Consider the following 72089-nt stretch of genomic DNA (forward strand, 5'->3'; position numbering starts at 1 on the left):
GAACTTGTTACACTTGGAGGGGGTTGAGGTGCGTGCGTCACAGCCGACCAATCCAGCGCATTTAGGTAACTGCAGTGATGGCTGATATGTTGATGTGTCGTGTTGCTCATTTTAATTTTCTCTTCGGCAAAAAGACACCAGCTCTTGAACACCCAGCTGTCAGTTAACACAGTTTTTGAGTCCAATACCTAAAGATTATACTAACACAGTACATTGGGTTGATGTGCTGTCCAGAAGGAAAAGAGGACCCTGATTGGCTGTCATGGTAGTGCAGTTTCGTACCCCAAAGCAAAAAGCCCTGGCAGAAGTGACTCTACAGAGGCGCCACGAGTGACATGGAGAGAGAGGGTGACCTGTGCTGACAAGGAGCCTGTGGTCAGAGTGTAGCAGTGCTTACAAGGAAAAGGGACTAATAGCAATGATCAGAAAGATTGTCTTCATTCGATCATTACTGTTCCCAGAGGCAAGCACGCTAAACTCCTCAGGAATTCATTTAGCTGTCATGGCCTCAGCCACCTGTATGAAAAGGAGGCCAGTGAGTATTACGCAGATTGATACCAGGGAGTTTCCAAAGCAGTAATAACAAAAAACAAATTTCAGGACCATAATTGTGTCTGCACTCCATCAACCCACAATCTACAATCGATGTCTACGTCTCAGTCTACAGCTACAGTGAACAAATGGAGCACAAAGTGAGTAATGACTGATATTTATATGCCCAAGGATCGTCTCTATCGTGTATTCCAGTTAGTGTGCTCTGTCTCATAGAAAAAGGACATGTACATTTTAGAAAGTTTCCCATTAAGAAAGAATTATAAAATTTAAAAGGTTTTAAAGATAGCTGAATAAACTTGGCCATCCAGAAGTTCTCATTTCCTAAGCACTCTAGATTGTGGACTACTTCAAATACAATACTGTGTAGGTTGATTTGGATCAAACTCCTTTTTAAAAATCATTTATCTTCTTTCACCTCTTCACCTCCTAATCCACACACCATGAGTGTTTCTTCTGATGCACAAAAATAGTTTTTCAGCTCGGCATAAATTTCCCTTATCTTTTTTTTTTTTAAAATCATAAACTCTTCTTCTTGTTTTAGTCTCTCTCCTCTCTCTCTCTCCCTTTCCTTTTGGAAGCTATAGTCACAGTGAAGGCAGATGTCTACCCGTTGAATGATCTTTATTGCAAATCACAGCCTGAAGCTGGTCTCGCAGAGAAGAAAAAGAGGAGAGTCCTCACTGTGCCACACTCTTGCTGTGGCTTTCTGCTGCCTTCTGAACTCTAATCCCCAAATCTGAGCTTGAAGAGACCCTACAAATCACCTGGCCTACTCTTTGTATTTTACGGTTGCGGAAATTAGGACCCCGAGATGTGAACTAACTTTTTCCAAAATTACACTGCTGGCTGGCGGCAGTAAAGGTGGTCTTGTCATTCCCCCCGAGCTCCAGTCCCGTGCTTGTCCCACTGCATAGAAATCCCCCACCCCTGCTTCCTTTTCTTATTGATGGTGATATGTGTTGAAGTTCAGTTTGCTTCTTTGGGAAAAGAGGAGTGAAGTGGGTGGTGGAGGGGAGCTGGATGGATACTGCTTGTCTGTTTTCCAAAAGAGTCTGAGGATCCGTGAACATTTCAAACATAATAATTATACTTCCTCAAGGAGAAAGCCCCCCCAAATAAACATAAAGCATTAGTAAGAATCAGATATGGTTTGTTTAACCGTAATATGGTTAACATCCAGATATGGAATGTGGAATGCAGAAATACATGCCTTCAGAACTAATCTCTTTCCCTTCCTGAACACTCAGATTGCCAAGGTACAGAATTTTTTTTTTTAACATCTTTATTGGAATGTAATTGCTTTACAATGGTGTGTTAGTTTCTGCTTTATAACAAAGTGAATCAGTTATACATATACATATATCCCCATATCTCTTCCCTCTGGCATCTCCCTCCCTCCCACCCTCCCTATCCCACCCCTCTAGGTGGTCACAAAGCACGGAGCTGATCTCCCTGTGCTATGCAGCTGCTTCCCACTAGCTATCTATTTTACGTTTGGTAGTGTATCTATGTCCATGCCACTCTCTAACTTTGTCCCAGCTTACCCTTCCCCCTCCCCGTATCCTCAAGTCCATTCTCTAGTAGGTCTGCATCTTTATTCCCGTCTTGCCCCTAGGTTCTTCTGATCATTTTCAAGGTACAGAATTTAAACCTCTCCTTCAGTCTCCTTGTGGCTATGATCAGGAACATTTCCAACAGTGCTGTAGACAAAATGCTGTAGGATTTCTTTTTCTGAAGTGTATACAGATGTCTACTGTAGAGTTTTCCTCAAATCCAAACCATCGTATAGATGTGCACAGGCTATTCTTCTCCCTGTCCTCTAAGCCATGATGCCAGCACACCAGCCTAGTCAACCAGACCTCCAGGGCTCTGCCCCCACTTCGCCAGGCTCCCTTTTGTGCCCCTGGTGGCCGCAGGGGCTCACCACCTCCCGGCAAGAACACAACATTACTGGGAAAATGCCAGGGATATCTGGGTAAAGCTTAGTCCAGAAGACCTTCTGAAATTTTCACACAGCCACTTCATACCTCACAACAGACACACCTACTTTGGTAATAGCCTCCCTGCAGTTTACATGTAATGCCAGTTCGGGCCAGCTGTAGACAAAATTGTGACTAGGGAAGAGTTGTTTCTAGCACATTCTGGACCCTTTGTCCTTTGGGTGACTTGGTGACCTTCAGTATTCCCACTACCGTAAAGCAAGTTTTAAAGAGTCAGTGAAGTTGCTTTAGCTTCATGAGACTGTTACAAAGAAACATCAGTGGTCCAGCCTAAAGCATGCTTATGGAAGTAATGCTGAGTAGCAATTTGGACATAGAAAGAAATTTAAGAACAACTTGCTTTCACACCCAACTCCATATACAGGGGCTGGCCTAAATGTAAAGAAACTTTGGCACTTACGAAAAAACTGAAGTGGGAAAAAATACTTGTCATGAGAAAGACAGCATTAGTTGTTTTTTAAAAGGCAATTGGTTGAGTTGAAAATCCATTCAGTCCATGAGCTACCACTTCCTGAGTTCAAAAAGTGAGACTTTTATATGCTTAATTGTCCTTGCACTCAGTGCTTTTAAACCGGAAATCAGTCATTCGTGTTTTAATCCACTTCACTTTCAAATGATCCAAATCTTTGCCTCTCCTCTTCATCCTAACTATATGTACTTACATTTTTCTTTCTTTTCCCAAAATCCTTAGAAAAGGGAAGGAGTGGAAGAAAAAAGACAGATTTAACAGAGTCTTACGTAAAAGTTTGATAGCAATTTTTATTAATCCACAATTGTAACGAACTGAGTGTTTTCAGTGACTGACCTGGATTGGGCGCTAGACAGAAACGAGGGGAAGAGGTGACCCAGTTACCAGGTGCTCCCGGCGCACTCACATGTTAAGCTGTTGCGTTGGGACTCCTACGTCCTGGGTGAGACCTGCCTGCCACCCCATCCCAGCTCCTCACTGTCCAAATAAGCCTCTTCCCCAGTTTTCAACAAACGTTTATTGAGCAGCTGTCATGTGCTGGCACTATACTAGGTCCCCACCCTCATGGAATGTACATTCTAATTGGGAGAGAGAGAATAACATCTCATTACCTCAAGGGTAAAGTGCTACCAAAAACTAAATAAATAAAACAAGATGTTTTGAAAGGGAGTGACTTCAGTGGTATCAGAAGGGGCAATCAGGAAAGACCCCTGAGACCACCAGATATTATGTGTCAGGTGCCTTTTCTCTGTGATGCTGCAGCTCAGAAACTAGGTCTTCATTCCTGTCAGACGAAATGAAAGACTTTATTTTTTTAAAGAATAGTCAAATATGCAAGAACAAGCAAGTGTGTACACTTGGAATATATAAACGCTAGAGAACATAAGGAAGCTGGAAAACAAAATAACTGTTTTAAACAGAACGATTTAGTTTTGTAAACCAATGTGGTCAATGGCCTCCATTCCCTAAAACATAAGAGCCTTGATTCTGCCCCTTTGCCCTGAAGGCTGAGAAGGTCACTGCAAACTTACCAGGGGAGGTTTGGTGATTTTGCAAATCGCCAGGAAGTGCCGCTGTCACCTTCCACCCCTAAAAGACGTGGTACCTTGTGAAGGAATGAGATGGGGTATAGTTCAAGGGGAGATAAGTGGCAGAAGGGCCATCAGGAACTTGGTGGGACCTAGTCATAGCCTTGCCTAGAGCCTGTGGTCTGAATGTTCCCCAAACTCCAGAGACAGTCTAGTTCCCAACGAGGAGAAAGGTCGTTCCCTTTGGTTATCGGACCTTGATGATGGAAATGTGGTTCTAATTTATTCCAGCCAAGTGTTTCCAAACTTATACTCGACATTGATATTTTTTCTAACGTTTTCCCCCCTCTTTGATCCTAAGCAGCTCAGAGAGGGTAATATGGTACGAATCATGCAAGCTCACTCTGCTGGTCCCAGTCTTCAGCATATCTCCTTCCTAACGGTCTTTACAATCTGGGCAGGATGGGAGGAGAGAGGTTGAGGGAATGCTCAGCAAGCAGCTTACATGCCCACCATGTGACTCCCCTCAGTACATGCATTTCACAGATCCTAGCGTGTCCTCTGTCACATAGTCACGACCCTGGTTTCAGGACAGAGTTGCTAAAAAGGAGGGTGTCTCATTTTTAGTCCCATCCATTATTTGTGTTAATATGTCCTGTTTGCTTTTAACAGAAACAAACAAACAAACAAATAATGGAATAGGTAAGGGAATACTTCTGTCTGGACCTTTCTTCTTAAACAGTTTTTGAATTTTCAAGGTAATTGTTTTGGTGCCTTATTTTTTTTTTTTTTTCCTGAGAACCTTAAACATTTTTTCCTTAACTGAAAAATCTTAATAAGTGCAAAGTATTTTATTTAATATGTTGCTAATGCAGGTGAGAATTCTACACAGAATATTACAATTGCTTATCAGTCAACAGTTTCCACTTGCTAATGATGGTAGGAACCATGTTTCAAAGCTGAATCTTATGTGAAGTACCAACACATAAAGTCAATAAAATGTGGGTGTTCTTGTTGAAATGGAGGCTGAAAGCCTTCGATATCCTGTCCCTTTGATCTGTCCCTGACTCCTGTACACACACACACACACACACACACACACACACACACACACACACACACACACACACACACACACACACACACTCTCACCAAGCACACCTCCTGGAATGGAAGCCTCCGAAGGACAGAATTACAGAGCCACAGCTCTAGATGGGCCTCGTTCTTTTGAGCCGCACAATAACCCACTTTTATAGGTATCCATATTGGTTATCCTGAATAGGATTATTATTTTTTTTTTTTGCATGTCCAACATTAAATTTTGGCTTATCTCCAAAGACTACCAGGAAATTGAAAAGGTACCACATTTAACTCATTTTCTATTTTTCCTTGCCCTTCTATAAAAATAGAAATAAAAATAAAGATAAATTATTGTAATAAAACTGCTTTGAGAGAAACCTAGAGATTTCACCTGGATCTGCTCTTAGACTTAAGTTTTTTGTTTTTTGTCTGTTTGTTAGTTAATGCGTTAAACAAGTATTTACTGAACTTCTCCTACATGCAAGACAGTAATTGTCCAAACCAACCAATTTAAGGCAGCATGGTTAAATGGAAAGAACATGGCTTTGGGCTTTGGAGTTATCCCAGTTCAGCCAGTTACTGGTTATCCCACTGGGCCTCAGTTTCTCCATCTGTAACTTGGGGATAATGCCTGACTTGCAGTGTGGTTGTGAGGCTCAGTGGGATAATGCACATGAGAACATCTATCCTAACCCTTGGCCCAAAACATACTGAATTTCCCCTGAGGTGGGAGCTGGAGGGGGGAGGGGCGTAGCTAGGCATTTTCTGTGCTTTAAGCAGAGAGTGGAGAGTAAAAGCCTGACGTTTGGCGGCAGAAGTGACCGTTTCACTTCATCTTGCTGTAGGGTTGAGTCTCAGGAGTTCCCAACTTGGATCTGCATCACAATCGCCTGGAGAACCAGATCCCTCTCTCAGAGATCCTGATACTTACTGCAGGTGCGGGCCAAGATCAGGGAAGGTCTAGTTTTACGAGCTCCCGAAAGCGATTCTTATTCACCTGCCAGCCATAGGTAGTTTGAGCTTACTAACTTTAGGATTCAAAGAGGAGAGGTTGGTGGATGAGAAAGTTCTTTATTTTAAGCTTCTTATAAAAAGAGGCAGGGTGCCTGCAGGAGTGCCAAGGCAGGAAAGCGCTTTATGAGAGGGCAGATTTCTAGGCGAGCAAAGTCGAGCGAATCCAACCCAGACTAAGAATGATCCCATGGAGAAAAAGCAGTAACGGTAGCTCCTTCTGTATACGGGTATGATTGAGGCAAGCCTACAAAGAAGCACTAAGCTTACTCTCTCATTACAGTTTATTCTCTGAGAAGCACAGAAAATCAATTATAGAATTTCTATACTTTTGACCAGCGTTCTTTTATTTTATTATTTTTTTTTTAACATCTTTATTGGTGTATAATGGCTTTACAGTGGTGTGTTAGTTTCTGCTTTATAACAAAGTGAATCAGTTATATATATACATACGTCCCCATATCTCTTCCCTCTTGCATCTCCCTCCCACCAGCGTTCTTTTAACAAATATTAATTTACAACCAGCTATGTTCCAAGAGCCATCTTGGTCCTTGAGGATGTAAGTTGAATAATATTGATTCACTATATTATCTTACAGATCTTTTTAGGCTGCTAGGCAGATAAACACGTGATCAGGCTATTAAAGTAGAATCTGAAGAGTCTTAAGAAATAGGAGAGGCTTGGTAGCACATGGAAGGCCATCTGTGTTAGTTTTCTGTTGCTGCTACAACAAATTACCACAAACCTAGTGGTTTAAAACAAGACAAATGTATTATCTTACAGCTCTGCACTTTAGTCTAAATGAGTCTCACGAGGCTAAAGTCCTGGTGTCCACAGAGCTGTGTTCATTCGGAGCCTCCAGGGAAGAATCTGCGTTCTCACCTTTTCCCTGTGTGCCCTGGCTCTTGGCTGCCTCACTCTGACCTCAGCTTCTGTTAGCACATTTCCTTCTCCGATTCTCACTCTCCTGACTCCCTCTTATAAGAACCCTTGTGATTACATTGGATCCGTCTCGATAATCCAAGATAATCTCCCTGCTTCAGTAGCCGTAACGTAATCACATCTCCCCGCTTCAGTAGCCGTAACGTAATCACATCTGCAAAGCCCCTTTTGCTACGTAAGGTGACATATTCACAGATTTTGACGTTAAGATATGGACGCCATTGGGGAGCCATTATTCTGCCTACGGCACCGTTTAGCTCAGGCTTGGGGACTCAGGGAGCGTTCCTAGAAGAAGAGACATCTAAACTGAAACTTAACTGATAAAATATTATAGGGGCTTCCCTGGTGGCACAGTGGTTGGGACTCTGCCTGCCAATGCAGGGGACACGGGTTCGAGCCCTGGTCTGGGAAGATCCCACATGCCGCGGAGCAACTGGGCCCGCGAGCCACAACTACTGAGCCCATGTGCCACAGCTACTGAAGCCCGCGCGCCTGGAGCCCGTGCTCCGCAACGGGAGAGGCCACTGCCGTGAGAAGCCACCGAGGTGAGAAGCCCGCGCACCGTGGCGAGGAGTGGCCCCCGCTCGCCGAAACTGGAGGGAGCCCGCGCGCGGCAACGAGGACCCAATGCAGCCAAAAATAAATAAATATTTTAAAAATTATATTTCTGGGGCGGGGGAGGGGGTGATGAGTGAAGGAGTCAGATCAGTCATAGAGGAAGATTCTCCAAAGAGAAGAAATGTGAGAAGACCCAGAGTTAAAGAAAGCTTGTTTGTGGAACTAAAGAAGGTGCTTTAGGGCCGTGTGGTAGATGGGAGAGGGAAGGAATGAGAAGGCCCTGAAACATAATCAGAGGTCAGATCATGGAGAATAAGGTCAAAACCCATACTATCGAGTTTGGACTTTAAGGGTAACAGGAAGCAACTAAAGAACTTAAGGTAGAAATATCATTTCACTCTGGTGTGAAGTGAAGCTTGGAAAAGGGCATGGCTGGAGGCCGTTGTAGAAATCCAGAGAAGAGATGATAAACCTGCCCAAACGAGGGTTCAGTGGTTAATGACACTGATTCATCCTACAAGGCTTCTTCACCTCCATCCATGTGACCGTCTACAGCCTGCTCCACCCCTTTGTACTTCATTTCCCTTAGCTGTAGAAATGGCAATAACACTCGGGCTCAGTGGAGCTTGCTCAATAGTATTAAATGAGGAAATACATTTAAAGCGCATAGCACAGAACCTGGTATATAATAAGGGTCCAATAAAAGTTAACAGTTGCTATTTAATGGCCGTTTCAGTAGGAACTGAGATAACTGAGGGGATTCAAGAGACATTTAGGGGAAAGAATGAGTAGGACCAGGGACAGGCTGCTGAGGTGAAGTGGGGTGGAGCAGGGAGCTTAGGCTGCTGCTCAGCTGTCTCAGCGCACAGGTGACCCCATGATGCTGCAGGTGACGGTGGCTCAGAACTGGGGAAGGGGAGGGGTGCTCGGTTCTATTTTTGACACATCGACTTTGGAGGTGTTCAAACTCCTTCTCGAGAGGAGAGATCCAGTAGACATTGTTTGGATTTGTTGAGAAAGATTTGCGCTGGAGATCTCTATTTAGAGTCATTACTTGAATCCGTGAGAATGAATGAGGTCATCCAGGAGCCCATGTAAAATGAGGAAAGGACAGACCTAGGATGGAACCCTGGAAGAATGGATGAAGAGGACGCTGCACTTTCCTTCTCATGGCATTTATTACCCTTTATTGCAATTTCTTACTCAGTAACCCTGTTAGACTGCAAGTGCCCTGAGGGCAATGGTCGTGTCTAACTTGCTCACCATTATATGTCCAAAGGGTAATGTCCCGCTGTAATATAACCGGACTCAATAAACAGCTCCAGTTGGATGATTAAATTATGGGCATCATTCAAAGCCAAGTTTGAAGGCAATTAAAGCCTTTTAAAAAGTGCTTAATATCTGCCAGATACTGTGCAGACTGTTTTACATAAATTAGTTCATTTAACCTTCACAACAGCTTAAAGTAGGTAGTGCTGTTCTTCCCATCATGCAAACGGGGCTGGGGGGTGCTGAGATTAAGGGAGATTAGGTAAATTGGCTCAGATCTGTGGTAAATGGCAGGGTCAGGCTGTTCACCCCCAAAGCCTTGTGCCCCCCACTGTACCTGGGACTGAAGACGGGAAAAGGGGTGTGGGCAGTGTCTCCTACAGAGGAGGAGGCCGAGGACAAGACTGATTTTCCTGCTGAGCACTTCTTTAAAGACCCACCCAGACCAGCCTCCTAGGGCACCCCTTCCAGAAAGCTGCCCTGGGTCGTGGCCACTAGAGGGCAGACATGCCTGGAAAGTCACCCGCCTAATGGGAGCTTCTGCCCATGTCCTCTCTTGGCCGCATTCAGACCAGGACAGGAAGAGGCCCTCCTGGGTCTACAGAACAAATGGTCACAATTACCATTTACATCTCCACAGCCCTTCACAGTTCACAGATCCCTCCTGAATCACGGTTCACTTCATCCTGGGCATTGCCTCATCAAGTAGCGCTTTTTGTCATCTTAATTTTACAGAAACACTTATGAAATAGTGAGACAAGTACCTATGATTTCACTATCGATATTTTTCTAGATTGCAGAGACTTGCTAGAACCATAGAAAGCACTGGGTGCCTCAGGACAGATTGGTCCAATGGGCTAAGCAGCAAGGCATGGAGTGTAGACACCTCAGGTTAGGTCCCCCACAAACAGGTGCTCAAGAAATACTAATTAACTGAAGTAATTAAAGAAAAAAAACTCAAGAACCTATCACATCAAGTTCACGACTTTTAGGATTTTACAAATAGGGCTACTTGACGTTATTATCTCATTTTAAAAGCAAGGTATCTATTATCTTAATACTTTCTCCCTTTGAGTCAGCTGTTAAGTTACAGCTTTATCCATCTTCACTGGTCAAGTGTTTGCTATCTGTTGGCTATTAAAATGCTCACAGATTTTAAAGCCTATGATGGAACAATTAGTATATATTTTCTTGATTGGATGTATTTAATTTTCAAAAGACATTAATTAAAGCTAGGTTGAAATAGAAAAACCAAACAAACCAAAAAACAAGGTCTCTGAAGCCCAGAGAGACTAATGTTAAACCACTGTACAAAGGTTTTCAGTGAAAAAAGTGGGACTTGTACTAGGTATTTACTTTCAGAACTCTTTTCACCATATCTCATCAAAATCACTACATCTAGACCCCCCCAGAAAATCAAAGTCCAAAGACACAACCTGACAGATTCTAGGAGGCTGGGTGAGTTTAGGCCGTCTGTCCCGGACAGGAAGAGTCCTCTGCGGTATACCCAGCCCACTCAGTCTGACAAGGGCTAGAGAAAGCTGCTCGCCCTGTTTACAGGGTGGCAGCAAGTTAGAGATCACAGAGCATTGGAAGAACACTTTGAAGGCTTACTATTAAAGGAAAGGTTAAGAAAAAGTGCCTCTAACTAGGTCACTAAGATGACCCACCACAGACTAGCTGGTAAGAACTTCTTCCAAGCTACATTGAAGATACCTGAACTAAGACAATGGTACCCACTGGTTTGAAATCTCAAAGGGTGAAACAGTAAAGGAGGAGAGTGTCCTAAAGAGCTTACTCCACTCAATCCTTCAACCAGATCCCAATCTTTTCACTCCAGTAACTGTGAGAAGACTCCTTAGCCACCCCTCCTAGCCATTCCTCTGCCCAACCAGCTTATTCCATCTTGGTGAGCTGTTGGTTGCTGCCTCTTCAGGTGATACTCCTTTTGGACTCTCTTTTTCGTTCTCAACTCTGGCTTTACCCTGAGATACTGTCTTGTGAATTCCCTTAGCACCATATTCTGCAACCCTACCACTGAATCCACCCCGCCCCATTTATAATCCAGTGCCCAGAATCCCCTGCTGTGTGGGACCCTAGCCCCCCTTTTCAGTAAAGGAGTTCCCATGGAAAGGGAGCCATTTTCATAGCATTGATTCAGCATCATTCAACAAATACTGATTCAGTGTTATTCAAGAAGTATTTATTATGAACATTCTGTGTGCAAGGTACATGCAAAGAAAATTGAAATAAAAATCCATATACTCATAGTGTTTAATAATCTATTGGAAATGGGGACAGATTAGGGCAAGATAACAATAATATATGATGAAATGGCTTGAATTTCATCACAAGTAGAAAATGCTATAGGTGTCCAGAGGAGGAAGTGATTACAATCAAATTAGAAGGACTAGGGGAACCTTTGGAAAGAGTTGGCATTTAATAAGCATTAAACCGGTCCAAAGAGAAGGGTGTTTCAAGAGAGGAAATGACACCCTCAGGAGCACGTGCAGAGAAACCACTGAAAGTACGTCTAGGTTTGTGGAACGGTCCAGTGTGGCTGGAGGATGGGGAGATGGGATCCTGGAAAGGGTTGGGTTTCAGGGGTCAGCCACACGGCTTCCTGAGATTCGGGAAGGAGACAAATGAAACTGATTTTCTCAGACGAAGAGTACAAAATGTTCTGACACATCAAGTATTGAGCAATATTTAAATCATAACATTTCCACTGGGCAAGCTTGTGCTAAGTGGAGCTCCTTAGTCCTGAGAGATTCAGTTCATTAAGGTTTGGAACACCTCTTCATGGCCCCCTCCACAGTTCATTAAGCTCCTTCCCTCTACTCCAGCACGTTATAAAACTTCCATCTCTTCTTCCAAATCTTGACTCGTTTCCTAAAAGAGAGGTAGTAATTTCACCTTTAATGACTAAGTATATTATCCCAGGCTGTCCTTCAGAGCTCACCTCCTACTCTTCCCAAAGCCTTCAGACCTCTCATTCTCCCCCTATCAGACATTTTGCTCATTCTTTGTGTTAAACTGTGGCTGTTAAAAATTGGTTATGCCCATGTCCATTGCCATGGGGCTGCCTGTCTCAGACGGTGAGGTCTGCGTGCTGTGGTTTTCCACATAGCGTGAATCACTGCCGCTGTGTGGCTGGAAACCAAGGAGCAACACCAGGGTCCAGCCTTGTACTCCATGAAGTGCATGATAGATGCTTTTTGTGGTTAAAATCTAACGTGCTGATAGAAATCTAAACCTCAGTTCACAGACTCTTTTGAGAAATAGCTCAGGAGTGATCTGAGGTGTGGTGCCCAGTGATAGATTCATTCATTGGTGGTTTGCTGTTAATTCCCTGGTCCTTGTCAGGTGACAAAAGAGTTTGGGTGATATGAGAATTTGCTACTTCCTTAGATGCCTCTTCCACAGGGGATGACGATAACTCAGTCAACTGTTACAAATAGCTTTCTGTAGGTTGATGATACATCCAGCGTTCCCAGAGCAAGGGTGAGAATGATGAAGAGACAGGGCCCTCCTATCTGTGTGTCCGTTTCCATAAAATGTGTTATAAAGTTGTCTGAAATAGCCAGGAAACTTTATCAATTAAAAATCAATTAATTTTCAAAAAATCTCTGATTTAAAATTCAGAATCCTTTGGGAGGGCACAGAACTGAGATGCACTTTTATGTTTATTTGCAGAGGGGAAAAAGACGTTACTAAGTAAGCAACTTTGATTAGTGTATTCCCCCCCCCCCCACCATCTCTATGAATTATTTTCCCCAATTTTATATATGTATTTTTCCTCCCATCTAATTGATCTAATTATTAGCTGAGCATGTCAGAATGAATTAAAAGATACATTGACTTTGGTCCTAAAAGTAATAGAAGAACAAAGAGAGATTCTAAACATTCTGATGGTATGTAGAAGTAAGGTGGGATTCTAAGACTTTTGCTCTGGATGCATCATTTTCACCATTCTTTAGAAATCAGAATAATAAGAAGATAATTACCAAAACATAGATATAGAAATATGGTGACAGTATGAAGACTGGAGGGATTTGAAGAAGTATCCTATGAGGACTTATATACATTTTTTTCCCTGCAATTAACTTTGCAAACTAAATTGTCCATGCCTTAAATGGGCATTTTATTCTATTTTCACTAAACATTCCTTTGCTCCTCAAGTGGTTTGTCTTTATTTGTGTAGTCCAAGGTAAGGGCAAGCATTAGCCATTGTCCAGTGTATGTGTTTTAACACACTTCCCTATCTTTATGGCCATGGGTCCATAAATGCACATTGGATGCAAGAATAGGAGGGATTTCATCATTCCCCATTTGGGTTAACATATTTGTGTGGTCTCATGATGAGCTTGAAGCCAGACACCCCAGGCCTGCTGTCCTCAAGCCACAAGAGCTCATAAAGACCAGATCTCTGAAACATACCCATTTACTCGGGTTGGTTTGAACCATTCAGCTGTAGCATATGCCCCGTTCAGTCTCTTCTCATGGATCCATAAGCTCCCGGCTTTGCACACTGCATTTTTTCATGTTAAGTCTATTCCAAAACCCCTCAGTTAACATAAAGGCAGACACATCTAAGTTAAGCGTTCCTTTGGTTAGGCTTTTTTGTCCTCGTGCTCCAAATCTCAAGACAGTAATTGCCAACAACTACCAAACTCTGGCCTTGAGAAGACTCGTGTCTGGTTCTAATCAGTGACTTTTATTTATTGGATATTGTGAGCATCCTGAAGCTAACCACATGGAATTGTTTTAAAGAACCCTTCTCCAAAGAGAAATCAGCTTACAGAGTGAAGACTTAACGCCATCCTGGCTTCTCACTGCCCCCAGGACACATCCTGCCTCTTTGGCTCTTTGTCCCGGCGTTGAAGGCCCTCCTCTCTCAAGCCCTGCTGCCTCTAGTCCCTTTGCACAACCACTCCAATACGAGCCCCTTGCTGCTGCTCCCTGACTTGGCCCGTGTCTTGCTCCAGGCCTGGAATGCACTTTGCTCTTGGCTTGTCCACATATCATTGCACTCCCTGTGAAAGCGCCTCCATGTCCCTCTAAAGCCTTCCCATGGCAGTTGGGTCCTCCTCTCTTCTCTGAATCCAGACAACTATTTATTCATCCTGTTTATTTCCCAAGTGCCGTGTACTTAATTATGACTCTGTTGTGTCTTATCATTAACTTCTCATATTACTATTTGACTTGTCATGACCTTTATTCTCAACTTGTCCCTAAGTTTCTTGAGGGCACGGGTCCTGTTTTCTACATCTTTGTATCCCTCAGGCCACCTAACATAGCACACAGTAGGGACTCAATACATATTTGTTGATAACATGTAAGAGTCCAGAAGCCTTATCCTCATAAGAGATCAAAAAAAAAAAAAAAAAATAGAGATTGGTTCAAGATGGCAGAGTAGAAGGACATGCTCTCACTCCCTCTTTCGAGAACACTGGAATCACAACTAACTGCTGAACAATCATCGACAGGAAGACACTGGAACTCACCAAAAAAGACACCCCACATGCAAAGACAAAGGAGAAGCCACAATGAGACGGTAGGAGGGGTGCTATCACAATAAAATCAAATCCCATAACCGATGGGTGGGTGACTCACAAACTGGAGAACATTTATACCACGGAAGTCCACCCACTGGAGTGAAGGTTCTGAGCCCCACATCAGGCTCCCCAACCTGGGGGTCTGTCAATGGGAGGAGGAATTCCTAGAGAATCAGACTTTGAAGGCTAGCGGGATTTAATTGCAGGACTTTGGCAGGACTGGGGGAAACAGAGACTCCACTCTTGGCGGGCACACACAAAGTACTAGTGTGCACATCAGGACCCAGGGGAAGGAGTAGTGACCCCATAGGAGACTGAACCAGACCTACCTGCTAGTGTTGGAGGGTCTCCTGCAGAGGCGGTGGGCAGCTGTGGCTCACCAACGGACAAGGACACTGGCAGCAGAAGTTCTGGGAAGTACTCCTTGACGTGAGCCCTCCCAGAGTCTGCCATTAGCCCCACCAAAGAGCCTGCCGTAGGCTCCAGGGTTGGGTCGCCTCAGACCAAACAACCAACAGGGAAGGAACCCAACCTCACCCATCAGCAGACAAGCGGATTAAAGTTTTACTGAGCTCTGCCCACCAGAGCAACAGCCAGCTCTGCCCACCACCAGTCCCTCCCATCAGGAAGCTTGCACAAGCCTCTTAGACAGACTCATCCACCAGAGCGCAGGCAGCAGAAGCAAGAAGAACTACAATCCTGCAGCCTGTGTAACAAAAACCACATTCACAGAAAGATAGACAAGATGAAAAGGCAAGGGCTATGTACCAGATGAAGGTACAAGATAAAACCCCAGGAAAACAACTAAATGAACTAGAGATAGGCAACCTTCCAGAAAAAGAATTCAGAATAATGAAAGTGAAGATGATCCAGGACCTCAGAAAAAGAATGGAGTCAAAGATTGAGAAGATGCAAGAAATGTTTAACAAAGACCTAGAAGAATTAAAGAACAAACAAACAGAGATGAACAATACAATAACTGAAATGAAAACTACACGAGAAGGAATCAATAGCAGAATAACTGAGGCAGAAGAACGGATAAGTGACCTGGAAGACAGAATGGTGGAATTCACTGCTGCGGAACAGAATAAAGAAAAAAGAATGAAAAGAAATGAAGACAGCCTAAGAGACCTCTGGGACAACATTAAACGCAACAACATTCGCATTATAGGGGTCCCAGAAGGAGAAGAGAGAGAGGAAGGACCCGAGAAAATATTTGAAGAGATTATAGTCGAAAACTTCCCTAACATGGGAAAGGAAATAGCCACCCAAGTCCAGGAAGCGCAGAGAGTCCCATACAGGATAAACCCAAGGAGAAACACGTTGAGACACATAGTAATCTAATTGGCAAAAATTAAAGACAAAGAAAAATTATTGAAAGCAGCAAGGGAAAAACGACAAGTAACATACAAGGGAACTCCCATAAGGTTAATAGCTGATTTCTCAGCAGAAACTCTACAAGCCAGAAGGGAGTGGCATGATATACTTAAAGTGATGAAAGGGAAGAACCGACAACCAAGATTACCCAGCAAGGATCTCATTCAGATTTGATGGAGAAATCAAAAGCTTTACAGATAAGCAAAAGCTAAGAGAATTCAACACCACCAAACCAGCTCTACAACAAATGCTAAAGGAACTTCTCTAAGTGGGAAACACAAGACAAGAAAAGGACCTACAAAAAGAAACCCAAAACAATTAAGAAAATGGTCATAGGAACATACATATCGATAATTACCTTAAACGTGAATGGATTCAATGCTCCAACCAAAAGACACAGGCTTGCTGAATGGATACAAAAAAAAGACCCATCTATATGCTGTCTACAAGAGACCCACTTCAGACCTAGGAACACATACAGACGGAAAGTGAGGGGATGGAAAAAGATATTCCATGCAAGTGGAAATCAAAGCTGGAGTAGGAATACTCATATCAGATAAAATAGACTTTAAAATAAAGAATGTTACAATAGACAAGGAAGGACACTACATAATGATCAAGGGATCAATCCAAGAAGAAGATATAACAATTATAAATATATATACACCCAACATAGGAGCACCTCAATACATAAGGCAACTGCTAACAGCTCTAAAAGAGGAAATCGACAGTAACACAGTAATAGTGGGGGAGTTTAACACCTCACTTACACCAGTGGACAGATCATCCAAACAGAAAATTAATAAGGAAACACAAGCTTTAAATGACACAATAGACCAGACAGATTTAATTGATATTTATAGGCCATTCCATCCCAAAACAGCAGATTACACTTTCTCCTCAAGTGCGCACGGAACATTCCCCAGGATAGATCACATCTTGGGTCACAAATCAAGCCTCAGTAAATTTAAGAAAATTGAAATCATATCAAGCATCTTTTCTGACCACAGTGCTATGAGATTAGAAATCAATTACAGGGAAAAAAATGTAAAATACACAAACACATGGAGGCTAAACAATACACTACTTAATAACCAAGAGATCACTGAAGAAATTAAAGAGGAAATCAAAAAATACCTAGAGACAAATGACAATGAGAACACGATGATCCAAAACCTATGGGATGCAGCAAAAGCAGTTCTAAGAGGGAAGTTTATAGCTATATAAGCCTACCTCAAGAAACAAGAAAAATCTCAAATAAATAATCTAACCTTACACCTAAAGAAACTAGAGAAAGAAGAACAAACAAAACCCAAAGTTAGCAGAAGGAAGGAAATCATAAAGATGAGAGCAGAAATAAATGAAATAGAAACAAAACAATAGCAAAGATCAATAAAAGTAAAAGCTGGTTCTTTGAGAAGATAAACAAAATTGAGAAACCATTAGCCAGACTCATCAAGAAAAATAGGGAGAGGATGCAAGTCAATAAAGTTAGAAATGAGAAAGGAGAAGTTAAAACAGACACCACAGAAATACAAAGCATCCTAAGAGACTACTATAAGCAACTCTATGCCAATAAAATGGACAACCTGGAAGAAATGGACAAATTCTTAGAAAGGTATAACCTTCCAAGACTGAACCAGGAAGAAATAGAAAATATGAGCAGACCAATCACAAGCACTGAAATTGAAACTGTGATTAAAAATCTTCCAACAAACAAAAGTCCAGGACCAGATGGCTTCACAGATGAATTCTATCAAACATGTAGAGAAGAGCTAACACCTATCCTTCTCAAACTCTTCCAAAAAATTGCAGAGGAAAGAACACTCCCAAACTCATTCTTTGAGGCCACCATCACCGTGATACCAAAACCAGACAAAGATACTACAAAAAAAGAAAATTACAGACCAATATCACTGATGAATATAGATGCAAAAATCCTCAACAAAATACTAGCAAACAGAATCCAACAACACATTAAAAGGATCATACACCATGATCAAGTGGGATTTATCCCAGAGATGCAGGGATTCTTCAATATACGCAAATCAATCAATGTGATACACCATATTAACAAATTGAAGAATAAAAACCATATGATCATCTCAATAGATGCAGAAAAAGCTTTTAGACAAAATTCAACACCCATTTATAATAACTCTCCAGAAAGTGGGCATAGAGGGAACCTACTTCAACATAATAAAGGCCATATATGACAAACCCACAACAAACATCATTCTCAGTGGTGAAAAACTGAAAAGAAAGCATTTCCTCTAAGATCAGGGACGAGGCAAGGATGTACACTCTCACCACTATCATTCAACATAGTTTTGGAAGTCCTAGCCACAGCAATCAGAGAAGAAAAAGAAATAAAAGGAATACAAATTGGAAAAGAAGAAGTAAAACTGTCACTGTTTGCAGATGACATGATAGTATACAGAGAGAACCCTAAAGATACCACCAGAAAACTCCTAGAGCTAATCAATGAATTTGGTAATGTTGCAGGATACAAAATTAATGCACAGAAATCTCTTGCATTCCTATACACTAATGAAAAACCTGAAAGAGAAATTAAGGAAACTCTCCCATTTACCACTGCAACAAAAAGAATAAAATACCTAGGAATAAACTTACCTAGGGAGACAAAAGACCTGTATGCAGAAAACTATAAGACACTGATGAAAGAAATTAAAGATGATACCAACAGATGGAGAGATATACAATGTTCTTGGATTGGAAGAGTCAGTATTGTGAAAATGACTCTATTACCCAAAGCAATCTACAGATTCAATGCAATCCCTGTCAAATTACCAATGGCATTTTTTACAGAACTAGGACAAAATGTCTTAAAATTTGTATGGAAACACAAAAGACCCCGAATAGCCAAAGCAGTCTTGAGGGAAAGAAACGGAGCTGGAGGAATCAGACTCCCTGACTTCAGACTCTACTAAAAAGCTACAGTAATCAAGACAATATGGTACTGGCACAAAAACAGAAATATAGATCAATGGAACAGGATCGAAAGCCCAGAGATAAACCCACGCACCTATGGTCAACTAATCTATGACAAAGGAGGCAAGGATATACCATTGAGAAAAGACAGCCTCTTCAATAAGTGGTGCTGGGAAAACTGGACAGCTACACGTGAAAGAATGAAATTAGAACAGTCCCTAACACCATACACAAAAATAAACTCAAAATGAATTAGAGACCTAAATGTAAGACTGGGCACTATAAAACTCTTAGAGGAAAACATAGGAAGAACACTCTTTGACATAGATCACAGCAAGATCTTTTTTGATCCACCTCCTAGAGTAATGGAAATAAAAACAAAAATAAACAAATGGGATCTAATGAAACTTAAAAGCTTTTGCACAGCAAAGGAAACCATAAACAAGACGAAAAGACAATCCTCAGAATGGGAGAAAATATTTGCAAATGAGTTATCGGACAAAGGATTACTCTCCAAAATATATAAACACCTCACGCAGCTCAATATTAAAAAAACAACCCAATCCAAAAATTGGCAGAAGACCTAAATAGACATTTCTCCAAAGAAGACGTACAGATGGCCAAGAAGCACATAAAAAGCTGCTCAACCTCACTAAGTATTAGAGAAATGTAAATCAAAACTACAATGAGGTATCACCTCACACCAGTTAGAATGGGCATCATCAGAAAATCTACAAACAACAAATGCTGGAGAGGGTGTGGAGAAAAGGGAACCCTCTTGCACTGTTGGGAATTTAAATTGATACAGCCACAATGGAGAACAATATGGAGGTTCCTTAAAAAACTGAAAATAGAATTACCATATGACCCAGCAATCCCACTACTGGGCATATACGCAGAGAAAACCATAATTCAAAAAGGCACATGCACCCCAATGTTCATTGCAGCACTATTTACAATAGCCAGGTCATGGAAGCAACCTAAATGCCCATCGACAGACAAATGGATAAAGAAGTTGTGGTACACATATACGATGGAATATTACTCAGCCATAAAAAGGAATGAAATTGGCTCATTTGTAGAGACGTGGATGGATCTAGAGACTGTCATACAGAGTGAAGTAAGTCAGAAAGAGGAAAACAAGTATCGTATATTAACGCATATATGTGGAACCTAGAAAATGGTACAGGTGAACCGGTTTGCCGAGCAGAAATTGAGACACAGAAGTAGAGAAAAAATATACGGACACCAAGGGGGGAAGTGGCGGGGGGTGAGGGTTGTGGTGTGATGAATTGGGAGATTGGGATTGACATGTGTACACTGATGTGTATAAAATGGATGACTAATAGGAAAAAAAAATTTGATAGTGGAATGGACTTGGAAACTTTTATCACCTAAGACAGTTCCTTGAACTTTGTAGGTGTCTAAAATAATATTCAGTGGTTCTTTGCCAACTGTTGATCTTAATGAACTAAATAAGGCTTTTGTCTTAGCTTTCTTAATAAGTTATAACACGGAGAAGAGTGCATAAGTCTTAAGTTTAACTATAAACTTATGACCTATGTGAGTTATCTGAACTCCCCCTAGTATAACCCCTACTCAGATCAAGAAACAGAACTTTCCCAGCACCTCGGAAGCCTTCCTTATACCATTTCCTGGTCATGACCCCTGCTTTCTGCCCCCAAAGTAACCACTATCTTCACCATAAATTTGTTTTGCCCAGTTTTGAATTTTTTAAAAAGAAACCATACAATGTATATCATTTTATGTCTGCCTTGTTTTGCTGAATATTGCTCATGAGTTTTATTTCTGTTGTTGCTTGTAGCAATGCTCACTTCTTTTTATTGTCTTCTATATTTTATTATATAAATGTCAAATATATTCTAATGTTGATTAAAATATATATATATTCAGTGATACTAACGCACTGGAGAAACAGAGATAAATCCAGCTCTCCTCAAGGCCTGGTGTCATTTGCAGGCTCCAGCCCCTCCTCTTTGCTCGGCCTGTGGCCACACCCACACCTGGAAGAGGCCCCTGCTCTGCCTTCTGCCCTCTTTCCACTTTCTGCGCCTGGGCTTCTTATTTGGGTCAGCAGTTAGCACTTGATCTTTCACTGTCTTTTGTTTTGCTCCACATTAAAATCCACTGGCTCCAACAGTGATCAAGACTAAACCCCTCACACCGCAAGTCTGTGTTCCCTCCATCAGGGCCTGGGATGTGTGATACGTCCCTCTGGTTACTTTTCCTCTCCACTGTCGGCATCCTTGTAATGCTTTGTTCCACTCCCACCCAGCCCTTCCTTCCTTCCACACCCTTACAGTCTAGCCCCTTGCACTCCCCAATATCTACACACTCCCTGTGTCCTCAGACCTCTCTTGGAAGCTCCTCCCCCTTTCCCCAACTAAACTGTCACTAGCTCTCCCCGAAGGCACCAGTTCTCCTGCAGTCCCCAGAAGCTGCTCATTTCCCCACGCCCTTGTTAAATGAGATAGGCTGTATAAAAAACTCAGCCCCCAGCTTGGTACCTGATAAGGACTCCAGAAACAGTAGCTATTAATAGTCCATCTTTATGATTATCATTGTAGTTGTTCTGGGGTCATGTGCTGAGGTCACTGTTCTCTTCACTCCCCCAAAGCATTTCTAGAGCATTCTCTTTCACCTTCTGGTGAAGACCCCTGCCCTGTGGAGTACACGCTGCCCAGGGAACATCAGCCTCGACTCCACCCGAACTGTCAGCAGGGCCCCTGGCTCATAGATGTTTTGTCTTCTCTTCATCTACCAGCCCTGCTTCTTTATACTTCCCTCTTTCTCTGGGATTTAGATTTCATGGCAGAGCATCTCCATCCCACTCTTGCCCAAATCCTAAACTCTCTTGTCCATCTTCCGTTTTTTATGACTTGCCCAGACAAATCTCCTCTTGGAGTGGTACCAATTCTGCTTTCTCTCTGCCAGCGCCTGAGCAGCTAAACCCTGAACTCAACTTGCTAGTGTTTATACAAGAGTTTTTTCATGCACTTCATAATATATCAATAGACTATTCTGAAATTCCCTTTCTGTAATATATTGTTCAAAGCACTAAGCATTTGTGGAGGGTCTCCCACCTCTCATGATAGCAGTGAAGATACTAGCATGGCCGTGGACTTCTTGAAGCCTAGAGCTGTGGCTTCAGGTCTGTGCAGTAAGTCAGCAAGTTCTCATCTTTTTATGCTGTTGGACAGTTTAACAGGACAGCATTAACCTGTTCCTTTAGAGTGTGGTAATAATCAGTGTTGATTTTAATGTGGAGTTTTGGCCTTTGAAAATGAGAATCATTTAGAAATGGAAGTTATTTAAATCAACACAGATTCAGTAATAGAACCAGGAAGGAATACTTGCGCTTAAGCACTTCTCTGAGTTCTGGATTGTTCTTCAGTTCTTGGTCAAGACAAGTTTTGGTGAGTTTACTCTTGGTCAAGACAACATCTTCTTGGCCTTTGGTCTTGAATTGCCTGGTTGCAGACTATACAAAAAAAAAAAAATTATTTAAGAGATTGCTGCATGACTAATTCAGGCACAGAATTCCATTTCCCTCACCTCAAGACTGTAACACACAAACCCTGCTGGAGTTTCTAGCCTGCAGGTCTGCAGAGGTGCCAGCCCCCACCATTATATCAGCCAATTTCTTAGGAAAAAAAAAATATATGTGTGTGTGTGTGTGTACACACACACACACATACACACACACACACACACACACCCACCCTATTGCTTCTGTTCTGGAGAAACCTGACTGATACACAGAATCCAAAGTCTGCTTCATTTATAACTATCCCTTCACTTTCCAGGGACCATGGTCTGCTATTATTTTCCTTCTTTTGAAGTCACAGGCAACACAAGCCATCACTGAACTGCTAAAGTTTTATGAGCGCTTAGGAGAACCTAAACCCTCAGATGCTTTCAAACAATGAACTCATGCAGTTTTTGGAGAATTTTTTTTTTAAAGTAATAATATCTGGGAAAATGTTCACAAAATTATATACAAATTTCTAAATCAATAAAAAATCTGTAAATACTTGGTGCGTGATGTCCAGTGCACTGGTTCTTTCGGTTCTGATTTTTCTTAAACTTCATTCCAATTAGGTATGATCCCAATTTTGATCTTTTTAAAAAGGCAAAAACAAAACTGAAAAAAAAATATGGGCATTGTTAATCTCCTTGAGATGGAAGTATATATGGAATGTTTAACTTTTATTTGCAGTGAACATATATTGCTCTTACAATAGGAAAAAATTAAGATTCTGAAAAATAGAAATACTTGTTTTTAGAGTATGCAATTAAAGCAGAGTTGGAAATTTTGGATAATGTGGATGAGATTAAAGAAAACTTGAAAAACATTAAGAAGTTGAGAACTCAGGGGTATAGGAATGTAAGTTGATTCTTGAAACATCATAAATATATGTGCAAGGCACACAGAGGGACAAGAGTACAGATAAGAATATTAACCATCACACGATGGGAGGAAACTAGAGATTCAGCTTCCTGGAAGAGCCAAGCCCAGAGGTCTGAATGCTAGGCAGTGGAATATGACACTCTATTAAAAAATAAGGCTGGTAATTGGGGCCTGGAGCCCTAGTGTTCCAGCACTGTGTCAGTTCATCAGCCCCAGCTGGGGATACCGCCAGTGAAATGGAAGGATGAAGTTAGGAGTGGCTGAACAAGAAAGGACTTGGGAACCAAATGTTGTCCAGAGAAACTGAACCATAGAGAACTAAGAAAAGTGAGTGACTCAGCTCTTACACTGTTGTTTTGTTTTGTTTTTTTTTTTTGAAAAAGGAATATGTGTCACGATAAGTTAACTTGAAATGCGTTGCATCTGAAAATACAGCAGCAAAAGATGAGAAAGATACTCAGAAATATATTTAAACTTAGAGAAACTTTATCAATCAAATGCCATCCCTTCTGGATAAAAATCCTTTCACCAAATCGTGTAAAGCCTTTTATGAGTTTTTCAGAAGAAGGCACCCTGGAAATTTAAGTTATTTTTATCACCTTTATTGAAAAGGCCATTTCTTTGCTCTAAGGCTGAATTCTTTGATGCAAGTTCAGTAGCTTTGGAGTGACTCTGAATGCAGCTTTCAGAGCAGTGAGAAAAATCATGCAGTGTTGAGATACCAAGCTTCCTTCAAGAAATCATTTGAAAGTAACTGATAAAGATGCTTAGGGCTCTGAATTATTGTGAAGTATGGTATTCAGAGAAACTGGTAGTTTGGAACACTTTTCTATAATTACATGCTGTTGAATTCTAAAATGTCACATAACAATGTAAGAGCAAGATATATTCATTTTTAACTCACTGTGGACAAAATGCATAGATGCAGTCTCCAGTCTGAGGCTAAGGAGGTGGACGTGGGTGCACCAGTTAGGTTATTTTGTTGACTGAGCTTAACGATCATCACCGATGCCATGGCCATCAGTTATTAGGGAGGGGAATGACTGCATCAGGCATTTCAAGGATTTGGCAAAGATATAGCAAATGCCAGAAGGAAAAATGGGAAAGAGCAGAAACAACGACAACGAAAGTCCTCGTGAGACCAAGAGACCTAAGCTGGGACACGCCCTACATAACAGCACACAGAAACCAATAGCACACCACTCTTTTTTTTTTTTTTTTTTTTTTTGGCTGTGTTGGTTCTTCGTTTCTGTGCGAGGGCTTTCTCTAGTTGCGGCGAGTGGGGGCCACTCTTCTTCGCGGTGCGAGGGCCTCTCACTATCGTGGCCTCTCTTGTTGCGGAGCACAGGCTCCAGACGCGCAGGCTCAGTAGTTGTGGCTCATGGGCCCAGTTGCTCCGCGGCATGTGGGATCTTCCCGTGTCCCCTGCGTTAGCAGGCAGATTCTCAACCACTGCGTTTAGCACGCCATTCTAATACAAGAACAAAATCATAGTGTTTCTGGAGTTTGGGCATTTTGTAGATTGTTGTTTTTCAGAATTTTCCTGCTGCTCTGTAACACAGTTTGAACTTTAAAACTTCTGTATACTAAAAGTCATTCATTTAGTAATAATAGTCAATACATACCATGCTTTTTCTGTACCAGGCATTGTAGTTTACAGATGATATCCCACCATAACCCTTTAAGATAGGGGATTGTTTCCATCCCCATTTTGTAGGTGAGTCACAGAGAGGTTAACTTGCCCAAGGTTCTACAACTCTTCTGTGACAGAACTAGAATTCAAAGCCAGTTAACCCAGCTTGCAAGTCGAGACCTTTACGGTATGACACCACACACTGCAGCTTCTGTTTTTATTGGGCATCTTTAAGGACGTGGCACTTGGCTTGTTTCCGTAGGTAATGTGAAGTATGAGATAGGGATTTTTCTAAGTTTTAGTAAATTCAGTATTTTTCTACTTTCTAAAAGCCCGTGTACATATACACTTAGCAGTTCGCCATGTAGCCTCTGGTGCGACCTGTACTGAAAATTCCTCAAACAGTGAAAATAGCTCACTGGCAGAGAAGAGCCGATCACAAGACATGCAGGTCTCGTCTATCGCCGGGTAATACCTGGGTCAGCTGGAGCAAACCTACTGCTGCTGCCCAGGGGCGGCTCTCTGGACTGGAGGTCTGTGCTGCAGCCGGCCTGTAGTGACATCAGCAATGAGAGAGCCCCCTGACCCCCCACGCGGAGCCCACCCCCCATCCGCAAGACACCAGCACCGGGACGTGGCCTGTTAAGTCCAAGCTCATCTCTGGTTGCCCTTGGATTAGTTTTCGCTATAACTGAAGGCTAGTGAAATTAACAACAACAATCATATACATATGTTACTTAGCACTGCTCTATGCAGCACTGATTTGTTACAGTATTCTCATCACAGAAATGTTTTTATTTTAAAATATTTATAAATCTTTTATAGTGAGGAAGAGTATTAGGGTGAAGCATATGTAATTACCAACACTGAACGTGTTTGACCAACAAAAACCAGTTTTCTTACATAAAGTGGGTACAGTCGATGGAAGTACCATCGTAAGTTCTCAGCCAGTGAACCACCTTCTCATAGGGCCTTTGCTCAGTCAGGATGAGGTTCAGCTCTCTGTGGTCTCTCTCCCATTATTGTATGTTCTTGAGGTTCAGTTTTGACTCACAAAAATCAACAAAGTGTGCATAGGTGGCAGTGCCTCAGGTGATGCAGAGGTGGCAGGTGGCCTTCCCAAGGGACTGTCAAAGAGGCACAGGGTGAAAATCATCTACCGAGCAGGGAGCAGTGCAAGACCTGCGACATTATGACAGCATCAAAGCATCCTCGTTACCCTGGAAAAATAAGATAAAACAGAGGCACAACGAGAGCAAGTGATGTCAGGATTGCCTCTTCATAGGAATCATCCTCGGGAAGCCTGTGTTTCAGGAAGCATTCTCTATATTAAAACGATATGCCTAAAATCATAATGGTAGGTCAGTAATTCCTGAGGGCTGTAACAGGCAAGGCACTGTGCTAGCTGCTTAGCATGTGTGTATCCGGCAGGCTTCTCCAGAGCAGCAGAAGCAGTGGGACACACAGACATTGAGATTTACTTCAAGGAATTGCTTACACGGTGGTGAGGCTGGCAGGTTCAAAATCCGCAGGGCAGCCAGAAGGCTGGAAAGTCTCAGGCCAGAGCTGTCATGTTGAAGCAGAATTTCTTCTTCCTCAGGAAACCTCAGTTTTGCTCTTCAGGCTTTTCAACTGAATGGATGATGCCGACTCAGATAATAGAGGATAATCTCCTTTACTCAAAGTCAACTGATTGTGGATGTTAGACCACAGCTACAAAATACCCTCAGAGCAACACGTAAATTAGGGTTTATTCGAATAAATGGGTACTGTGGTCTAGCCAGGTTGACAGGTAAAACTAACTGTCACAATATATATGCCATTTTTCCCTCATGAAAAATCTATGAGTATAGTACTATTGTATCCCCATTTTACAGATGAAGAGATGGAGGCTCAAGGTCAAGAACTTGTTCAAGATCACACAGTTTGCAAAGGACGAAGCCATGCTTTGAAACCAGGGAATTTGACTTGAGAGCCAGTGAATTTAACCACTGGGATCTTCTGTCTCACCAAGTAGCAAGGATTTTCTGCTAAGGATGTGGGAGTTGAGTAGGGAAAAGCCAGCAAGAGGTAAAGCCAGCTCTTGTGCATTAGAGAATCACTAGCTCTCCATTGTCATAGGCTTCACAGCCATCCTACCATGAAGTAAACATAAGCTGAGTACTTATTAAATGAACCACTCTGTAAATAGAGGGAAGGTTATAACATAGTAGGTATGGAGGTACCAGCTTGTGTGAAAAACATCAGATCAAACTGGATTGTACATCAAGACAGACATCGGGGAGAAGAATAAAAAATTCCTTCTTTTACCATTCCAAATAGACTCCTTCCAAAGTTCCGCTCCAACCAGAACAGCAGCATTAGCAGTATCTGGGAAAGCTGCCCTCTGGGAGCCGTGACAGTGTGAATATAGAAGAATGTGGGACTTGGGATCTCCAGGGAAAGGCAAATTGACAGCCAGCTGGGGTGGAATTTTACAGTTGCCAGAGAACTTTCCCTCACCTCCTAAACAAATGAGTGTCTCCCACTGTCACTCTCCCTATCCCGTACTCCATGGTGGCACTTACGAAACTTCTCCATGTCCCTAAAGCTCTCAGCTCTGCTTGCAGATACTTTAGCCGAAGACTTTGTTTCCACCTTAGAAGAAAAATACAAGCCAGCAGAGACAACCTTCCTAAATGTCTCTTCACACCACCGCCAAGCGTAGATGAGCTCCAGTTTTCGGCAGCTTCCTCCACAGGAGTCTCCCTTGTCTTGTGCTCTGCACTTTGGTTATCATTGGCATCCATCACCTCTAGAACTTGCCCTATCAGTCATCACTTTCCTTTCCCTCATTATATTTTCAATCATTTTAGTTTCTCCTTTCCCCTCTGCCTACAAATATACTAAATGCTTCCACTGTCTTAAAAAATACTTTGCTTCTAGATAATCGCAAGAAACATAAATGGACTAAAATGCTTTATAAATGGGAAAATTTACAGAGCAGATGGGAATTAAAAACAAAACAAAACTATATAGATCTTACTTGACTTACGATGGGGTTACATTCTGATAAACTCATCATAAGTCGAAAATATCCTAAGTCAAAAATGCTTTTAATACCCCTAACCTACCAAACATCACAGCTTAGCCTTGCCTACCTTAAACATGCTCAGAACACTTGTATTAGCCAATAGTTAGGCAAAAATCATCTAACGCAAAGCCTATTTTATAATAAAGTGTTGAATATCTCATGTAATTTACTGAATACTGTACTGAAAGTGAAAAACATCATGGTTGTAAGTGTATCGATTATTTACCCTCATAATCCCGTGGCTGACCCTGGGATACAGCTCACTACCACTGCCCAGCATCGTGAGAGAGAACCATACCACATCTTACTAGAGAGGGAAAAGATCAGAATTCAAAATTCAAACTATGGTTTCTATCACCTTTACACCACAGTAAAGTTGAAAAATTATAAGTCGAACCATCTTAAGTCAGGGACCATCTGTATTTTGATTCTGTGAAACACATTTTATATATAAAAATATAGAGAGATTGAAAATAAAAGGATAGAAAAAAAATTCCTTCCAAACTCTGAGAAAAAGATAGTAACTATCAGGTAAAGAAAACTGTGAAATAAGAAATATTACTAGAGGTCAAAAGAAATTTCTTGGTGATAAAAATTTCATTTTACCAGGAAGCTATAGAAAATTCTACATCTGTATATGTTTATAGTATACAATTCTAAATGTATATACTCTTCTAGATATAGACAGCAAAAATTAACAAAAGTAAAAGAGGAAATGTATATCAATAATGTTCTGTGGGTTTTAATACACCTCTATCTGTAACTTACAGAACAAGTGGACACATGCACACACAAAAATAGTAAGATTACAGATGGTTTGGTCAAGGTGATCTAACTGACATATTAATAAACTGGGTTATTAACTGAATATATAGATACACTATCACTATTCCTAGAGATATGCTCAACTAAAAGAGACACACATATATACCCAAAGAAATTTATAAGAATACTTATAACACCACTATTTATAATTGTCAAAAATCGGAAATAACCCAATGGTATCAAGGCAGATCAAATAAATGAATTGTGATATTTTGAAAAAATATACCTTGCCTCAATTCTGCTTCCCCCTCAAGCTACCAAAACTTTTCTTTCTTTTCCTATATGATAATTTTAGGTAAAAATATTTTTGGAAAAAAAATACCAGCTCTATTTCCTCACTCCCATTGCACTGCTGAATTCTTAGCAATATTTCCAGCTGCTGTCTTACCACGGAAATTGTTCTGGTCAGGGCAGCAAGCACAAAACTCTATTATCTTGTTTCTTATTCCTGTTCTACTAGGCTGGCTTCTCGGCACATCTGACACTGGTTGTCCCTCCCTTCAACCTGAAAATCTCTTCTTTCTTAACCGATTTCTCTCTTGGTTCTCTTTCTGTTGCTAAAACCTTTTTTTTCCTCCCAGTGTCTTGCACAGCCTCTTGTTCTGGCACTGCAGGTACACTGGGTGCTGGGGCCCTGTCTCTCTTCATGATGGGCGAGGATATTTGGCCTCATGGCTTCAGCACATCTTTGTGCCGAGGCAGTAGGTACGGCGCTGTGGGTGAGCCTGGGCTTTGAAGTCCATTGATGGGCTAACTCACAAAGCACGGGCTCTGAAACCAGCCTTTCTCCTGAGCATGAATCAGAGGGGCACTAACAGTAAACTTGACCCAGATCATAACTGTGTCTGTCATGAGCCAGTTTTGCATCCCTCCACGTTCATCAACTGGTGAAAGCACACATCCTGTTCTCATAATACCAGGCCCAGTTTATGCACTTCTCAGATTTGCTTGGGCATGTTTTTCTGCTTGATGCTACTGGTGACCCTCCAGGAAGATCACTTGGCACCAATGGCATTTTTGTGGGAACAGAGAGGTGATGTCCATCTTTACTGGGAGGGGCTCACTGAGCTGTCTCCCTGCCTTCATGTTGGTGGCTGATTGGTCATTGCCCTGGGCTGCCCAGCAGGTGGTCCTGCTGCAGCAAGCAGCTGCTCCTGATCTCGCATGTTGCTGAAGGCAGGACCAAACGTTGCCTCCTCTCACACCTCTGACCTCACACTGCAGGGCCCTCCTCTCCTGCCCTTGTGCTTTCCGTGTCACTGCTGCCCTACAAATGCCAGGGCCTTACTGAGCGCTCCAGCCCACCCACTGGCTTTTCAGGAGGGTCTTCAGGGCTGCAGGCTGCAGAGAGACAGGCATAAAATGATGCTGCCTCATGTCCTTTCACGAGTTTGATGCCACTGCTCTGGTGACAAAATTTCCCAGAAATATGGGGAACTGACACCCAACGGTGGAGAGAGGGGGAGACTCTGGCCAGTAAGTGACAGGAAACAGAAGGAGCCAACAGATAGATTCTCCTCCTGTACTCCTCCCCCAGAGACTGTTCTGGGACCCAGTGTTTCCATATCCCTCTCTGGGGATGTCCTGTGTGTCCGAGCAACCAGGATGTTTCCTGGTTGCTGGAAAGTCTGGACAGCTTGGAATGCACGCCTTTGTACCTGCTTTCTCTCTTCTCCTACCTCATTTACCTGGTTCCTTCACATTTACTACCCTGGATTGCACCCTCAACTAAGCTTTAGCACTTAAGTTTTGACTTAGGCTCAGTTTTCTCGGGAAACCAGGGTGAAAGATTAACCATCAGAAGCACAGTGCTCTTGATTCCCTACTAAGTGCCTGTGGTTTTGCTAAATGATTTACCTTTATTCTCTTTTGATCCTCAAAGAAAACGGTATGGTAGATATCATTTTCCCCTGTTAGAGAGAGGAACTGAGGCTCAGTGAGGCTTAAGTAACTTACCCAAGACGGCACAGCTAGGAGGGCAGAGCTCAGATGCTCACGCCACTGTATCTTGCTTGAGAGTCAGCATGCCTCCCACTGCTCCTCACTGTCTCTAGTATGAGGACAGTGGGGCCTGGGGATTCTATGTAGTTTCCACGTGGTAATTCATCGGCAGAGTTCTCAGAACCTTTGAGGATGATTCAGTGAAGAACATTTTAAATATCCAAGCAGAGCATGATAAGAGAGTCCTGAAATGACCGACTGGTGAGCAATCAATAAAAGCAGATGGTTAAACCACCATTATTTGACTTTTAAATATCACTTTATATAGTCATTTCTAAATGGAATCACATTGATGAACCAGCTAAAGGTCATGAGAGTAGCTGCTACAGGGAGGAGAAACGAGGGCTCCTCTCCAAGCCCAGCTCAGAGCTCCATCACGCTTGAAATCACGGGGCTAAGCTCGTCTAGATCATCTAGATTTGTCTGTCCTCTCCCTAAAGATCTTTGAGAACAAAATGTACAATGATATAACTAGAAAATTCATCTTGAGACAAAGTAGAGGGGTCCTGACTGCCAGAGACTGAAATGGGAAGGAGTCCCTTGTCCTGCACAGAGTGTTACTGGCAGAGTTCTATGTGTGTCCAGAGATTTGGACTAAAAATTGCACTTTGGAAATAGGAAAAGGACCAAATTTGGACCCTGTTACACTACTCAGCATCTCTCCAGATTGTGGATTATGAAGTGAACCTTTTCACTTTGTGTCCCTCCTGTGGGAAAGAGTTGTTTTTTGTGTGATTAATACGTTAGACCGTTTACAAATCTAATCATTTTATCTTGGTCTGGTAAAAGTGCTGAAGGACTGGCCCCTTGAAGAGAGTTGTTAATTCGTAAGTACATACTTATAAAAACAAGTGGATTTGTGTGTATGTGAAGAAAGGATTAACACCACCTGCCTGATATTGAAACTCCTGCCTTTGAACTTCATAAGCATCCCAGAGGCCTCCAGGAACTCTGCTGTCCCACAGAAGAGATTAGTCCTCTGAGCATCGTTGCCAGCAGAGGCTGTTCTCAAAGAAACCTTTTCCTTTTCTGTATTTTCCCTGCATGCTCTTCAGTTGCACGGTGTGATGCCAAACCCCCTCCGCAAAGAATCAACACTTACCTCTTTAAACAGCCACCACCCTCTCATCCCCCAACGCACCCTCTAAAAAAAACCTGCTCAAAGAGCTTAACCCACAGTGTCTCAAATTTTAATATCAATCACCTGGAGGTCTTGATAAAATGACGTGACATTCTGATTCAGTAGTTCGGGATGGGGCCTGAGATTCTGCATTTTTAGCACACTCCCAGGATATGTCAGTGCTGATCTGTGAACCACGCTTCGAGTAGCAAGAGCTTAGAAGACCATTCTGTTTCCCTTTTGAATATTTTAATGATGATTTGGTCCTTAGAAAAATTTGCCCCTTGAAAATGCCTGAATGCTACCAACAAACTGTTCTGGGCACCACTGCAGAAGTTTCGAACAGATGGGGCTGAAGTTAGAAACACTGAGAATATTATGCTACAGCTGTTCTCTTGGTCGCATTTCTTTTAGTTCTTGGCACAAGCACAAGCTCAGTGCTGACCTAAAGGCTTACTCTCAAAATTACACATAAAAGTGGATTTTACCAACACTTTTTGACTAAATGTGCTTGTCCCTGAGACCACCAGGCTCATTTTATTCAGTCTCGAATTGGTTATTTTCCTTCATGTAATTTCAGTTATTGTATAGGGTGAGAAGATTTTAATGTTCAGGCACATAAACAGAAGCAGCTTAATTGTGTATTTAAATTCTATATTTGATTGAGCAGAAGTAATACTTGTTATTCTGCCTCTATTTCAGGGTTTTCATTTTCTGCTTAGAGAATTCAGTCATTTTAATATCCAAGAAAACAATTCTGGAAAATACAACTGGTCCAAAGCATGTTAAACTGCCTAAAACAGATGGGGGAGAGGGGTATTAAACTAGCCAGCTTTTTCCAGGTGCTTTAGAAATATTTACTATGTATTGCATTTTACCCCAAAACATAGCTGTGCATTATCTTTTGTCGAAAATACCTTACTTGGAGAAAAATAAAAATAAACATTTGGTTTTGTATAAACTATACCAAATCTTACATTTATCCCTTACATTCATTTTTGAAAACTGCCTGCCTAGCTCAAATCTTTACCAGTACATTTTGCTAACATCCTTCTGGTATTCTTGTCTCTAGATGCTGTCTATTCCAAAACACATTTGCAAAATAATCTCCTTAACTTAAGGAGAATAAGACCTTAAGAGCCATTTATCATATCAGTCTCCTGTTTCAAGACATTTGCCCAGAGTCTGTAGTTCTCAGCCTACTACTCAGCACCTTTCACTAAATAAATTAACAACAAAAATCTCAGGTTTGGGAACCAGTCGGTTCCTCACTATAGAGGGAAAATAAGGAGCTCTACCTCCCCAAGTTAGTCTTAGTTATTTTTCTCTGTCCATACTGACTTGTGCCATTTAACCATGACTTCAATTTTTAACAGACATAGAACTGTATCTGTTCTTCTTCAATGAGGTTTGGTAGTTTGTGTCTTCTAAGGAATTGCTCCATTTCATCTAAGCTTTAGAATGTATGTGCTTAGAGTTCTTCACAGTATTCCCTTATAATATTTTATTTTTTATTTCTGAATCCCTCAGTATTTTTTAACCAATTTGTTTTTCCTTTTTTTAAAAAAAATTTTATTTATTTATTTATTTATTTATTTATTTATGGCTGTGTTGGGTCTTCGTTTCTGTGCGAGGGCTTTCTCTAGTTGCGGCGAGTGGGGGCCACTCTTCATCACAGTGCGCGGGCCTCTCACTATCGCGGCCTCTCTTGTTGCGGAGCACAGGCTCCAGACGCGCAGGCTCAGTAGGTGTGGCTCACGGGCCCAGTTGCTCCGCGGCATGTGGGATCTTCCCAGACCAGGGCTCGAACCCGTGTCCCCTGCATTGGCAGGCAGAGTCTCAACCACTGCGCCACCAGGGAAGCCCCCTTATAATATTTTAATGTGTGTTGGGTCTCTAATGATATCATTCTCTCACTTCTGATATAGTAATTTGTTTCTACTCTCATTTTCTTGGCCAGTCTGTTAAGAGGTTTAACTTTTCTAAGAATCAGCTTCTGGTTTTATTGATTTTGCTGTTGTTTTGCTGTTTTCAATTTTATGGATTTCTGCTCTTTATTTACTTTCTTCTGATAAATTTGGTTTATTTTGCTCTTCTTTTTCTAGTTCCCTAAGGTGGAATCAGTATTCATTTGAGGCCTCTCTTTTTTCCTAATATATGCATTTAATGACATGTTTTCTTCTAAGCACTGCTTTAGCTTTACCTCACAAATTTGACATGTTGTATTTTCATTGTCACTCAGTTAAAAATTTTTTCTTATTTCCTTTGAGACTTGCTCTTTAGCCCATGGATTATTTAGAAATATTTAATTTCTAAGAATTGGGGGGATTTTCCAGATATTTTTGTCATTGATTTCTAGATTAATTCCATTATGGTCAGAGAATATACTTTGTATGATTTCAGTACTTAGTTTTTTAAAATATGTTAAGGTTGTTTTATGATCTGGTATATGGTCTATCCTGACAAGTGTGCCCTGTGCACTTGAAAAGAATGTGTATTCAACTGTTCTTTGGTGGAGTGGTGGTGTTCGATTCTTCTGTGGTCTTGCTGATTTTTTGTCTACTTGTTCTATTGCTCGAAGAGGAAACTGAAAGCTTCCAACTATAATTGTGGATTTATTTCTCCTCGCAGTTCTTCCAGTTGTATTTTAATATGTTTTTTGGTTCTGGTTTTGTTTTTTCTGTGTGTGCATATATATTGAAGATTATATGTCTTCTTAGTGCATTGACCTTCTTATCATTATATAATGATGCCTCTTTGTTCCTGGTAATTTTCCTTGTTCAAAAGTCCACTTTGTCTAATACTAACAGATACAACCTAGTTTTCTTTAGATAAGTGTTTGCTTAGTATATATTTTTCCATCCTTTTACTTTTAACCTGTCTCTATCAGGATATTTCAAGTGAGTTTCTTGACCACATATATTTGAGTCTTAGGTTTATTTTGTTGTTCAATTTAATGTTCACTCTCTTTTATTTGGTATGCTTAGACCATTTGTATTTAATATAATTATTGATAAGGTGGTATTTTGGTCTACCATTATTTTATTTGTTTCCTTTTTGTCCCTCTATTTTGTATTCTTCTTCTCTCCTTTTGTGCATTCTTTTGAAATATTTGAATATATATTTATATCCCATTTAAATTTATCAGCTTTTTGTATTTATCTCTTTTATCTTTTAGTGGTTGTTCTAGGTATTATATATGTCACTTTTTACAGTCTATTAAAATTAATGTTTTACCTCTTCAAATAAAATGTAGCAACTTGATCCTCCCCCTTTTATGTTGTATTAATATTTGTAGTTGTCATTTGCATTACATCTACATACATTTAAAAGCCTACCAGACAATGTTATAATTTTGACTTTCTGTCTTCTTACATATTTCAAAAACTTTAAAGGAGAAAGTAATTTGTCATATTAACCTAATTATTTGCCATTTCTGATGCTATTCCTTTATGCCCTAGATTTCACAGTTTCCCTGTGGTAATTTCCTTTCTTCCTGCAGTACTTTCTTTAACATTTCTTTTAGAGAAGGCCTGATTTTGACTAATCCTCTTAATTGTATTTCATCTGAGACTGTTGTTATTATTCCCTCATTCTTGAAAGATATTTTTACGAGATAGAGAAGGCTGGGTTGACAGTTCTTTTCTTACATTACTTTTAAAATGCTGTGTCACTTCCATTTGGCCTCCATTGTTTCTCATGGGAAATCCAGTCATCCAAATGTAATGTGTCATTTTTTTCTCTTGTAGCTTTCAAGATTTTTTTTTAAACATTGGTTTTCAGCAGTTTGATTAAAATGTATCTGGGCATGGTTTCCTTTGAGTTTATCCAGTTAGGGATTCTCTTAGCTTCTTGAATTTGTAAATGTATGTCTTTTATCAAATTTGGAAAGTTTTCAGCCATCATTTCTTCAAGTATTTATTCTGCACCAATCACACTCACATTCTCCTCTCCGACAACTCATCTGGCATGAATGTTATACCTTTTTATACTATTCCACAGGTTCCTGAGACTGTTAACTTTTCATCTCCAAAGTTTTTTTTCTCTGTTGTTCAGATTAGATAATTTCTGTTGCTCTATTCAAGTTCATAGATTCTTTCCTCTGTCATCATTAGTTACTTTATTTTTTAGTTTTAAAATGTCCATTTGGTTATTTTTACAGCTTCTCTTTCTTTACTGAGGATTACTGTCTTTCCATTTGTCTCAAGAGTGTGCAGCCTTACTTCATGGAACACAGTTATTATAGCTGCTTTAAAATTTTGTTAGATTTATATTACTGAGACTCAGATCAACACAGGGTAGGCAGCTGCTGAGTATCTTTTTCCTTATGAGTTGTTGAGGTTTTCTCTATTCTTTGTGTATCAAGTAAGTTTGAATTGTATCCTAGATATTTTGAATATAGTATTATGAGACTGTGGTCCTGTTAAAATCCTCTGGGAAGAGGGACTTGCAGTTCCACTCTAGTTTTAGTGACAGAGACCAGTTTCACCATCCCTTTCAAACAATGAGATAAAATATATGCAACAGTGGTTTGCAAGACACTGGATATGAGGCAGTGAAGGACAGCAGTCCATGAGGAATAGAAAACAAATGAGATGAGACCTACAGTTGCCCCTTTTAATTCCTTGAGAGAGTGATCAGGACATGATGCAGAGAGTGGGAGCCAAAGCAGAGCTCAGTGGATTTCCTGAATTGAGATTAAGCTGAGCATCCAGAGAGATCAAGGTAGTTGGAATGTATAGTGCAAATAACAGAGATGAGAGAACTGCCCAAAGAGGGGACTCTGGAGATCTGCAGATGACCCTCTCTGAGTATTCTGGAGAGGACTGATCAGTGCATGTTTCTAAGGAAACCACCTGATGCTAGGAAATAGCCATCCTGAAAGATTAGAGGAAACGTTCTTTGGAGTTCACACAGTACTAGGAATAGGGGCTGTTAACCACCAGCCATAGTGGAAAACCTCATAACCAGTGAAGCATCTAATAGAGTACTCAGAAGTATCTTACTTCAGTAGTGGGAAATAATCAGCCTTAGGCTAAATGCTGCTCTGATCTTGCCTAAGTAAATCTTAAAAGCAAGACACAGAAAGATCACACTGTTTTCAAGTATCTTAATTGTATCCCAGAAAAAAAAGATCAAGAATCTTTACAAAAACACAAAAACGTCCAGTACCTAACAAGGTAAAATTCACAATACCTGAAATCAAAATTTAAAATCACCAGGCACGCATGCAAATAGGCAGGAAAATATGACCTATAATGAGAATAAAATTCAATCAGTGGAAACCAAACCAGAAGTGACATAGATGTTAGAATTAGCAGTCAAGGACATTAAAAGTCATTATAACAGTATTATATATCTTTAAAAATTTAAGTAGAGACATGAGAAGATATTAAAATGATCCAAATCAAGTTTCTAGAAAGGAAAACAATGTCTGAAATGAAAAATACACTGATGGGGTTAATAGAAAATTAGACATCGCAGAAATAAAGATGAATGAACTTGAAGACAGAGCAATAGCAACTGTCCAGTATATCTTTATTTGCTGATGATATGGCTGAGTATGTGGAAAATATGCAAAAATTAATTGTATTTCTATATATTATATTAACAACAAATAGAAATCAAAATTTACAGAAAATACAGTAGCACCTCAAAATATGACATACTTAGGGGTAAACCTGACAAAAAATATGCAAGATCTGTACACTGAAAACTATAAAACATTAATGAGAGAAATTAAAGAAGATCTAAATGGAGAGATATACTATGTTAAAGGCTCTGAAGACTCAATAGTTAAGATGTCAGTTCTTTCCAAATTGACCTATATATTCAATCCTAATTAAAATCCCAGTTGGTTTTTTCCGGGGTGGGGGGGGAAGAAATTTACAAGGTAATTCTAAATTTATATTAAAATGCAAAAGATCTAAATTAGCCAAAACAGCTTTATAAAGAACAGAGTTAGAGAATTAACTCTGCCTGATTTCAAGGCTATTATAAAACAAAAGTAATCAAGACAGTGTTGAAATGGCATAAAGATTGATAATAGATTAACAGAACAGAAGAAAGACTCAAAAAAATATATGGCCAAAAAGAAAAAATTTAGACTGACAAAAAAAATATGGGCAGACCAACACATATGGACAACTGATTTTTGACAAAGGTACAAAGGCAGTTCAATGGAAAAAAAAATTCTTTTCAGCAAATGGTACTGGAAAAATTGGATGTCTATATGTAAAAAAAGAGAGAACTTCAATCCATCAATCCATACTTCATACCATACATAAAAATTAACTCAAAATGAATCATACATTTAAATATAAAATCTAGAAGTATTAAACTTCTGGAATAAAACATAAAATATAAAAAGACAAGCTACAGAATGGGAGAAAATACTTTGCCCATTTTAAATATTGAGTTGATTTCCTTATTATTACACTTCAAGAGTATTATAGAAAAAATTCTGTGTCAGATGTATGTTTTGGAAATATTTTCATTCAGTTTACTGTTTCTGTTTGTCTTTTTATTCTTTAAGCAGTCCTTTAAAGAACAGACATTTTTAATTTTGATAAAATCTATTTTATCAGTTTATTCATTTATAGTTCATGCTTTTGGTGTCACATTGAAGAAATCTTTGCCTAACCCAAGGTCACAAATGTTTCCTCCTGTATTTTCTTCTAGAAGTTTTACAGTTCTAGCTTTTAGGACTATAATCCATTTTGAGTTATTACATAGTGCAAGGTATGAATCAAAGTCAAAAAGGTTTTTAAAGTTTAAAAACATTTATAAATCAATAAAGGATTTGTATCCAAAGTATATAAAGAATATTCAAAATTCAATAATAGAAAACATACAACCCAGTGAAATAAGCAAAAACAATGAGCAGATGCTTCTCCAAAGATGATATACAGATAAGCATAAGAAAAGATGCTCAGTATCATTAGTTATTAGAAAAATGCAAATAAAAACTGCAGCGATGTACCACTACTTACCATAAGAATGTCTGAAATTGAAAAGACTGATCAAACCAAGCGTTGGCAAGGTTGTGGAGGAAATAGAACTTTCATAGGCTGCTGCTCAGAATTCTAAATGGTACAGTCACTTTGGAAAACAATTTGGTGGTTTTTTTGGAAAAGTTAAGCATACACTTGTTATGTGATTCATCCTTCCTCTCCTAGCTGTTTACCAAAGAGCAGTGAAAGCCTGTGTCTATACAGAGCTGCCGTGAATGTTCATAGAAACTTTCTGTGATAGCTGAAAACTGGAAACAACCCAAATGTCCATCTATAGGTGAATGGGCAAACACATTTTGTATATTCCTATGTATTAGTTTCTTAGAGCTGCCATAACAAAATGGGTGGTTTAAACAACAGATATTTATTGTCTCACAGTTCTGGAGGCTAGAACTCCAAAAGCAAGGTGGTGAATATGTTTGCTATTCTTATTGTGATAATTGTGATCAGGCAGGCAAAATGACTAGAGACAAAACTAGTTCAGTCAGTGGAATGAAACAACACAGAGAAATAATCCAGTTACTGGCAATGTTGAGCACCATTACCCAGGACAAAGGAAACAGTAGTTCTCCCTGCTAGCGTCTCTGTCATGTCAGTTTTGCTCTTGTATTAATTTAATTGACATAGTGGGAACCCTCCTTTGTCTGTTTCACCGCTAGTTGCCATGAATAAGGCAGAGAGAGTCAGCAGAAGGGAGGGGCTGTCACATACTCTGATCCAACTATGTAGGTAGGTGCTGACCCACATTGTCAAGGCATGAATGATGGAATCTTAACCTATTTCCCTGTCTTTTTTGTTCTTTTAATGAGTCCCTTTTTTTTTTAAATTAGGGAAGCAAGAGAAAGGATTCTTGTGTGTTCCTCCTAGGCAGTGTTCTGTGTAAATTGATTTAAGTATCAGTTTTGCCAAGTATTGGATCCTTAGGCAAGATATTTTATTTTCTGGATCTTACTCAGTTTCTTTAGCTGAACGATAGAAATAATTACATTTATTGCAATTCAACCAGACTTGATAACATCTGCAGTTATTCCACGTTAACACACTTTAAGAGATTTTTTTGTTGATTTAATAAGCTCTGATGGTACTATTTGCCAGCCATTGTTCTTAGCAGTATACAAACATGAATTCATTTAATTTTAATAACGATAATATGATGTGGGTATTATTTTTCTCATTTTTAAAGGTGGAGTAACTTACCCAATGTCACAGAGCCATAAAGGGCAGAGCTGGGGTTCGAACTAGAGCACATTCTGGCCACACAGTCTGTGTTCTTCACCAACACACATGCTGCCTTATATTTCAGATTAGATGTAAAGTTTTAACAGGATAAGAAAGTAACGTACCTTACTAAAAAGGACAATCAGTTGTGCTGAAGCAACAGTTTGCATTATCCAACATTAAATAATACCTGTGCTTAATGATTTTTACTCTCTACCAAATTTTGTAGCACACAGTATGCAGATATTGGTTGCTGACTTGTCACACAATTAATGCTCAGTTAGCCAAACTGACAAAACACAGAGAGCAAGCAATAGCCAGTCATTTACATTTGGCTTGTGAATATCTAACATGCTAGAGCAATATGGAGAGGATTTTTGTCTGCAGTTCCCCTTCCTAAATGTCCTTTCCCTCGTGCATTTACTACATTGTCCCTCAGACATTCTGCAAGAGGTCAGTAAATTTCCTCTAACTTTATCTCATTAAAAATATCATTTTCTATACTTCTGAAATCATTGTACTCTTTCAGCCTTTACGAATCTGTAACTCATGTTTATTCAGTAAGCTGTTTGAAATCAAAGCTGGGTCTGCTCCAGGTTATAGATGTTGTCAACAGCAGGTGTGTTGTATCTGGAGGGTCAACTCTGGACAGTTGTGTCTCCCTTGGAACAATGGATAGAAGAGTTCTGATGTGGCTCCTGGCTTAATGGACCGTCATCTACAGGGGACCAGGGGAGGCATGGCCACAGGGTGACACTTATTTCCATCCCTATGGCCCAGCTCCTTACTCACTACTCTGCATCTAACCATCAAAGTACAGTAATAATCATGAGGGATTCAAACACCATTGTTAGAGGATCTTCAGATGGTGAGAAAGATGTCTTCACTTTATTCAACTGAAATCCAGTAAAGATAAGAGCCATCAATGTCGATTTTTGCTTATCATTCTTAAAAGTCAGCCAGGATTCTACTCCTTATATTTTGTCAGCTTCAGGTGACTGGGCTCTCAAATAAGAGATTCAGGAATAGAGGTCATTAGTGATCACTTTACCCTCAAAGCTGAGAGGCTGGAGATGATGCAGGTCAAATCAAGTGTGGCAGTGAGACCTGGGAACTAGTGCTTTGGCAGTTTAAAATCAGGATTCTGGTCTTCTATGAGCATCTGTCTATAAAATGTCACCCATTTCTCAAAGATGAGTCACTGGAAATAAGATGATGTATTTATAGGATAAAGAGAGGGAATATTTGAAAATCATTAGAATTCTTTTTCCTAATATTAACTTAGAGTCAGTTTTTAATGAAGTAAATGACAGCACTAAAAAAATGATTTATTTGAATTCCTTTAGAGGAAGTTACTCAATTTTCTTCCACCAAATGACCTGCTTCCTGGGAATCTAAGGAGATGGTCCATGTGTGAAGAAAAGGAAAAATCCACAAAAGCTTGGTGGAAGATGGAAGAAATTAAGATTGAGTCGACCCCTGCTGTGTACATGAAAGGCTTGAGGCCAGATAGACAGGGATTATCTTGGAATACTGTCCCCAGATCATGTTTACTATTACTACTTTCCCACTGTACAAAGGTGCGGGAAAGTATGCCCCTTCTTTCTACCTCAGAGACCTCTGGCAGCGTTGAATACTCCACTGGTGCTTGGATTTCTTCTCCCATCATTGTGGCAGGTCTCTTCAGAGCAAAGATTTGAGGCACATAAATATGGTTGACCAGCCTGAGATATCCATGAAAACCCATGGCAGAAAAAGAAATTACCAAGTGTGTAAAAATGTTTCTGCCGTTTCAATTTTAGAACGTTAGAAAGAGACTTTTAAAATTGAAAGTAGCCAATGGCTTGAAATATCTATTAGTTTTCTTAATAAATGCATAAATGAAACTGGACCCTTCATCTCTCAAAAAAAAAAAAAAAATAGAGTGGATAGAACTGTCATTTCCCAAAGTCACTTTTTTCAAAGCCTTTGACTCTCCACTTTGAAAAGGATGACGTTCAATGAGAGCTAAAAGCCTCACGTTAGTCACCCCTTTTTGAGCTTCTTTTGAATGTGATCTCTGATCATGGTGTTTCTGTAGAGACTCCCTTTATTAACAGCTGCCCAGCCATCCATTAAAATGACAAGCGAAGGGCCACATGGCGGGGCAGACTGCACTTAGTGCAACACTGACGGGAGAGATGGCAAAAAAGGTTTCCGCCAGTCGGTTGTAAAGATACCTCTACACCTGGGACCAGAGGGAGGACTTTCAAGTTAAAGCACAGAATAATCTTTGAAACTCCAGGGATCAGAAATGGAATTGTGACACGTTGGTGCCAGATGAATCAAAGTGATTTTAAATTAGTATTAGAAATCTAAGAATGTAAAGCTTGTTAGAGGATTTGCTACAATAATTCTCCGATTATTACTTCTTGTTGATGGATTAAACTATCATCTTTATGAAGTTCTGTGGACACCCTTGCGTAGATAACACCTTTCATTGCTACCTCTTTAATTACAGTCAAACCTAGATTATTTATACTAATGTAGAGTTAAGATGGATGACAGACAACTGTAGGTAAACCCCCTGGGATTTTTTTTTTTAATACCTATGATTCTTGCTTTCCCAGAGATCAAATTCTATACAGCAAAGTTTGAGAAAGATAAATGTAAAGACTACTTCTTTGACACAGGCCTTTTAAAAGACTCATTCTTTCTACGTCAGAGACCTCTGGCGGCATTGATTAACGTGAGCAACAGTGAGTTGGATTGACAAGTAAATGCTACATGCTTTCTATATGTTTGACCCCAAAAAAGCATTTTTAATACATAAAAGTAGTAAACAACAGGTCCATGTGTTTTCTTATTAACTTTTTATTTTTTGAAATAACTGCACTTACAAGAAGTTGCAGAAATAGAATTGAATAGAATTCTGTGAACCCTTCACCCCTCTTTCCCCAGTGGTGATACCTTTTATAACTGTAGTTATAAAACCCACTAAATTGACACTGGCACTATACCATTAACTAGATTACAGGCCTTATTCAGTTTTCAGCAGTTTTTACATGAACTCATTGTGTGTGCATGTGCGTGTGTAACTTATATGGTTTTATGGGCAAGCTCTACCACACTTTTGAGAAACAGATTATTCCAGTCATATATTAGAGTAGCCCACATGAAATGTCAACATTTGGTCAGTTGTAAATTGACTATGAGTTAAAAATTTGATATAAATATAATTCCATTTTTACTATTGAGCATTTACAACAGTAGTGTGTCTTTATTTTGTTTGGTTCTTAAGTTTATCTTTATTTTTATATTTTTCCACAGAAGTAAACAACATAATGTCTTTGAAAGAAATGCAGAATCCTTTTTTATATCTATTTAAACTGAAACATCATATACAGCTGAAGCAGGTAGAAGCATCATTTGGCCTCTGGAAAACCTCTGTTAGTGAAAGGATATTCAATGATAGTTCAAAACTTTCATTCTGTAGCTTTGTAGTATTGTCTGAAGTCAGGGAGCCTGATTCCTCCAGTTGTGTTTTTCTTTCTCAGGATTGCTTTGGCAATTCAGGGTCTTTTATGTTTCCATATAAATTGTAAACATTTTTGTTCTAGTTCTGTGAAAACTGCCATTGGTCATTTGATAGGAATTGCACTGAATCTGTAGATTGCTTTGGGTAGTATAGTCATTTTGACAATATTGATTCTTCCAAACCAAGAACATGGTATATCTCTCCATCTGTTTGTGTCATCTTTGATTTCTTTCATCAGCATCTTATAGTTTTCTGAGTACAGGTCTTTTGCCTCCTTAGGTAGGTTTATTCCTAGGTATTTTATTCTTTTTGATGTGATGGTAAATGGGATTGTTTCCTTAATTTCTCTTTCGATCTCTTATTGTTAGTGTATAGGAATGCAAGACATTTCTGTGCATTAATTTTGTATCCTGCAACTTTATCAGATTCACTGATGAGCTCTAGTAGTTTTCTGGTAGCATCTTTAGGATTTTCTATGTATAGTATCATGTCATCTGCAAACAGTGACAGTTTTACTTCTTCTTTTCCAGTTTGGATTTCTTTTATTTCTTTTTCTTCTGATTGCCATGGCTAGGACTTCCAAAACTATATTGAATAATAGTGGTGAGAGTGGACATCCTTGTCTTGTTCTTGATCTTAAAGGGAGCGCTTTCAGTTTTTCATCATTGAGAATGACGTTAGCTGTGGGTTTAACAGTATGGTACTGGCACAAAAACAGAAATATACATCAATGGAATAGGATAGAAGGTCCAGAGATAAACTCACATACCTATGGTCAACTAATCTATCCCAAAAGGGACAAGAATATACAATGGAGAAAAGACAGTCTCTTCAGTAAGTGGTGCTGGGAAAACTGGACAGCTACATGTAAAAGAATGAAATTAGAACACTCCCTAACACCATGCACAAAAATTAACTCAATAAGGATTAAATACCTAAATGTAAGGCTGGATACTGTAAAACTCTTAGAGGAAAACATAGGCAGAACACTCTTTGACATAAATTGCAGCAGTATCTTTTTTGATCCGCTTCTTAGAAAAATGAAAATAAAAACAAAAATAAACAAATGGGGCCTAATAAAACTTAAAAGCTTTTGCACAGCAAGGAAAACCATAAACAAAACAAAAAGACAACCCACAGAATGGGAGAAAATATTTGCAAATGAAGTAACTGACAAGGGATTAATCTCCAAAATACACAAATAGCTCACGCAGCTCAATATAAAAAAAAAAAAAAACCCAATCAAAAAATGGGTGGAAGACCTAAATAGACATTTCTCCAAAGAAGACATACAGATGGCCAAAAAAGCAGTTGAAAAGCTGCTCAACCTCACTAATCATTAGAGAAATGCAAATCAAAACTACAGTGAGGTATCACCTCACACCAGTCAGAATGGCCATCATCAAAAAAATCTACAAACAATAAATCCTGGAGAGGGTGTGGAGAAAAGGGAACTCTCCTATGCTATTGTTCGAGTGTAAATTAGTAACAACCACTCTGGAGAACAGTATGGAGGTTCCTTAAAAAACTAAATATAGAACTACCATATGATCCAGCAATCTCACTCCTGGACATATATCCAGAGAAAACCATGATTCAAAAAGATACATGCATCCCAATGTTCATTGCAGCGCTATTTACAATAGCCAAGACATGAAAGCAACCTAAATGTCCATCGACAGAGGAGTAGATAAAGAAGATGTGGTACATACATATGATGGAATATTACTCAGCCATAAAAAAGAATGAAATAATGCCATTTGCAGCAACATGGATGCAACTAGAGATTATCATACTAAGTGAAGTAAGTCAGAGAAAGACAAATAGCATATGATGTCACTTATCTGTGGAACCTAATAAAAAATGATACAAATGAACTTTACAAAACAGAAACAGACTCACAGACCTCAAAATCAAACTTATGGTTACCAAAGGGGAAACATGGGGTAAGTGATGCATTAGGAGATTGGGATTAACATATATACACATATATGAAATAGATACCTAATAAGGACGTACTGTATAGTACAGGGAAATCTACTCAGTATTCTGTAATAACCTATTTGGGAAAAGAATCTGAAAAAGAATGGGTTATATATATATGTATAACTGATTCACTTTGCTATACACCTGAAACTAACACAACATTGTAAATCAACTATACTCCAATAAAAAAATTTTTTTTTTAATTTCATTCTGGGAATCTGATTTTCAAAACTGAGTCTCAAAAGAGATCTAAATTTGTTTTAAATAACAATCAATTAGTTGAAAGCTAACCCACAAACAGTAGTTCAGAATTTGTTGCAAACTTAAGGAGTGTCCAATAAGATAGTATATCAACACTTGGCTACAGTAGAGAAGGTGAAAAAATTGGACAGATGGGCACAGTAATTGATAGGTGATCAAAAGTTGAGAACTGTTTTGGAGAGGATCAATGCCTGTGACAAGCAAAATAGAAATTGCATGACAATAAAAAGCTATCTGGACAGGGTCTGGATGTTGTTAAAGCACATGATATGCATAGAAAGCACCACTGCAACTAGAAAAGATTTTTGCTGACAGTATTGTGGTCTGTTAAACCCATGTGAAACAACTACCAACATCATCATTTGCATGTACCAGACTCACTGGAACTTTCTCCAGTGGACTACCTTCACATTCCTCATTTGGACTCCAAATAAAGAAACCTCCCTCAGTAAAGAAGTATGGAGAGCTAGGGCAATTTATGCTATCTAAAACTACCCAATTTTTAAAAATTGAATGTAATATTTAATATGTTAGTATAAGAAAATTTTAATGCTAGTGGTGCATATGGGTTGACTAAAACTTTTTTCCAGAAATTGCAGAATTTTCATTATTGTTTACAAGAACAACAATTTCATATAATATAAACTGTTCCAGAAAACAAAAAATAGGAGGACATTCCCCAACTTATCTCTGACACCAAAGTCAGACAAGTATTGTATAATAAAGGAAAATTATGGAACAATATCACTCACTAATCTACATGAAAAAAAATCCTAGACATGATAAGAGCATAGTAGATCCAGTAATATAAAGAATAAAAACTACATTCTGACCAAGTTGGGATTATTCTGGAGATACAGGAGTGGTTAGCAGTAAAAAAAATCTCTAAACATAATTCATCACATTAACACAGGTGAAAAAAGTACAGACACTTCAATAGGGACACAAAGGACAGTTGATAAAATTCCACACCTGTTCACAATTAAAAAAAAAAACACTTGGCAAAGTCATGGTAAGAAATAGAACGGAATTCTCTTAGTATGATTAAGGTTATCTACTCACAACCTACATCTGACATCGTAATGGTAAAACATTAGAAGCGTTCCCTTGAAAATCAAGAGTAAGAAAATTGTGGCCACCGCCACCATATCCATTCCACATTGTTCTGGTGATTCTGGACAGAGAGTTAAAACAAGAAAGAGAAACAAAGAATATAAGGATTAGAAAGGAGAAAATAAAACTGTCATTATTCACATCAGGTTGTGTACATAAAAATCCCAAAACAACCTACAAATTATAATAATAATCAATAATAGAGGTAACCAAGTTTAAAATTAATATTGAAAAGTCAGTTTCATTTCTGTACACAATTTCTGTAACACAAGTTAGAAATTGTAGTTTTAAAAGAGAAACCAATTTAATGACAACAATAACAACAATAAAAGAGTACCTAGGAATAAATTTTACAAACCATATACAGGACAGTCTCAGAGAATATTTTTAAATGTTATTGAAAGACATTAAAGATTACTTAAATAAACGAAAAGATACACTTAATGGGGAGAAAGATTCAATGTTGTAAAGATATCAGTACTATTGTAAAGATTGTAAATTTGTACATTTTGTAAAGATACCAATTTCCACCAATTTACTTATACACTATTTGCAGTGCTTGCCAAAATCCAAACTGGCATTCTGTTAGAGAATTTGACAATTCATTCCAAAATATATGTAGAAAAGAAAATAGCAAAAGAAAAAAAAAGTAGCTAGAAGATGATGAGAGGACTTGACCTACCAGATCTCAAAACTTATTCTGTCTGTAGTAATTAAAACATTGTTTAATTGGATGTAAGGATAGACATATTGTCAGTGGATCCAAGTAGAACTCATAAAAAGACTCACACCTACATAGAAACTTAAGTGATAGAAGTGGCATTACACATCTATAGGAAAGGCAGGCCAAATTGGATCCCTATTTTATACCCTACATAAATTGATTCTAGGTATTTTTAAAACTTAACTATGTAAAGTAAAACTTAAAACTTTTAGAGGGAAATGAAAGAGCATTTTTGCAACCTTCAAGTAGGGAAATTCATCTTCAAAAAGACAATGAAGTTCTAACTGTAAAACATTCAAAATTATGATGTTAAAATTAAGGACTTATGTTAAACAAAAGACATCATAAAGTGAAAGGAGAAGCCATAAAAGCAAGAAGGTATTTATAACACATAATTGACAAATGATCAGTATTCAAAATTTTATACAAAAATCTAAAAACCTCCTACAAATGAATTTAAAAAACCCATACACAGTGGGGGTGGGGTGAGGTGGGAAGGATTTGGCAAAAGGTATTTATTTCACTGAAGAGAAAATATATATATTTTTTTGCCACAAAATTCACCATTTTATTTATTGTTTCACATCTTTATTGGAGTATAATTGCTTTACAATGGTGTGTTAGTTTCTGCTTTATAACAAAGTGAATCAGCTATACATATACACACATCCCCATATCTCCTCCCTCTTGCGTCTCCCTCCCTCCCACCCTCCCTATCCCACCCCTCTAGGTGGTCACAAAGCACCGAGCTGATCTCCCTGTGCTATGCGGCTGCTTCCCACTAGCTATCCGTTTTACATTTGGTAGTGTATATATGTCAGTGCTACTCTGAAGAGAAAATATTAATCAAAACACATTCAACTTCATTAGTAATCAGGGAACTGCAACTTAAGATCATAATGAAACACCATTTTACACCTGTTAAATGGGTTAAAAAATAATTATATAAGACATCTGGCAACAGCAACTGTTGAGAATGTGTATTAATGGAAATTTATGTTCTGCTGGTGGGTGTAAATTGATTTAACCATCCTGAAAAACAATTTGACATTGTCTTGGAAAGCTGAACACCTGAATACTTATGTCACTAGCTGGCTGTGAACTGTCCCCCAGTGTTAGCATGCCTGTTCTTCCTTTACTAACAGAACACCCCCAAGTTTTAGCTGAACGTATGGCCACCCAGCTACAGAGTAGCCTCCCTAGTCTCTGCAGATAGGTGTGGCTAGAAGACTGAGTTCCGGCAACAGGATGTGAGAAGCAATTTACGCAACATCCAAGCCATGTCTTTAAAGATTCCAGATTCTCTTTCCCCTGTCCCGGTGGCTGGGACACAGAACAACTGGACAGCTGCTTTGACTCAGTGATGGAAGACCCACGTCGAGAGGAGCAGAGCCAGTGCCCCAGCCAGAGGCATGGATGGAATGGAACCAGAGGAGCCCAGGCAGCTTAAATGGTGGTGCTGGTAGTGTTCCGGTTACCACTGTACCATTATTCATTTCTGCATTTTTCTTCATAACCTACATATGTTGTCTTGTATGCTTTAAGTATCGTAGAATGCAAAGTTAAGGAAAAAAATAAAGGAGAGGCGTTTTCTTTGGCCCCCTACAAATCTGCATTCTGTCGAGCATGTGTCTCTGAAAGGTGAGCACTGTTCCTGCCAGACAAGTCAGAGAGACTCCCGGGCTGCATCCTGAGGCTCAGGCCTCAGCCAGACTCCTGGTGGCCCCTCTGGGAAAGCCGTCCTCTCTGCCTTCAGTTGTTCTTGTGATGAAAAAAGATACTATTTATTAAAAGTCTCACATGCACTAGCCCATAGATCTCTCTACCATCATCTCACCACAGATCCAGCGCTAGCATTTCAGTCCTTAATGTCCCCTTTGGAATGCCAGCCCCTTCCTGTATTTCCTTGGTGGTCCTTAATCCCAGCTTTACAGACTTTGGGCTGCTCTTCACCCCTGGCTCTATCTTGATCCCTTCCTTCTGTTCTCGTCCCCAGTCCTCTCTGAGGCCTTTCTTCACACCTGGAACAGAGTTCTCTTTCACAAACCAATCCGTCTCCCTTTTCTTTACTTATATTCTTTTCGTCTCTTAACTTCTCCATGAAACCCTTCCTGACTAGCTAGAAGGCGATTTAAAATCTCTTCACATGGGCTTCCCTGGTGGCGCAGTGGTTAAGAATCCGCCTGCCAATGCAGGGGACACGGGTTCGAGCCCTGGTCCGGGAAGATCCCACATGCTGCGGAGCAACTAAGCCCGTGTGCCACAACTACTGAGCCTGCTCTCTAGAACCCGCGAGCCACAACTACTGCACCCATGTGCCACAACTACTGAAGCCCGCACACCTATAGCCCGTGCTTCGCAACAAGAGAAGCCACCACAATGAGAAGCCAGCGCACTGCAATGAAGAGTAGCCCCCACTCGCCGCAACTGGAGAAAGGCCACGTGCAGCACCGAAGACCCAACGCAGCCAAAAATAAAATAAATTTTTTAAAATGCTTAAAAAAATGAATCTTTAAAAACAAAATCTCTTCACATTAATTTTGCTAATTATCTGAGGGGTATATTAAAAACACTATTGTTTTCAATAACAAAAGTTGGGAGGTACAACCTAGAAAGTATTGCCAAGCTACACTGTAGAAGAGAAGGTGGGTTTGAAGCTGAGGCTGCCCCTGACATCTTGGACAGGTAACTGCTGGCATCCGACCAGCTCCTTCACCTTAGCCATCTGCCTCCAGGCCCACAGCAGCAGTACCAGGCCCCACGTGAGAGGAAGGAAATTCCTCCCCCCACCCCCGGAGCTGGGGACCGTGAGATCGATGGCAGTGAGTCCTTATCCATTATCCACACCTCATTGCATCCACTGCCTCACACTCCTTATCTGTCTCTCCCCAACACACTCACCTCTCTTTAGCTGCTGGGCTGTCTTGATTTAGTGAGCGTAATGTCCCATTCAGCTAGTTCTCTCGCTTCAGCCTGCCCTACCTTAACTCTTGGCTTAGCAAAGCTTGGCCTCTCCATCCAGCTGCGGGGACTCTCTCTTCTTCCCATTCTGTGTCTCCTCCACAGACTGACCCAAAAGATAGCCTGGGACCTGGCGCAGGGTCTCATTCCTCTCCGGTCGGATTAGAATCCCTATTGTCCGAAGCAAAAACTGGCGGCCCGCACTTCCTGCATTCCTAACTTTTGACCAGCCTCCTGATACTATAATAATAATCACAAAAACTAATACTTGGTGGGTACCTAATGTGTGTTTGGCATTATTTTTAAAGCACTTGACAAATATCATCCATTAAATTTACACAACCCAATGAGAAAGATGCTAACATTATCTCTAGATAAGAAAACTGAGGTTTAAAGAGGTTATCTTTCTAGTACTTGGTAGAACAAGGATTCTAATCCTGACAAACTAACACCAAAAGCCTTAAAATCTTGAATTCCATACTGAGAAAACATGAAACTAGGCAATGCCTGATTCTCTGGAAGGTGCTCAATGAGTGCAAAGCAAGCAGTGAAAGCTGGCTGGCCATCAGTAAATGCTGTCAAATTCTAGTCTCTGCTAATCGAAATACTGGTCACAGTTTGTGTGTTTTAGGAAACAGTTCTTATTCTTATGGAGGGATGCCAGACAAATTAACTTTTAATATTTTTTATTTTATTTATTTATTTTTGGCTGCACTGGGTCTTCGTTGCTGCACTCGGGCTTTCTCCAGTTGTGGCGAGCAGAGGCTACTCTTTGTTGCAGTGCACGGGCTTCTCATCGCGGTGGCTTCTCTTGTTGCGGAGCACGGACTGTAGGCACGCAGGCCTCAGTAGTTGTGGCACACGGGCTCAGTAGTTGTGGCTCACGGGCTTAGTTGCTGCACGGCATGTGGGATCTTCCCAGACTAGGGCTCGAACCCATGTCCCCTGCACTGGCAGGTGGATTCTTAACCACTGCGCCACCAGGGAAGCCCAACTTTTAATATTTTTTAACATTACATTTGCCATCAACAAAGTGAAAAGATAACCTAGCAAATGGAAGAAAGTATTTGCAAATCATATATCTGATAAGGAATTAATATCCAAAATACATAAAGAACTCATACAACTCAATAATAACAACAACAGAAACAATCCAACAAAAAAATGGGCAGAGGAACTAAATAGACATTTTCCCAAAGAAGACATACAAATGGTTGACAGGTACATGAAAAGGTGCTCAGCATCACTAATCATCAGGAAATGCAAACCAAAAATGCAATGAGGTATCACCTCACATCTGTTAGAATGGCCATCCTCAAAAGGACAAGAAATAACAAGTGCTGGAGAGGATGTGGAGAAAAGGAAACCCTGTGAACTATTGGTGGGAACGCAAATTGGTGCGGCCACTATGGAAAACAGTTTGGAGGTTTCTTACAAAATGAAACATAGAATGATCCAGCAGTTCCACTTCCGGGTATTTATCTGATGAAAACAAAAATACTAGCTCAAAAAGATATATGCACCCCCATGTACATTGCACCATTATTTACAATAGCCAAGAAATCGAAACAACCTAAGTGTCCATTAGTAGGTGAATGAATAAGGAAAGTATGGTATATATACACAATGGAATATTACTCAGCCATAAAGAAGAATGAAGTCTTGCTATTTGTGACAATATTGCTGGACCTTGAGGGCATTATGCTAAGTGAAATAAATCAGACAAAGACAAATACGGGGAGTGCCTAAAATAACAACAGAAAGCCCCCCAAAAACAGAGAACAGATTGGTGGTTGCCAAAGGCAAGGGGTGGGCAAAATATGTGAAGGAGGTCAAAAGGTACAAATTTCCAGTTATAAAATGAGTACGTTCTGGGGACGTCATGTGCAGCACGGTGACTCTAGTGAACAACACTGTATCGCATACTTGAAACTTGCTAGGAGAGTAGATCTTGAAAGTTCTCATCACAAGAAAAGAAATTGGTAACTCTGTGTAGTGACAGATGTTAACTAGACTTATTGTGGTGATAATTCCTCAATATGCACAAATATCAAATCATGTTGCACACCTGAAACTAATATAATGTTATATGTCAGTTACACATACCTACACACATACAAGCTCAAACTGTCAAGTGTCACCCAATATGAAGTGGACAATTTGCATAGCCTTGTAACTAATAAAGAAGTTGACTTCATGATATTAAAAAACTGAAAAAGGATATCTCCAGGTCTTGATGATTTCACGGCAGAATTCAACCAAATGCATGAAGAATCAACACCAATTCTACACAATCTTTTCCAGAAAATAGAAGATAAGGGAACATTTTCCAGCTCATTTTATGATGCAGGTATTAACCTGATACCAAACTAAACAAAAATAACAGAAAAAGAAAACTATAGATCAGTGTCCCTCATAAAAAAATAAAATCACATCATTTTCTTGCCCATATCCAGGTATCTCAGAACTTTGACTCCTTCATGGTCTTTGCCTCAGTTCCTGATCCCTGCCCAGAACTTCCTCTTTGCTCAAGACCTCTCCCTGCTGGCCCTGTGTCAGCATCTCACCCCCTGCAGAAATGAGCCTCGTTAGCACAAGGGTGCTGCCCCCTTGGGCATGGAAACTCTGGGAAGCTAGTCTTGAGGTCTACCCAATCCAAGTGTGGCAGAGAGAAATACCTGGAATTCTTTAACTTGGGATTTTACGTGAAAATAGCAAAACGATATACTGAATATGCCTGAACACCTACTTGGAAATGAAAATTATACAGAGTTTGTTTTATGCATGTAAAAGGGCATTTTTATCCAAGGCCAGAGCTGAGGAACCTTAGAACTCATGACTTCTGACCCAGAGGTCGGCTGAGATGCTCCAGGCAGACTTACCTCTTAACTGCCGTAGAACGTTGGGAAAGTTCTTAACTGTCACTGAGAGCAGTGTCCAGCCACATCTCCTCACGCACCTGACGGAGCAGGAACTCTGTAGGAGTTTGAAACCAATATATAGTCATATATTTCTGCTGGACTGAGTGTCCCCAAAAGAAATCAGATTGAAGGGAAAAACCGTAAGAGTCCTGAGAGGAGATCCTTGTGAATAACGACAGAGCAGGGCAATGCACATCTGCCAGAGAGCAGAGATGCCCTGTGCCCTGACCAGCTTCTCTACCCACCTACCCCCTCCCCAGGGGGGAGTGTACTCCAGAGAGGAGAGGGCTGTGGTCCAAAGGAACAAACTGGGTCCCTTGCACTCTAGTTGATCGATGGAGTGGTGACCCAGCGGAGACAGCCAGCAGTGTGGGGAGTGGCCTGTGTGAGAGGAGACGGGAGCATAGAGGCCAAGCAGGGGGTTCTAAAAGCCTGTGGGCCTTTCTGAAGCAAGCCCCCAGGCCTCCTTCCAGGTACTCCTGGAAGAAAAGTGAACTTACCTTCCTAGAAGTAGGGATATTCAGATACAGATGAAAACACACTTTAAAGTCCTGTGGAACAATTTGGAAGAAGGATCATGAAGGGGGAGAAATAGGATCTTTGCTGGGAAGAGAAGCCGGGGGCCAGAGCAGGGAGAATGGCAGGGTCACTACGAATGGGGAGTGGATGCCCTCGGCAGCAAGTGAAACTGGCTGTAAACTAAGCAGGATGTATAAGGGGCGCGGGTCTGAACCTGGAATTCTTCCCCACGAGGGAGGGATGGTAGCCCTTAGCCGGGTGGACGCGGCAGTCATCCTGGTCCAGTCTGTATCCCCTCCCCGTGTCTCCGTTGATCAGCTCTTCACCGGCTGTCCCCTCCGTGCTTTGTGCCCTTATTTCTGAGACCTGGACTTGGCTTAGGCAGCTGCTCACAGGGCAGCCTCTGTGTGTAACGTCCGATCCCTTTATTTCACGGCAGGCTCCGCTTCCCCACACGCGCTGGGTCCTGCGAGGTTTGCTGTGGCCACAGCGGGGCTGCCTCCCTCTCCAGCCCAAGTCTGCTGTGCCTGTTTCCGTGTTTTCTTTGACAATTGCATTCTCTTTGGGACCTGGCTTCTTCCTACATGCTACAGTAATCAGACTGGCGATTCAGATCCAGCTCAGGAGCTGAATATCAGTTCAAAAGAATCCCTATTGGACAAAAAATGGGGGTAGAGTTTAACATTTTTAACATGAAAGGTCGGTTCCTGCTTGAAATAGGAGCTGAAAAGTGTCCCCACTAGCCCAAAGCATGGACACCAATTCCTTCCTACGCACCAAAGGCCGTGGGCCTCTCTCTAGCCTCCCAGCCCATCCCCTTGCCATAGTAGCTGATGGCATGTATATTTGGCCAATTTTGTGTCTATAATCAATGCAGACCTCCACAGAGCAGGTCCTGAGGCTTAACTGCCCACCTCTGGTTATTTTGCTTCTTTCTTAACTTCCCACCCCGTACACTGCTAACCTAATCTGTAGGTAACCTGCTTACCTGCCTGGTCTAGACTCTTGCTTCCCCTCCCTGTTGTCCCCTTTAGAGGGCACCCAGGTAACAGAAGTCTGGCTCCACAGGAAGAAGGATCTGGAAGGTGTAGTCGAGACGTTGAACTCCAGAAGGCAGTTGAAGAGGGAAAAAAGTAGACACCGTAGGTTCACGTAGACACGTCTGGAGTTTGGAAATTCAGATTTCGGGAGCCATACAGTCCCCGGGGTGCGGGGTTGGCGTCTTTGGCAAAGACCCATGCTGTTAAGGAAAGCACGCAGCTTCTGGTTCTTACTCTGCCCGGTTGAGTGAATTTGAGCAGGTCACTGACTTTCTAATCTTGGCTCTTCATCCAGATTTCAGGGAGGATGGGGAAAAGCTGGCAGGGTGATCCCTTGGAACTTGCAGGGTGTGGAGATCCAGAGGCGGGGATGGGCAGCCTCAGGAGGTGCTGAGATGGCTCAGATGCTGTTTTATGACCCCTGCCACATGTGTGTGGCCCGTGGAAGCTCTTGATGCTGGTGTTTTCCTGTGTCTCCTGACTTCCGTCGCTCATTAAGCTGCTTGCTCCCAAGACTCTCAGGACAACAGGAAGAATCCTGAGACCCCTTTACCTAGCGCAGGGCACTTCTCCATCTGTTTCCCTTACTGGCATGTTGAACAGCATTGAATAGACAGCTTTCCAGCTGTAAGAAAGACATTAAAGTCTGAGGCAAGAGCAGCCTCATTCTGTCAGCTTTTCCCTTTTCATTTTTAACTTAAAAATCATTTTTCATTAAAAAATATATATGTTATGAGGTGAGTGGCACTCCCTCACTTAAAACCTTAGATGATGTCCCGTTGCCAATACGTTAAATCAAGCTCCGTGGCAGGGAACTCACAATTCTTCACAAACTGGCCCAAGCCTTCCTTCCCAGTGTCATTTCCTGTCCCGAGCTCCCACTCTGGTCCCTCTGGCTCCTTCAGAGAGCCTGGAACGTGCCGACTGCTCTCAGGCCTCTGTGTTTCTGCTCAGGTTGCTGCTGCTTCTCTGTCCTCTGCCTCGGAAGCGTCCCTCTGTAACCCCTTCATCATCTTGTTAACCCTCCCGCCTCTTTCCTCCTTGAAAGGCACCGGCCCTCCCCTCTCCATGCTCCAAAAGTCCCCTCACTTCTTCTCATTTTTGCACACAGTCTTATTATTTAACTTTCATATGTGTCTTGTCTTGCCAACTGTTAAAACTTTTCGGGCAGTAGGGATGGTTCTTACATTTGTTTTATGCTCCCCATGTTGCCTGATGCAGTACACACATGTAGCTGTTCAGTAAATGTTGGAATAAAATACAGGAAGAGAAAGTAAACAAACCAACCCCTTGGAAGGTGTTCCAGCCCTGAGTTTTCTTTCTAAAACCCCCATGTCCGTCCTCACTGCCCTCAGGGTTCAGGTCGGTGGATCAACATTGATGGTGCTATTGCGCATCTGGCCCAGAGGCAGGAGGTAACTGAAGCCAGTCTTCCAGACAGTAACCAAGGAGAGCAGAAACCTTCCGGACATGGCTTTCAGGATGCCCGAGTCTGGCATATTGAGATTAGACTAAGACACGAAAAAAGGAGTCGCCTGCAGCTACGCCTGCAGAGAATTTATCTAGTTAGAATCTATCTAATCTTATCTTAAGTAGACAAACTGTTTTATTCAAAGTTTAAAATGGAGATTTTGAGAAAATTGACAAAGTAGATAACTCAATACAGCTTTTATTTTTCTGGATGTCTTTTAAGTGACAGATTATGTCTTAGAAGTCTTGGTTTATCTACCTTTTCAAAAGAAAGCCGACTGAGTTTCCTCTCTGTGATTTCCCTCAGGAATAAGAGATGAGAAAGATTTATTATGGTAATTGAAAAATTGAAAGCAGAAAGATTTTTAAAGTATTAAGGAAGCTAGTGATAGCATTTGAAATCATTCTTACTGACTATTCCCAGAACATATATTATAAATATTTACACAACATAGGTAATAGTGTGCATCAGAACACAAACACTGTATGCCCTCAAGTTTGAAAAAAAATAGACTTGAAATGAATGCTGTACTTTTCTTGACTGAAGAAAAACCTTCAATCCCAAGCTACAAAAGTCTACAAAATCATTAACGCTATCCTGGGGTGACCTTTACTTGTATTCTTTCCCAGCATCCTTCAGTCTTTCAGGATAGGACAAAAAAACCAAACTGCCTAGTTAGGGTAAGTTCATCCTGCTAAGAAATACAAATTTTTCCAGAGCAAAAATAAGCCATGAGTTCAACCACTTAACAAGATCTGGAGATTATGAAGATTCCTAGATTTGGGGCTGTTACTTATTTCCCAGAAAAAAAGTATCAAAAGACATCAGTTCCATTATCCTTAACATAATTAAAACCTATCTGATTCAAAAATGCTTTGAGAGGTAGTCATGTACATGATAATCACATCCCAAATCTCTTCTGTTCTGGAAAGATACTGGACAGCATTACAGAAATTGCCCAAGACAGAGAGGTTGTTTTAATCCTACAGTCAAGTTCCACTGGATAAAATTTAAGTTATCAAGAGGACTTCCAATTTATAATTTCCATCTGACTTTTTCACTTTATTAGTATATGATTTCAGAAATATAGACATGGAAGGATAGCATATATCCTCATTTTTACCTATAATGCCCTCCTAACTGCTCTCCCTAACTCCCTGGCTCTGGCACTCTAATCTCTTTCCCCACAATGCAGGCCACAGTCTCTCTCTAAAATGCAGATCTGATTGTGTCACTTCCCTATTTAAAATCCCTCAGAGGTGTTCCATTGCTCTTAGGATGAAGTCCCAAAGGTTCTCCATTGCTCTTAGGATGAAGTCCAAATTCCTTATCTTGGCTTACAGACCCTGCTGGATGGCCCTGGCTTCTCTCTCCAATTTTTTATTTTTCCCACCTCTCACCCCTGCTGTCACCACACGTCTCTGCTTTCCAGGCTGTATCGGAAACCCCTTAATCCTCTGTGCCCTGGCTTCCATGTCTCCAGCATTTTGTTCCCTCTTACTCCTGCGCTTATCCTACTGCTCCTTTAATTTAGACTTGACTTCGTATGTACGTTTGTGTGAACACATAAGAATGAATGCATTGGGTGGTAGGGAGAATAAGATTTAACTCAACTACTACGCACTACAAATTCTGTAGTGATTTTACAGGCCAACGTGTAACTTACAGTTCTAAACACTTGTATTTCTGTCTTCTTTAACACACCCACCCCAGCAAGTCAGTGTGAAGGTTTGACATATTATGAACTAAGTTCTGTTTCCAGTTAAAAGCAGCTCTAGGGCCTCCCTGGTGGCGCAGTGGTTGAGAATCTGCCTGCCAATGCAGGGGACATGGGTTCGAGCCCTGGTCTGGGAAGATCCCACATGCCGTGGAGCAACTAGGCCCGTGAGCCACAACTACTGAGCCTGCGCGTCTGGAGCCTGTGCTCCACAGCAGGAGAGGCCGCGATAGTGAGAGGCCCGCTCACTGTGATGAAGAGTGGCCCCCACTTGCCACAACTAGAGAAAGCCCTTGCGCAGAAACGAAGATCCAACACAGCCATAAATAAATACATAAATAAATAATAAGTTAAAAAAAAAAGGGGCTTCCCTGGTGGTGCAGTGGTTGGGAGTCTGCCTGCTGGTGCGGGGGACGCGGGTTCGAGCCCTGGTCTGGGAGGATCCCACGTGCCGCGGGGCAGCTGGGCCCGTGGGCCACAGCTGCTGAGCCTGCGCGTCTGGAGCCTGTGCTCCGCAACGGGAGAGGCCGCGATGGTGAGAGGCCCGCGCACCGCGATGGGGAGTGGCCCCCGCTTGCCGCAGCTGGAGGAAGCCCTCGCACGGAGGCAAGGACCCAACACAGCCAAAATAAAATAAAATAAAATATAAATAATAATTAAAAAGGTGCTAATAATTAAAAAAAAAAGTTATGCTTATTATTAAAAAAAAAAAGCAGCTCTAATATGTAGAGTGCTCTGGCCATCTCTCTTGGTACCTTTAATTGTACACTAATGAGATTAGATGTGATTGCTCCATCTGTCTGTGTTTGATTTGGCTTGGTCTTAACTATGTAAAAGATCATACAGTAACCTTAACAAGATGTTTAATTCACCAAAAAGATAATTTTCTCATTTACTAAATTAACAGGAAGATAATCTAGGGGAATAATGAATACAATTCACCTGACTAATTTTGAATAAATTTCACTGTTCCCATAGATTTTTAGAAAAAGTATCATAGTACTTTTTGTACTTTCATAGGAAAATAGTTTTGCATCTGGACACAATACCTCTCTGTACCTCTAAGTTTTTGCTTTCAACTATTGAAATTCAGGATCAGATACTAAGAATTCAAAATTTTTGCTGGTTATTGATTATTGCCAGGATATCTTGTTAATGATCTGCATTCTTCAATTATCAGTTTTAATGCCAAGAAGGCATAGCCTTATACAATTCAACTTTAATTCAGTAAGCTTTTACTAAACAGTTGCTGTATTTCAAGGATTTGCTCCTTGAAAAGGCCCTTATTTATATTGACCTACTTGAGTGATTATTAGGTGTGCCCAGGACGTAGAGGAGTGAATGTTCTCATATTGACTCTCAGACTCCGTGGGTGATGAGGGCTCTCCAAAGGCTGGGCTTTCCCGAAGCCTCCTCTGCTTGGTGTAATGCTGGCATCTCTCGCTGGTGCTTACCGCTCAGGGCTGCGTAGTTGTGCCCAGATAGCTGACGTCATCTGTAGTACAGTGCATTTATAGAAATACTACCAAGATGGGTCATGAATGAGGGATTTGTGATATTGAGTTCTCAGGATTACTTCTTAAAGAATTCCCCAAGTCGAGATTTGCATAATCAAGGTTATTATCCAGCTGTAGGATGTTACCCAGGATCCTAGTTCCAGTAGCCCAAGAACTCCTGTAGTAGAACGGTTGCTGGGGGCTGTGCACTGGACCAGGGGCTGGGGTGGCCTTGACAGATCATCCACTGCCCCTGCCCCACCCAGAAAATCCTACATCCAAATGGCAGGGCCTGGGCCTGGTGCCTGCCACTGCCCTGGTGTTCGCAGAGGTTCTCCGTTAATACTGAATTAGAGAATGAAGGAGAAGCTTTTCAAAATGGACAGCTTTATCCTGAGATAAACTTTGTTCTTGAGAACAAAGTCAAAAACAAGATTAAACGAAACTTAAGAATTAATATTCTAAGGGTCAAGAGCGAACAAGAGCATTAAGATTTGATAGAAAATAAAATCCTTACTGGACATGATATTTAAAACTAGGCAATCTGCCAAGAAACAAGTTACCATTGCGTCTCTGCAAGCATGGTGCTGGGGTCACGGGAAGGAGCCTAGAGACATTAGGAGGAAAAAGAACCAACAGGACTTGCTCTCTGATCAGGAAAGATGGGCGGAAGACACAGAAATAAGAATTGGATGGTGACTTCCTAGGCAAGCTTGTCACTCTGTGTAGTTGAAAAGGAGCCACTGCCTGTGGGGAGTTGACCCACCCCCATCTGTGTCAGGTGTGGGGATGGGAGAGCAGGTCCTCGGGGATCCTCCGAAGCTCCGGGTGCGGTGCCGGTGGAGGTTTCCTTTCCAGAGAGCCGCACCAGCTCTGCTCGGGAGCCATGGGAAGGAGGCCGACTCCTGGGAGGAGGGGCTCCTGGCCGGCAGGGGAGGGCCCAGGATGGAAGGCAGGGGAGGGCTGGGACCCACAGGCTACTCTGCGGATGCCACTGATACCCTTTCCTTGACCTCGGCAGTGGGTACACGAGTACTGGTTTTACAAATATTTGTTAAACTGCATGGATTTATGCACTTTTCTGTATGTTTTATTTTACAACGTAAAAAAAGTTAAAAAATAACAAAGCACAAGAGCATAAGAGCAACCCCCTTCCCTGCATCTTAGTAACTGTAGGACTTCGGGCAGTAAAAATACAAATCAAAGCTGTTGAATGCTGGCTGTGTCCTTGGTACTAAACTTGCATCATGCAGCAGTCCTATAGGTGAGATATTATTGTGCCCATTCTACAGATGAAGAAATTGCCTTAGCAAGGTGAAGGAATCTGCCCAAAATTACATACCCTTTGGAAGGCAGGGCCAGGTTTGACCTACGCAGAGCCTGCCACCCTGCAGTAATGCGGGACCATGCCCTCCAAGGCCAGCTCGCTGCTGGCACAGCTACTCAGACAAAGCTACACTGTCATGCTACCCCTGGGGATGAGTACAGAGTACAGAGAAAGATGAGATTGTAATCCGAAGATGTAGTGTCTCGACAGCATACTTTAAAGGAGTGTGCTAGCAAGATACGAGTAATCGTCATGATTTTACGACACACTATGTCGTAAGCGTCTGTTTTGATTCGACATAAGTAATGTTTCTGCTGGGTCGTATTAAAAAAAAGGCCTGAAATACATTATGGCCGGAAGAGTTTAAAGCACCTCAAGTGGTTTCTGTTTTTGTTCAAGGGCATATCAAAATATGGGCATGCCACTGACTCCATCTGTGGTCCCTAGTTTGGCCTCTGGCTCTAAGTGATGCACCAGTCAAACCCTCAAGGTACCCATACTATAGTCCCTCTGCCCCTAAGGAGCAGTGACTTGGAAGGTCTCTGGTGTCTGGTGACCCAGGAGAGCGAGAGCTGGCGGAACATAGCTCCTCCCAGCCTGGACACATGGCTCAGCACAAGGGGACTGAGAACTGTTGAACCATTTCTCCAACTGCTGGCTCTTGCCACTCAGACGGCGGGGGAGACAGCTATGCGGGGCTTGAGGTCCAGGGCTTTGGGGATGTGGGTGGCTGCCAGTGACTGTGTGTTGAGCCACGTCCACAGTGCTGTGGAAGTTGCTACTGCACAGCATCCCATCTGGTTTCCCAGATCCCCTTTGCTCGTAACCCCGGTACTATAATGCCATCCCCATGCTTCCCAAAAAAGCAGGGTGCTTACGTCTGGATTTAAGTGGCAGAAGGTTGGGGGCACACAAGCCACTAGATAAAATGTGGAAATTTGCCTAAAGTAGTCAATTAAATACTGTTAGAATTGCAGAATTGTTCCTGTAGCCTGATGCTAAGGGACCCCTGGGTGTCTGAGCCTTGCTTGGGTTCACACCTCTAAGGGCAGGGAAGGTTCCAGGCAGCATCGGCCTGCAGAGGCCGAGGGTGATTAAGTCAGGAGAAAGTTCATGCCCAAGCGTGCTGTGCCAGCCTCCCGCGGTGTGTCTGGTGTGACACAGAGAGCACTGGCGTGGCGCCCGGCGGGGGAGGCCCGGCACGTGCTCCCAGTCTCCGAGGCTAGGCTTGAGGGGCAGAGTGTTGGGTGCTGTGCGTCGAGCCTACACTGGGACCCTGGAAGCTCAGGCCTCCATCTGTCACTGGGGGATGGAGCTGCTCTCTCTGCTGTCTACCCTGTTTGCCCAGACTTTTCATCCTTCAGAGACGTAGATCTTGTTTTCTAGGCCTGTGCCCAGTCTGTCCACCTGAACCTGTTGTTGCCATTCTTCAATTTGGGGGGAGTACAAAGATAAACGTGGACATACTATGTCATAAGTTACAAACTTGCCTGAATTTTAAGACAAAAGCACAAGATTTCAAAACAGAATCAGTGCTTTGGGGCAGCTTTGGGCTGGCCTGGAGTCAGGTTTGGGAGAGTGTGGTTGGCAGCAGGGATGATTGAGTGATATAAATTCATTCTCCTCTGCCCTCAGCAACACTGCGGTGCAAGAGCTTGAAGAGCTGATTCCCCGAGTCCGAGCTGCCCGCTGCCTCTTAGGAGTAGGGACCGGGGCAAGCTCTTTGCAGACTACAGTGCCGCACATGAAGGAAAGGCACGGTGGCGCGTCGTTGAGGTCAGACCAGGAGACAGGCTGCTCCTGCCTGGGCTCACGTCCCAGCCCTGCCGCCTGCTGGGCCATCTCGGGCTAGTGACATCTCGGCATGTCATTTTCCTCCTCCGAGAAAATGAAGATGATCATAGCAGTCCCTACCTCATAGAGCTGTTGTGAAGATTAAATGGGTTAGTTCGTGTGGGGCTGTTAGGAAGCAAGCGCTCTGTAGTTGTTAGCTCGCTGCCTAGCAAGAGGGATAGGAGCAGGGGGAGGAGGAGGAGGGGCAGTACCCTTGAGGAAATACCGCACCCTTTGCAGGGATCCCAGCCTGCTTCTCTGCGAGGTCTCCTCTCTAATCAGTCCTCTGATTGCTTTCAGTGGTTTGGAGCATTTTCATTCATGTTTTTAAATCCACGAGCAATTGCAGGCACTTCTTGAGAGAAATACTTAGCAGCTCCCCTGGGCCACGGGATGTTACGCCTACTTCTCTTTTTTCCTCCTCTTAGAAGCACATGATTTCATATTCATCTTTCTTGGGTGAGCAGAGCAAATATCCAGCTGCGAGGGCAAAACCTGGCCTCTGGATGCCACCTGACCTCATTTTCCACGATATTCTCTATGTTCCCTCCTCACCTCAGAGGCTTTAATACCAAATAGTAAAAGGGAGAAGGAGAGAGAGAGAGAGAGAGAGAGAGAGAGAGAGATGGAGAACGAGCCCAGCTCTTTTATTGGATCCTGAGATGGTTTCCATAGATGCTGGACAGGCTACGTAGCCCTGGCTCAACAGTGCAACAAAACATTGAAGGTCTAGAGTAGACAGTGCGTCCCTCCCAAGAGAGGATCTTACCTGTCCTTTCCAGGCGCAGTCCTCATGGGCGTAGTGTAACCCTCCGGAAGCAGTGAAGGGCCCAGGCCTCGCCTCAGGAGCCAGGCGGCTGCCTCAGCAGTGAGACTAGGTGTGCCCTGAACGCTCGGCGAAGAGAAGTGACCACGGAGGGCTGAGGGGAAGAGAGCATCTTTCTGCCTTTGGAGTTGCAAAAGCCTAGGGAATAGAAAAGCCTTTGGCTTTGGAAGATTTGGGAGAAGGCCTGCCGGGTAAGAGCAAGAACTCTCCTCTGCCCTCCGCACCTGCAGTGATACGAGGAGACTCCTCTCCAGGGTGGAAGAGAGGAGGGGGTGAGGGCCAATGTCTGTGGGTCTCCGGAAGAGACCCCACTGTCCAGGTCAAGCCCTGGGAGGTCTGTGGGGACCATATGAAGAGGGAACCTGTGCCCTATCTCCTGCGGAATCTCTGGGAAGTGGCCAGACTCCAAAATATAGATGGATAAAGGGAGTATCCAAAAGATGTCACCTTAGCCTCCAAAAACTTCCATGCAGCCCAGACTAGCTGAAAATCCAAACCTGGTTCCTTTCTGTCTGAGGCATGGCATATCGATGGAACTGAAAAGGGGACCAGAAGATGGGACCCAGGGACATCCCTGGACCTGTGTGGTCCAACAACTGTGGGCCCAGTGCAGCAGTGGACATCACGGTGGACACTATCCAGACAGGTGACACAGAGGACCAGCTGGCCTTCTGGACCCTTTTGTAAAGCCCCTGGAACTTAGCCAAGACCCTGAGCCAAAAGTGGGAGAATCCCAGATTTGACTGGGATTCTTTTCCCATCAGATTGACAGCGTCAACAATAAATTGAAACGGAAAGATCCATATCTGAGATGTGTGGCCATTTAGATACACATGCGTCCTAAAATTATACACCACGGTGTGGGGACCATTGAGCCCGGATTATCACTGCTGAAGACATCTCTTCCAGTGAAAGATTTGTAAACTCATAGAAAATAAGTACCATGTGTTGAGAGTTGGTTCTTCTGAGGGCTCATTGCAGGTCTGGTGTGGCGCTGCTCGTAGTGGTAGAGGAGGGGGAAGCAGCACAGCTCGGGGCCAGGCCGAGGAGCCTCACAGGCCCACTGCTTCCCGCAGGCGTGGAGAAGGTCGTCTAGCATTCCCAGACCTTCAAGGAGACTTTGGAATTCTGAGAGGAAGAGTGACCCGGAGGCGGTCCGAGGTCAGGACGAGGAAGGTACAGAGGACGGTGGTAAAGACTATGGCCATAACCTGACGGAGCCCAGCCTCAGACACCTAACGCCCAGGCCACTGAGCCGTGCTCAGCAGACACTGCAGGGACAGGCGCCTGTGGCTTCTGGGGGCAAGAAACCCCTTTCCTGGTGCCAGACAGTACATTAGCCTTCTTCTCCCCCAGGCACTTCATGTCACCTCCAAAAAGAAAGGCAGGTGAAAGCAGAAAGAAAAGAAACCCTGGGAAACAGAAGATTTAAGTTCATGATAAGCCTTGAACTTGACAGTGACTGAGAAAATAACATTTGAGTGTAGCTGAAAAAAGTCCCTGGATTAAATTGAATATGTCAAAATGGGAAAGATTGAGTTACCTGTTCTAAAGAGCAAAGCTGAGTTCAGTATTCAAAAAAAAGTCACATTTGCTCACCTTCAAGTTCACGATGGTCTGATGTAGGCTTGCAATTCATGCCAAGGGAAGTACAAGAAAAGTAGTATGGCAGGAGTGTTGTAGGAAGAAAAAAGTGGGAAAGCAGCAGGAAGTTACAGTCGTGGGAGCCCATATGCAAGAAGATGTGGTCCTGTGAGAGGGCCTGATAGCTGGGAAACATTGCACTTCAACTAGAAAGCCACTTCTCAAATGTTACATTAGAAAATTCACAAAAGTAGCAATAGAGATAGAGCAGAAGAGGGTGACGATGGAGGTAGGAAGCCAGAAAAGAAGCTGACTTTTACTGGTCCAGGAGTAGAAAGGCTGAGAGTGATGGATTTCAGAAGCAAAAGCAAGAGAACTTGCTGTTTGATACTAGACTGAGAAGGCAAAGGAAGGTGAAGGATTCCAGGTGACTTCATTCACTGCTTTTCCCAGGAAAGGCAGGGCTGAGGGCATATGTTTGGGTGGTAAGAGGAAACAAAGGAAATGCTGAATTTGAGGTGCCTGAGAAACATTCAGCTAGATGGTTCTGTTAGCCAGGAATCTAGAACAGAGACATAGAAAGAAACAAATATTTGGGAGTCATCAACATACAGATGGTAAGCTGAAGTCAGGCTGTGTGTGAGATTGCCCAGCGGCCAAGCGTAGAGTGAAAAGAGGAAAAGGGCCCAGGGGCAGAGATGTAGGGAGGAGGGACATTGGGCAGAGTAAGAAGAACCCATAATGAGCTCTGGTGAAGAGTCGCCAGAGAGTTGGGACGAGAACCAAGAGAGAGTAGGTTCAGGGAAATGAGTGGAGGGTTTCAAGGGTGAGTGGGTAGTTGGGTCAGATTTCCAGAGGAGCCTGGTAAGCTGGTAACTTTGGAGTCAAAGGTTCTGAGTTATAACATTTCTGCATTTCTCTTCTATGGTTGCATGATTCTAGATAAGCTCAGGGTTGCTGTACACTGTCTTACTGAATCGCCAACCAAGATGGGATTTTGTTTTTCTCCTACCGCTCCCCGATTTAGCTAAGGACAAATAAATTAGCCTGATAGTGACAGTAGAATGGCAGGAACTCTGGGGGGGCAACTCTGATACTCTGAACAGACCCCCGCCCCACTCTTCTGGGAGACTTTCACCTTTTCAGCACCTCCCCCGAACCACAGCTGCTGGAATCTCCAAGAGTCTCTAGAACACTTTAGAGAAGTGTGGCCAACACGTACACTTTCTGAGTACCCCAGTAGTTATGCCAGGGCTATAGAGGGCCCCCAAACAGGATAGGTCCATGCTTTGAATTGTTTTCAAACATTTCCCACAGCCATTCATCTCCTTGGAGTTGGATAGCACTCAGTACTAACCTTATTTTGGTTTCTAGACCTGTATAAATTTCTGGCCCCTTTTTATCCCACTTTGTGGACTACTTGAAGTTATGCTCAATCACCTTTTTCAGTTACAAGTGGAAACAGAGTACGTTAATCAGACTCTCCCCTGTGCAGTGCTATTCTCCTCAGAGGACGCGTCTTTGGAGAGGTCTCCAAGACCTCCGTCCTCAATGCTGGGCTTCTCCAGCCCCACTCAGATGCGGGACTGAAGACCCCCAAGCCTTGAGCCCAGCTGCGTGCCACTCCTGATCACGCCACCCCCTAAGTGTGGTATTGGATGTGTCTCCAGTGCATTCTTGGTCCACCAGCTCTTTCTTTAATCCTAGCATGGTGACTAGTCACTCTTATTTTCCTGATTGTGCTACAGTTTGCCGCAGTGGGATGGGAACTGTTATCAAGCAAACTCGTACTCACTTTGTCCCATAGCCTTACCTATTCATCGCCTATTCCTTTTTATTCTCAAGAGACCCTCAAGAGGCACTGAACCCAGCATGCCATTTCTATATAGCATCTAATGGTTTATCCATTCAGCAAATATTTTCATGCCAGATACTGGGATATGGTGAGTTAAAACACCATCCTTGCCCCCATGGGACATGCAGCCTTGTGGTGTAGACAGACAAGAGAATAGACAAATTGATGCTGTGACAAATGCTCCAGTGCTGTGGGAAAGGTGCATAGCCCAGCCCAGCCCAGCCCTGGAAGTTCCCTGGAGGACGTCTAAGTGGAATAGTGAAGAATGAGTAAGTTGGAGGGGGAGAAGAGGCAGGGAATGGCATTCCAGAAGGAATAGGCTGGTGGAGGAAGTCCGTGTGATCCATCAGAAGAACCCAAGTTCTAGGTCCTGTAACGTGTCACAGAGTCTGAGCAGTGAGAGGGGCAGATGGTGAAAGGTGGGGCCTGTTGGGAGAAGGAGCTTGGACTTTATCCAGTAGGCAGTGAGGATCTTTGGGAAGGATTTTAGCTAGTGGAAAAACAGGATGAGGTTTTGTTCTAAAAGATGTTTGGAAGGCCCTGACTGGCTGTCACCCAGGGTCACGGGCATGCAGGAGCTCTGAGGGAGGACTAAGAAGTCATCTGTTTGGAATGTTATGGCATTGACACCATTTTTAAAAAAGAAATTTACCTGCGTCTTTAGAAGGGATTAGCTTTTGGATGTCTAGACTTGAAATAACGTTTCGTTCTCCTAGTTGGAAAAGGTACGAGTTCTATTTATGTTTGCCAGTCACTTCATGGTCACGGTCCTTCATTTGCAAACATTTATGTGCATCATTTGATAAGCTCTCTGCGTATCCTCATTATGGCAATCTAACGGTCATTAATTCCTTACTTTGAAATTGTCCAGTTTTTAACTCAATTTTAAGCTCCATCTTACACTGCTGCAGGGCTGGTACCCAGGACAAGAAGAATATTCAGAAAGCTCAATTCAACTTGAATCCAGCTGTGTGCATTAGTGAGAAGGTGTGAGGATGTGTGTGGTGGTCTGAAGAAACCCTCATTTGGTAATGGAACTCCTTTCCCTGAGCCACCCATACCATTTCCCTTTTTCATGAAAAATGTCCCCACAAAAGGACGAGGAGATGGCAGAGCTGGGTGTTGAACCGACGCTGGCCAGGGTCATGCTGGACACCTAGAGGTGCCTGCTCGTAAGGGCCGCTGTAAAGAACACGCCCTTGTCAGAGCAGCAGAGAGACTGTCCCCTGAAGGTTGACGTGCACACTTGGTTAGTCTCCCAAATAAACCTGTTGTGTGAGGTGGAAGGAAGGATCACTTCAGCTGAGAAAATGATACAGAAAACTCTGAGCTTGAGCTCAGTGATTTTTTGAAAAGAAACGGCATGTCCACATTCCGATCTCATATTAGAAAATATTAACGACCAGTTTTTAAAAGGGTTGTTGTTTCCAACTGCTATTGTTTTTAAGAACAAAGCGATAACCCTTGTGGATGTTATAGAATAAGAAACAGAAATTCTCAGTTTGACAAAAATAATAAGGTGCAATGAAGCATTCCAGCTACCTGTGATAACTTTGGCTTACCAGAGTCACTCATTTCTGCCGTTCCTCTCATGCTGAAACCACATGGAATCAAAGGTAAAGAGTTAGCTCTCAAAAGTCCAGGAATGCTATTTGGAAAAGCAATTGCAAAAATTTTATTTAAATCCAAAATAGATGAAACAAGTGGAAGAAACCAGTGATTCCCTTTTTTTAAAGAAATGAACACCATTTTCAGATATTAATGAGGCAATTAGATGTGACAGTACAGTCCTTTGGAATAGAGCAAAGATAAAAACAAATGACATGGAAGGAATTTACCAGCCTAAGCTTTGCCAGCTAAGACAGCTACCTCAGCCGGCCCATGTGTGTGCGCCTCGTGATGACCGCCAGGTCGTGGGGTGGCGCGAGCTAGAAGGTTACACACACCGTCAACAAAGAGTAGGAAGCGAGGAAGCTCCCGGACAGGGCAGGAAGGCTGAGTGGCACTGAGTCACCGCCGGGGGAAATGCCCACACGGCAGGAAGTGCAAAGTGCAGGGCTTGGGGTGCCTGATGGTGGCCGCTGAGGCGGAGGAGGTGAGGTGGGAGGGAAAAGAGGTGCGCGGTTGGGGAGGAGGCTAGTGACGGGAGAGGGAGGGGTGCGGCAGGAGCATCATGAGGAGGAGGAGGCTGGAGGGGGAGTGGGAGGAGACAAGGGACGGTGGGTATAAGGGGAGGTGTTTTTGTTTTGTTTTTTTCGAATTGCGTGAGAATGTATTAGACATATCAAAGGTTGGGGGAAAACGTACGTTCCTTCCGAACTCTAAGGCAAAAAGTGATATGAATTCACATGTGAGTTATAAACCCAGCACACAACAATTTCCAAGATGAGTAAACAACTAAAATACAGACCAGAGTAAGAAAAAGAGGGACTAAAGGGGAGGGGAAAGTTGTGGTTGCAGCCCAAAATTATGGGTTAGTCTTCCTTGAAGTTTGCCTCAGACTCTGAACGTTCTTAGGTCCCATGATAAACACCTTGGCACAGTGAAGGGGGGGGTAGTTGGGAAGCGGGGAGACACAGTGAAACCCTCATGGAGGCACCGACTTGGGAAATGGCGACATTTTTGGAAGGTGTTCACCGTGATGCATTACGGGCAAGACAGGGTTTTTCTGGAAAATACATTTTCATTTTATGGAAACTCCACCTAGCTCAGAGGAAAAAGATTAGACATTTTAATTTTAGAAGTAAAGAAAAAAGAGAAATTGGTTTGTCAGTTTTAAGAGTGAAAACCAGCAGGCATCTGGAAAGCAGTTCCAATTTGAGGTGAGAATGTCAGAAAAGCATCAGAGGTCACACATTGTTTTTGCTTTTCCCTGCGGCAGTGGGACTTGCAGGTGAAATGAAGTTGTGTGTCTGTTCTGCTGAGCTTTAGCAGGTGTAAAATTCCTTTGTGCTGGGCAGCATTGTTGATGACCTGTGGAGAAGGGCAAACAGTTCAAGCAGCTGCTCTAAAGCAGCGGTACCCAACTTTTTGGCACCAGGGACCGGTTTCGTGGAAGACAATTTTTCCGTGGACGGGGTGGGGGGTGGTTTAGGCAGTAATGTGAGTGATGGGGAGCGGCAGATGAACCTTCACTCGCTCGCCCACCACTCACCTCCTGCCGTGCGACCCGGTTCCTAACAGGCCGCGGACCGGTACCGGTCTGCAGCCTGGGGGTTGGGGACTCCTGCTGTAAAGGGGTAGCTGAGCTGATAAAAGTTCATAGCTTATAAAGGATGCTTCTTGGACATATGCTGACATGCCATGTGCAAGGTATTTGTGGTAGGTATTGAAGGAAATACAAAGAATTGTACGGTCTGGGGCTCTTCTGTATACATGAAATGATCTGCAAGCTGTAATGTAATTCGGCCAAGGTATAAGGGGAGTTTTTTTAAAGAACCTAATAAGTTACATGACTAACCTGCCTAGACACATCAGGCGTAGAATTCTATGTGTGAACATGTGTGAATATCACCTTTAAAGCAGGCGCCTGATACTTGTGGATCTAGTAAGTGAGAGTATTATTTTATCCTAACAGTTGCTCTCTTAAAAGAAGTAAATTTTTCCCCATATTTCACATGGTCTGAGCATGGCAGATCTTTTTATACCAAAAAATAACAAATATTTTAAACAAAGATAACTTAAATATTTGTTAGTAACAAACATGAAAAATGGTATGTTGTCATATTTGAATTTGAATTGTTAACCTATAATATTTCAAGTTGGAAACACATAAATTACTCCACTTATAATGCAAAGGAATATAAACTTCTAGCCTTATTTAAAAAAAAAAAAGCCTGGTCAGTGAGATTTTTTTCTGGAAGTGGTTAAATAATTAAAAAATCCTAATCCTGTCAAACCCTAAGCAGATTGATTAAGGTCTCCGTGGCCTTGCGCTTGGGTTACAGGAGCAGGTTGCTCTCCTGTCGCTAACAGCTTCTAAATAGAGCCTTCCGGGCTGACAAGAGAAGGCAAATGTTTCTTTGATGCTCCAGGTTTAGCCGCAAGCAAAATTATGAAGTCAAAAGAGTCTTGCAACATCTGGTCCCTCTTCCTTTGTCAGCCGCATGGGGACCTCCAGCTCCCAGACCCCCTAGCCTGGAGTCATACTCTTGTCCCCTGTCACAGTCATTGTATGAGTGAATGCAGAGAATGAATGAATGAATGGCAGGAGTAGGAGAGTTAGCAAGCGCTGCCAGGCGCTCAGAGCCCACAGGCCAGTGATGGAGACAGAATAGCACAGAAAACAGTAGTATAATAGAGTATAAAAGTATTCTATTTTCAATTAAAATAGAAGATAAAGCACCAGCAGGAAGGTAACATCAGTAGCAGTAAGTGTGGCATGCTGGAGCCACGTCAGGGCTCTTCCCTGTTTGCTTTCACCCCTTTCTGCATCGTCTTTTCTCCATGCCGCGTGCGTCCCCATTTCATTTGTTCAACAGTTTTTACTGGGCACCTACAACCCACACACCAGTAGTGAGCAGGGTATACCAGACTCTGCCCTCATAGAGCTTATATGCCGATAGGGAGGGACTGGAAACACACAGTGTCTGTGGCTTCAGATAATTTCAAAGAAAATAAATGCTATCAAGACCGTAACGTAGGATGACATGACAGTGATGGAGACTGGGGGACTAATTCAGAAAGAACACTGAAGGAAGGCTTCTCTGATGAAGGGAACTTGGCCTTCTGCCCACCACCCAGCGGAGACTGACCCTCCCAAGGCAGCACCATCAAGGAGAAGGAATTTCAAACTGGAAAATCCCAGAGAAAGTAGTAAAGAAG

The 72089-nt window shown here is 41.9% G+C and overlaps 1 long non-coding RNA gene across 1 annotated transcript; it reads right to left on the minus strand.

The window, feature by feature from the left end:
* Positions 1 to 19489: 19489 nt before the first annotated feature.
* Positions 19490 to 58967, minus strand: LOC309647898. The gene is made up of 3 exons (XR_014256377.1): positions 25824 to 58967; positions 22855 to 22964; positions 19490 to 22301 (listed from the first exon to the last, which is right to left on the minus strand). It is a non-coding gene; the product is annotated as an uncharacterized lncRNA (long non-coding RNA).
* Between the last annotated feature and the right edge of the window lie 13122 nt (positions 58968 to 72089).

This window comes from Balaenoptera physalus (genome assembly GCF_965194825.1).
Source record: "Balaenoptera physalus genome assembly, chromosome: 18".
Taxonomy (NCBI): Eukaryota; Metazoa; Chordata; class Mammalia; order Artiodactyla; family Balaenopteridae; genus Balaenoptera; species Balaenoptera physalus.